The sequence below is a fragment of the Cupressus sempervirens genome, chromosome 11 (assembly GCF_028749045.1).
Source record: "Cupressus sempervirens isolate cs-2001-9-10 chromosome 11, ASM2874904v1, whole genome shotgun sequence".
Taxonomy (NCBI): domain Eukaryota; kingdom Viridiplantae; phylum Streptophyta; class Pinopsida; order Cupressales; family Cupressaceae; genus Cupressus; species Cupressus sempervirens.
Window position 1 is genome coordinate 716,797,672 of NC_143128.1, and position 72,089 is coordinate 716,869,760.

The 72,089-nt window shown below is 31.5% G+C and overlaps 1 protein-coding gene across 1 annotated transcript; it reads left to right on the forward strand.

Moving 5' to 3' along the window:
• The first annotated feature begins 1,191 nt into the window (after nt 1-1,191).
• LOC149531683 (L-type lectin-domain containing receptor kinase VIII.2-like) lies at nt 1,192-57,110 on the forward strand. The gene is made up of 4 exons (XM_089808390.1): nt 1,192-1,320; nt 4,181-4,233; nt 55,992-56,332; nt 56,473-57,110. The coding sequence occupies exons 1-4, from the start codon at nt 1,192-1,194 to the stop codon at nt 57,108-57,110; spliced, it is 1,161 nt and encodes a 386-aa protein (XP_089664516.1).
• Nucleotides 57,111-72,089: the final 14,979 nt, after the last annotated feature.

Below are 72,089 nucleotides of genomic sequence, written 5' to 3' on the forward strand. Positions count from 1 at the left end.
TTTTAAAAGATGAAGAATGTAATATCATGAGAAAACTGACTTGTTATTAGTTCCATGTGCATTCTTAGAATATCTGTTTGATGTGTATGTTAAGGATAGTTGTAGTGAACGTATATCGAGGTGGCTTAATATCAATTTATTCTATTCAATTAATTAAATTCAGTGATAATTTAAGATGAATTGGGAGGGTTAATTATAAATAAAAGATAATTGGTCTTACCTATGACATAAACCAATAAGGTTAAGTACGGAGAACAAGGCAGGTCTCTATGGCGTCATTTCACGAGTATTATAGAAAACCCAATTATGTGTTGTCTAAAGGCTTACCATATACGGATGCAGTATCTTAGCACCATAGTGATGACATCTCATTATATATATGGTTCATTAACTAGTTATTCTTAGTGCAAGTTTAATTTTGCATTGTTTAGAAGGTGTTACTTCTTGCATAGTAATATTAGAATTGCACTATGATATGTGGTTAGATATCTGCTTTAAGGTTATATATATATATGTTAATTCTGACATGTATGCAGGTGGACTACGCTTTTTAACTCTGTGTGTGTTGAGCCCTCGGTGTGTTGTGTTGCATGTTTGTGTTATTTTTAGGTGTTCAAGTTGAATATCTAGTGTGAAGGAAGACTATTGAAGTTACTTCATGAAATTGAATTTGATACTTGCAAATTTCATTTGTGGGACCTAGGCATCTTGAATGATAAACTCATTATGTATAGACATCTTTATGGAAATATATTTTGATGATATATTCTTTTATGTTGAGATTTATATTTTTGAGAATGATTCAATCTTTGTACTTGATCTTTATATTTGATGATTAAATAAAAATTCCAAGGTTCTTTATGTTTGTTCATAGCTTAGTTTTATTTTTGTTTGTGGTGTGATATATTTGGTATTAGAGTGACAGTTAGATTAACCAGGACTCTTGGGCTTTAGGGTTTTTCTCATCTTCGATTTGTTATTAACAGATAATTGTTTTAGGTTGTTATCATGCCTCCCATCGCTAGAGGAACTCGAGGTCATGGTATTCCTGAAGATAACCTTGCTAGCAGAGGTAGAGGTAGAGGCAGGGGCCATGGTAGAGGTCCTAGGAACCAAGGAAATGTTGGGGATGATCAGTTTGATCAGAATGCTGGGGTTGGAAACAATCAAGATAACCAGGTAGATCAAGCTATGTTACTTCAACAGATACTAGAACGTCTCGATAATATTGAGACTAATAACCAGATTCCTGGTGGGGGTGCAAATGTGCAGGTACCTCTTGTGCAGGGTATTAACCTTCCTGTCGAGGAAGATCCAGTGGCAAGAGCTCAGCTCAAGGATCTTTCCAAGATGAAAGGGTCATTATTCTATGGTACAGAATAGGGTACAGTGGCAGAAGCTTGGCTGCTGAACATTAAGTGATGCTTTGTCTTACATCGTTACTTGAGTAACATGAAGTTAAGATGGATAGTTATGCATTTGAGAGGATTTGGTTCCTTGTGGTGGGAGAAGAATTTGGAGAAGCTGGGCATTGATATCTCTCTATTTACTTGGGAGCTCTTTATAGGGTGATTCAAGGAGAGGTTTATGTCTGAATATTGGCGACAGGCCCGTGCAGACGAGTTCTTTCAGATTATGCAGTCTGGCTCTACAGTGGAAGCTTATGAACGTAGGTTCTATGAGCTTAAGAAGTTTTTTGGCTGGGTAGAAAATGATAAAGCCATGATTCAGCATTTCATCAGGGGGCTTATGTCCAAGATCGAGGAGGAAGTGAGAACTTGCAGACCTGTGTCTATGCAAGAAGCTTCGAAATGAGAAAAGCTGATTGAGATGAAGTCTGGATATCATGGGGCTTCATACAAAACTAGCATGAATCAACCTACTCTAGATGTCAGTAGGAATCAAAAGCCTCCACAAGGCAGTTCAAAATCAGGATTTTTAGGTGGAAAATTCAAGAAGAGAAAGTTCGGTAAGAACTCCAAGGGTTCAGAGCAGCCTAAACCATCTCAACCACATTAGAGTGTGCAAAGTAATAACCCATATCCTAACCTTTCTAGTTAGAATATGGGATTTCAAAAATTTATTGAGTGTTATCATTATGATCAGATAGGTCATTACTAGTCTCAGTGCCCTAATTGGGACAAGCTGAAGGTTGGACCTAAGCCAGCTAGGTCTGAAGTGATAGTTGGTGATTCTGCCAGGAACCATCATGTTTTTGCTACCCTAGATCAGAAGCAAGTAGAACATCAGAACATGGGTATTGAAGCTGAGGGTAATACTCAAGGTATGAAAGTATCTATTTTATTTGACTCTGGAGCTACATATTCCTTTATTTCTTCTACTTTAGTTGCATATAGTGGAATTCCTATGGTTAAGGCAAGGAATAGATGGCAAGTGGAGTTAGCGTCAGGTTCTAGGGTGAACACTGATATAGTTGCTCTTGATTGTAAGATTCAAATGAAATCTTTTACTACTTCAGAGAACCTTAGGGTTATACCTTTAGGATCCTATGACATAGTTTTGGGAATGGATTGGTTAGAAATACATCAAGCTGTTTTGGATTGCAAGGATAAGATAATCACTTGTTTGGATGATGTTGGATCAGTTAGAGTTATTGCTAGAATCAAGAGACCCATCTCTTTGCGGACAATTTTTGCCAAGCAACTGGAAAAGTGTGCTCGAAAATGTTGTAGTTTGTTTTCCATAATGGTAAATGACTTAAATGATTCCATGGATAAGGGTTCTTCTCTCAATCATCTAGTCTTGCAAAGTTTTTCGGATGTATTTGTTGAAGAGATTTCGAGAATACCACCGAGAAGAGAAATTAATTTTTGGATTGATTTAGTGCCAAGAACAGCACCAATTTCCAAGACTCCTTACAAGATGATAGCTCAAGAGCTGGTTGAACTTAAAACATCAGTTGGAGGAGCTTTTGGAGAAAGGTTTGATTTGTCCTAGTGTATCACCATGGGGTCCTTCTGTAATTTTTGTCAAGAAGAAAGATGGCTCCTTGAGACTTTGTATAGACTATAGATAGTTAAACAAGGTCACTGTTAAGAAAAGGTATCCTTTCCCTAGAATTGATGACTTTTTTGATCAAGTCAAGGGTTCTCGAGTCTTTTCGAAGATTGATCTGAAATTCGGATATCATCAACTTAGAATCCGGGAAGCTAATATTCATAAGATAGCCTTTTGCACTAGGTATGGGCACTATGAATTCATGGTAGTATCATGTGGGTTAACTAATGCACCTTCTATTTTTATGAGCCTTATGAATAGTGTGCTTAGAAATTTCCTTGATAAGATTGTAGTAGTTTTTCTGGATGATATTTTGGTATATTCTTGCTCTGCGGAGTAGCATGATCATCATTTAGAGCAAGTTTTGGAGTGCCTTCGTAGGAACAAACTGTTTGCCAATCCTTTGAAGTGTGAATTCTTCAAGTCTGAGATTTGTTACTTAGGTCATATCATTTTTTGGGATGGAATTTCTATATATCCATCCAAAATTTGAGCTATTGTAGATTGGCCAGCACCTGCGAATGTGTCTGAGGTCCGAAGTTTCATGGGCTTAGCAAGCTATTACCGCAAATTTGTGTCAAACTTTTCCATAATAGCACATCCTATCACGTCTCTTTAGAGAAAAGGGAAGAAATTTGTTTGGACAAAGGAGTGCGAGGTAGCATTTCAGAAACTTAAGGAATGTTTGACCAGCGCACCCATTCTAGAAGTCCCTGATTTAGCTAAGGAGTTCATGGTTTGCACTGATGCATCTTTAGATGGCATAGGGGTAGTGTTGATGTAGGAAGGACATGTTATAGCTTATGAGTCCAGAAAGCTTAAGAGTCATGAGGTGAATTACCCTACTCATGATCTCGAACTTGTAGTGATCATGCATGCTTTGACCAAGTGGCGGCATTTTCTTTTGGGTCAACGATTTGAGTTACATACTGATCACTGAAGCCTTCAATGTCCTTTCACACAACCAGACCTCAACACTAGGCAGCAAAGATGGATGGAGTTCTTGTGTGAATATGACTTTGGGATAAGTTATGTGCAAGAGAAGGAGAACGTTGTTGCTGATGCACTTAGCAAAAGGTGACATGAATTATCTTCTTTGATCTTAACAGTGGATCTTAGGGATAAGATTCTTCAGAATCTTTTTGCAAATCATTGGTTTCAGGATGTTAAGGTTGTTATTGATAGCAGCAACATCTTAGAAGGGCGTTTTGAGGGGTATTCAGTAAATTTTGAAGGTTTACTACTTTTTAGAGGGAGTGTGTACGTTCCTGTTTCGGGTGATTTGAGAAATCTAGTTATGTTGGAGGCTCACAAAGCACCATATTTAGCTCATCCGAGTGTCAAGAAAATGCTTGTTGACCTTAAGTAGCATTATTATTTGCCTAGAATGAAAAGAGAATAGTAGATTTTGTGGCTCGATGCTTAGAGTGTCAGCGGGTTAAGGCTGAACATCACCACCCTACGGGACTATTGCAACCACATAATGTTCCAAAATGGAAATGGGACACCATTTCTATAGATTTATTACTAGATTTCCCATTACAGCTCGTAGGCATGATGCTATTATGGTGATAGTGGACCGTTTGTCTAAGGTTGCCCACTTTATCCCAGTTAGATCATCCTATAATGCAGCAATGGTTGCCAAAGTATATATGGAACAGATAGTTAAGTTACACAAAATTCCTAAAAAGATTATTTTTGATAGGGATCCAGTGTTTACTTCATCTCTTTGGAGATCCATGCAGTGAGAGTTAGGTACTCAGCTGAATCTTAGTTCAACTTATCACCCAGAGACATATGGACAAACTGAACGTGTCAATCAGATTCTGGAAGACATGCTTAGGATGTACGTAATGGATAGATAGAATAAATGAGAGGAGTATCTACATTTGGTAGAGTTCTCTTATAATAATGGATATCATAGTTCCATAAGTATGGCACCATTTCAAGCATTATATGGTAGACCTTGTAGGATGCCTCTCAATTGGGATAATTTGGAGGATAGAACTCTTTTAGGACCTGATATGTTGCTAGATTTGGAGCAGCAAGTTAAAAGGATTAGAGAGCACCTTATTATGTCTCAAGATAGACAGAAGAAATATGCTGATAAGCATAGAATTGACCGTCAATTCTTGGTGGGTGATAAAGTGTTTCTCCAGGTAAGACCGCATAAAAGTCCAATTTGATATGGAAAGGATTCCAAGTTAGCACCTCGATTTGTGGGTCCGTTTGAAATTTTGGAATGGGTTGGACCAGTTGCCTATAAACTTGCCTTGCCACCGAGTCTTTCACGCATTCATAATGTATTTCATGTTTCAGTTCTGCCTAAGTATATACCTGATATTGCTCATGTTCTTGATTGGAAAAATTTGCAGATTATGGATGGACAAATCATGTTGGAACCAATGCAGATCATTCAAATTAGAACTATGAGTTTAAGAGGGATAGAAATAAGGCAGGTAAAGGTCCTATGGGACCCCGATGATGAAACATTTGCTACCTGGGAGGACACTGAAATGATGAGAGCAACTCATTCATTCTTGTTTACTGACTTCCAAGAGAAAGTCAAAACCTAGAGGGGGAGGGTGTCATGCCTGACCACTACTTCGAGTTTTTCTACAAATTAGGACTTTGTTGTTTTAAGATTTCATTCTGAAGTTATGATTGATTTTCTGTAGAACTTGGTTATAATACTATTGTTGAATCATGAGACTGATGTTGAATGCATTTTCTGTGAAAAAAAACTATGTTTTAGCAATAAATGTGATTTAGGATTTTATGAATTGAATTTGGCATATCTATGATTTCAAGTTGATAGATTATCGATTATGTTATTATGTTTTTGACTCTTTTTCAACTGCATTTTGTTTCATGTTGTATGTAGACTTGATGTTGCAGATATATTTAAATAGTTATATGTTGTATTTATTCAGAATCCTTCTTTGTACTTTAATATAAGTAATTAAACAGGGATTAAATATTTAGATCATGTTAACCCTTAAAATGGTTTCATTTCATGACTCATATTGAATGGTTAATTGATGGTTTTGTTCCATTGTGAAGTCTTCTACGAATTGTGTGAGTTGACATTGTAGAGTTTGTTCCCCGGTGTTGGATTCAGTTTTTGGGATTTTGGCATCAGGTTGGGTTGAGGACCAATCTTCCATCTTTAGTTGTTTAGGTAGGGGGAAATTTCTTACCCTACTCTTTCACTCTATTTTTGAATTCCATGTTACTTTCATTTTGCATAATGTAAAAGTTATCAAATTTGCATATTGTGAAATTTTACATTCAAAGATGAGTATATGCACTGTGTGCGATGCAAAGTTCTTCATGTATTCACCTTTGAATGTGGAAGTTGTGGAGAGATATGACTGGAAGTTTCCTTATTTATGTTTATTTAGCTTTGCTCCAAACATATGTTTCCCACCAAGTTGAGTTTTGTGAGAAACCTATGGTTGCAGCAGTGAGCATGCTAGCTGTTGTGTTAATTTCGAGCAAGTTTTTGTGCTCCCTTTTTTATGAGCTTTGTGAGAACCATACCTCCATCTTACTTGGTAATATATAAAAAATGTCGAGAGGCTCAACCTCAAACTTGAGAATGTTTTTAAAACAACGGGCTCTTGTCTCCTGTCGAAGGCAGAGGCATTTTGTCAAATGGTTTGCGTGAAACAATAACAATGTTAAATTGTCATGTTAATTGCATGGCGTTTTATGGGTAATGAAATGTATGAAATATTTTCATGATACATGGTCGTTATATAGTCTGAACATTGCTAGTTCGAATTTCTTATGACAGTTATCTTGTATTATGATATTGATGAGTAATTCGAGGGTTTTGTCATTATTTTTCTTTAGAAGTGTGTCGAATCCAATAATATGATTAAATTATATATTGAAAATAGTAACTTAGTTAACAATTGATAATGGTTTTGGAAATGACAAATTGTCAAATTTTTTAAAAGGAAACTTGTTCTTAACAGAAACTCTATGATAGTATAAATTTTCTTCATAATTTATGATGGAGATTAGAGTTATGAATAACTATTGTTGTGGAATTGGTTGCAAATAAACAAGACATTATTTTGAGAGCATAGATATAGGAAGATGTTGTTGTATCACCAAGGTCATTATGCGAATAGCTTGTGAGCATCTTACTGTTTTTGGGATTTTGCATCTTATTCATTTTTGGTCATTGATGTAATGAAAGTTATATTACATATTTGTGAGTCATATTTCAAATTTAATTCAGATAGTGTATTTTAAATGCTAATTGTGGTTATAACAGGGTGGTATCTCACCGTTAAATAGTGGTAAAACATTAGTAGACACTTAGATATTCAGTAACCTTGTAGGTTATCTTTTGTTTAGCATTGACTACACTTGGATTTAGTAATACTTGATTTTATTATGAAGTGTTTTAATAAGCATTTACAGATTGTTTTGAAATAAGATGTATTTCTATTCTTTGATAAAATGGAAAGTCGTTTTAAGATATGAGACAGATTATGAAATATGTTGGTGTGATGAAACAAGGGTATCATATGTACATTGTATTAATATCTTGGCCAATTTAGAGGCTAAGCTTAGTTTGTTATAATAGTAGAGATAAGTAGTACAGTACTGTGACTGGTAAATATCATTCAACTGATGTAGCAATTTAGTGATATTTACGAGATTGTAATATTGTAGTATTTACTTCTGTTATTAAAATAACCTAAGTTTACTTTCAAATTGATAGTAGAAGATGAAAGTTTTAAAAGATGAAGAATGTAATATCATGAGAAAACTGACTTGTTATTAGTGACATGTGCATTCTTAGAATATCTATTTGATGTGTATGTTAAGGATAGTTGTAGTGAACGTATATCGAGGTGGCTTAATATCAATTTATTCTATTCAGTTAATTAAATTCAGTGATAATTTAAGATGAATTGGGAGGGTTAATTATAAATAAAAGATAATTGGCCTTACCTATGACTTAAACCAGTAAGGTTAAGTATGGAGAACAAGGCAGGTCTCTATGGTGTCATTTCACGAGTATTATAGAGAACCCCATTATGTGTTGTCTAAGGGCTTACCATATACGGATGTAGTATCTTAGCACCATAGTGATGATACCTTAGTATATATATGGTTCATTAACTAGTTATTCTTAGTGAGAGTTTAATTTTGCATTGTTTAGAAGGTGTTATTTCTTGCATAGTAATATTAGAATTGCACTATGATATGTGGTTAGATATCTGCTTTAAGGTTTTATATATATGTTAATTCTAACATGTATGCAGGTGGACTACACTTTTTAACTCAGTGTGTATTGAGCCCTCTGTGTGTTGTGTTGCATGTTTGTGTTATTTTCAGCTGCTCAAGTTGAATATCTAGTGTGAAGGAAGACTGTTGAAGTTACTTCATGAAACTGAATTTGATACTTGCAAATTTCATTCGTGGGACCTAGGCATCTAGAATGATATTGTTCATTAATATTGTACTGAACTCATTATGTATAGACATCTTTATGGAAATATATTTTGATGATATATTCTTTTATGTTGAGGTTTATATTTCTGAGAATGATTCAATCTTTGTACTTGATCTTTAAATTTGATGATTAAATTAAAATTCCAAGGTTCTTTATGTTTGTTCATAGCTTAGTTTTATTTTTGTTTGTGGTGTGTTACGTATTTGATGAATCATATTTCCTTAACTATTGCCCTTTGGGCAAAAATATGTTTTTAAGATATCTGTTTTTTTTTTTGGATTGGGCCTTGCCCTTTAATGTAAATTACGAAATAGTAAAGCTAGGCTGATTTAATTAGCTATTTTGAATATCTATGCTTTGTACATTCTAAAATATTATAAATGAAAACAATAGTTTTTGACTTCTCAAATCGTTGTTCCAACTTCCTCTTAGTCTACGACTTTGTTTTTGGCATCTCGATTCTCAATGCACTATTCAAATGTTAGTCAATGACTTTGTTTAAAATTATTAACTATTAATAGCTATAAAGTTAGAAGTTAGAAACAAAAGAAAACTGTTTAAACAATCCCTTTATGGTTTCATATAATATATTTGATTAACAATTTATAGTAGAAAAATTATTCAATTGAAAATCATCCAATTAAAAATTTTGTAATTTCTAAAACTATTTTTCTTTAATCTAATTGGTTAAAACAAATGCAACGATAAGAGTAGATTGCAAAGAAAATTAAAGATGATAACCTTAACAAAGTTAAATAAAATTTTGATAATTTATGTGTCAAGTATCTATTTCATACCTATCTTGTCACCTAACTTTTTTTCATTATGAAATATTTTAAATGATGAAGAATAGTTTATAAACAATTATCACAATTTTCAATATATATTAATAATGTATAAATAATTAAATGATATTACATTTTAATTTTGAAACTAAATAATAAATATGAATAAAAATATAGAATTTATAATTATATTTTTTAATTTTAATTATTTTATTTGCATTAAACTATTGTCATTATTATTTCATATCTTGCACCAATTTTATTTTATAAAATTTAATATATCTTCATTGAATTTTTTATATTATCTTTACAATAAAAAGTTTATGATAGAAAACAAAATCATTTCTATAATAGAAAAGAAAATTCTTTATTTATATTATATTATAACTATTATAATAATTATTATAAATTATATTATATATAATATTTTATATAAATAATTAAATTAATATCATGATTTTGACATGGTAAACTTAAAAATATAATAATAATAATTAATAACTATTTCTTTAACAATATTTTTTCAATATTTTTTTTTTATTAATTAATATACTATTTAAATTCTTTTCAATGATCACACCTCTATTTTGGGCCAAATTTTAAATTATTGAAGTTAAATTATATTTCTACCCGAAATCGGACATGTGTACTTGAAGATTCTACCCGAAATTTAGACCATTGACTAAAAGAAAGATTGATGGCCTGAGATGAATTTCAGGCCAATTTAGAGAATATTTTCCATGAGCCTAGATTCATCCAAAATTGTGACACGTATCCAATCATTGCAAAGCTCAATTAAGTGTCAAACCCAGTTAATGTTATTAATAATTATGTTTATAAATAATTATCACAATTATCAATATATGTTAACAACCTATAGATAATTAAACTATATTACATTTTAATTTTGAAACTAAGTAATAAGTATGAATAAAAATATAGCATTTGTAATTATATTTCTAAATTTTAATTATTTTATTTGAATTAAACTCTCTCTTTTTTTATAGGTAAACGATCAAAGCCTAGGTAATTTATTATTATTATTAAGGTTAATTATTATTATGTGTTAATCGTGAGTAGATTCGAACTGAAGACATCCACGATGAGAGGCTTGCAATTTACCAATGTGTTGCAGGCTCTTGCCTAATTTGAATTAAAGTATTGTCATTATAATTTATTATTAGTACTTGCCAGTAGGCTTAGGGCTAAGTACTCTTGTGATACATTTTGGATTTTAGACTTTAACTAGTAATTAAATTTGTTTCATGTTTTTATGAGTAAGAATAAATCATTGTAATTTCTTTTATCAAACTAATATATTACATAGCATAAATGGAAAAATTTAACTTTAAGACTTTTATAAATATTTTTCTAAGTAATGATTGGATTCAAATTCATTTAGCTCTTATATTGGCCAGATTTGATAGATTTCATTTAGCTCTTATATTGGCCAAATATAAGAACTAAATATTTCATTTTCAATGTGATTCATTAAAATTAATATTTTTTTTTTAATGTAAGTCCATTGGTTTATATTTTATATTTTAATAATGTATTTTTTTCATAAATTATAATTTTTTTGTCATTCAATTAAAATAATATTAGTTATATTATATAATCATTTAAAATTTATTATTATTATAAAATTATTATTTTTATATTATAATTATTTATTATATAATAGAACTTATAATATAGTTATTTATAATATAATATAATATAATATAATTATAACCATATGATATATATGTAATAGAAAATATATACCAATCATTATATTTATAAATAAAATTTAAATTCAAATTGACATCATTATAGAAAAATATAGTTATATAACATTTTATTAATTAAAATATTTTATATATTATAATAAATTTATTAAATTTAAATTAGATTTATATAAAAACTAAAGACAAGTACTAAGCCACCATGTGGTACTTGTTTCATATCTTGCACCAACTTTATTTTATAAAATTTAATATATCTTCATTGAATTTTTCATATCATCTAAGTACAATAAAAAGTTTATGATAGAAAAGAAAATCATTTCTATAATAAAAAAAGAAATCTTTTATTTACATTATATTATAACTATTATAATCATTATTATAAATTATACTATATATATAATATTTTATATCAATAATTAAATTAACTCAAAATTGAGACACATGTACTCGAAGATTCCACCCAAAATCCTGACCATTGACTAAAAGAAAGATCGACAATCTGAGATGAATTTCAAAATGATTTGGAGAATATTTTTCCATGTGTTTAGATTCATCCAGAATCATGACATGTGCCTCATCATTGCAAAGCTCAATTAAGTGTTAGGACACGATTAATATTATTAATAATTGTGTTTAGTGTTTTAAAAAAATTATTACTTAATCCTGACTTGGCAATGTCGCGATTATTAAGTAAAAGGCAAATCAATGCCAATGGCAATGACTCGGGATGAATTTTGGGTAAATTTTGGGTCTGCCATTACTATTGTCAAGAAACATCCGAAACACGTGTCCTTGACAAGTGTCACAATTCTAGATGATTCTTGATAATAGCGATAGCATTTCACAAGTTGACCTAAAAATCATATCAATAATTAAGTTTGATTTTTAATTTAAATTGAGCATTGAAAAAAATTAAATTCAAATGTATATTAATGTAAGAAATTTTTACTTTTATTATTATAGTTATGTACAAAACTACATTATTGACTCTTTATGTCATTTACATGTACATTGTACATACTATTAGTAAACTACCTGGGTAAAAGCACAAACCTGTGTCACCTTTTATGAAGAAACGTGATATCAGAATGCGACAGTTCAACATTAATGACAAAAAAAATGATATTTGTGTTTAGAATTTGAAAATGATGTAAACTGATGAAATGTGTAGAATTGGATGAACTTTATGTCTATCATTTTTTTTTAAAAAAATTGAGTAAGAATTTATTCATTTCTTTTATTTTGAAGTCCCTTTTTTAACTATAAAAAATATAGGGTGTAGTTCCCGTCAAAAAATAAAATGCAAATCATCTTTTTTTGTTTTGATTTGAAAATATCTTATAGATGACATGTATATCTAGTGCACAAAAAAAGAAATAATTATTTTTTATCTATATTTTCTTTGTTATAAGTACTCAAGCTCGACCTTCTCAGAAGCCAATAGTTTTTTCCTCCCGTCAAAACTTCCTAATCAAATCTACACCTTCTTGAGAAAAAATTACATATTCATGAAGAGGACTCTCTCCTCTAAAAATAAATTTTTTTTTTTTTTTTTTGTATGATTTACTATTTTTTCCCTTTTTTTAATTGAGCATCTTCTAAAATGTTGAAATATCAACTTATAATATTTTTAAATTCTAACATATTATAACTAATCAAAACACTCAAAAATTTATATAATGATGATATTGAATCTAAGATCTATAAAATGGTATTTTTAGTTTTTGAATAAAATTGAGTTTTGATAGAGAAATGAAATTTGACCAAAACAGGTTTTGATATCACAAACGGTGACACAGATCTGTGCTTTTACCCACCTAAAATTATTAATTACTTAATACTTTCATTTTAACTGTTAACTATTAATCTTCTATGTTGTTAGAGTATAAAGTTGAAAGTTATGCAAGTCCAGAGTCTAATATGATAGGATTTTCAAATTTTAACTTTTCAAAGATTGACAGAATTCTATTTTGTGTTCTAAAGACTGAATTCTAAAAGTGTGAAACTTGAGTATTGGAGGACAACACCAATTATAGAATCTCAATTCTGGGTATTTAATTTTATTTTATTTTAAAATTCATTGCAATTTGTGACAATAGAAATCTTGATTTAAATTGTCTTAGGTTTACACTTTACAATTTTTTAAAATAAGGCTTGAAGAAGAATTTTGTCTTATAACTAGTACCAAGAATGGGAAAAAAAATTCAAAAACCTCCCATATGAGTGCAAGCATAAAGAAAAAGAAAGACATTAAAGAAGTCAGGCAAGTGCTACAAACCCCAAGTTTCACCGATGAATGTCATGATATCTTTAATCTTGTTATCCATGAAGATTTTGGAATCATGGGAATTAAATATTCATTGTTTAATCAGTGGAAAGATCCACAAAAGGGGAGACTTTACTACAAATATAACAATAATATTTGTGCACATAAAAATAAACTATTTGCTTTGGTTACTAGATTAGCAAACTTCACTATGCCCAAAGTATTCCCTTGCCCTAAAATTGTAATGCTATGTGCTCAGAATTATGATGAAATTAGAAAGGTAATTGTAAACCAAAACACTTAAGAGAAAATTTTATCCATAACTAAGAGTGAATCTTTCACTTTGTTAGACCTAGGGCTAGGGTTTAAACTAAAAAGCTTTAACAAGCACATTGACTTGGATAAACTAGCATAGGCTTATGACAAACTGGAAAGAGTTTTTCAAGATTCATATATTAAGGGTTTAGTAAACTCAGAGTCCTCTACTAGTGTTACATTGGACATAGACCATAATCCTCCTTATCAGTATGATATTCTTGTGCCATGGGTTCAAAATACTATTTTTTTGTTATCATTTTATTTGGGATTGGATAATAACAAAGAAGTGGAGGCCAATGTTCTTGAAATGATTCATAATATCCATTGTCGAGATCAGTCAATTGAGAAGGTAGGTGTAAGGTATAATTTTGTTTAGCACATTATTAAATCTATGCAACAATTACTAATGACTAAACAAAGTACAACTACAGGCAAGACAAAGATATTTAGGTTCACAAGTTACTTGTGCTACCTTCTTTTAGTAAAGCATCACCTAATATTTGAGACAGAGAACAAGAAGTTTGATATTGAGGTCTATAAGTTTGATGAGAAAACCTAGAAGAAGTCAAAAACTCCAAGTCTAGTATATGAGTGGACACATAAGATGAGGATAAAAACTACAACCATTTTGTAGACTTCTTTTTGACACCTATTTACCAAAAAATCATAGGCACTATGATGCATAGATTGCCTATGTCTTGTAAATATTGCATTCAAATGGGAAGTCATATTCAATTGGCTAACTAGTTCTTCATGGAAGAGTACACTGTCTTAAGGTTTTACAGTTCAACAGTTGGACCCTACAAACTTCCAATGCATGTTACAGAAAGAGTTTTTGCACTAGAATATGTATGGAAGATGGAGAGCATAGATGAACTTTTCACTGGACAACAAAAGAAAACAATATTTCCTTCCTTGCCTTTCGCAATTAGAGGCCTCACATTTGAGAGAAAGGCTTTCAAAGTGGCAAATGAATTGGTAACTTTTTTTGGCTTTGATTTTGTCAGTCATTGGAATTATGATCCGCTATACATAATAAAAATAAGACTTATTTTCAATGGGACTCTATGAGAAAATATCAACATCCAGAGATGCCATTGATAGAAAATTTATAAAACAAGGATTCATGGGATGAGGTTAAGAAAGAGATGGAGAAACATGAAACAAATAATAATATTTTAATGCAATAATTGTCATCCCAAATTATGACATTGCACATATCAAAGTCACACAAATTAGAGCATCTGACATATTTAGATTTCTACAAGAAAGTATCTCAACCTTCTAAGAGGTCTATGCCAAAAGAAATTAAAGAGGCATGTGCAACTAAATTGTGGTGTCAAACCAAGATGACTGATTTTTGGAAAATGAGGCAAAATTCGGTGAACCAATGATATCAGCAAGTTTTGAGAAAATTGAGGAGGATGAACTTTTCAGCAATTATTGGAATAAAGAGCATCCAACAATACTATATGATTTTGGCAGTTGTAGTGACAGTGATATTCAAAGACATAAGGACCTCAAATCTAATGCCAACATTCAAGGTATTCAAGATTTTGGGTCAACCGGGGGTAAAAATACGTTATACAAGTATAGGGCTCATTGGTGCAAGTGGTGAAGGGATTTGGAATCCAATTCCAGTACTAGACCCACCCAAAAGAGGAAGTAAACCAATCATTGGAATCTCTGATGAGATTGAAGATGATTCATCTAGAAAGGGAAAAAACCATTATACTTCTACTTATGAAGATCATCCCAACACAGTATTTGTTAAATATTCAAATCTAGATATAGTTGATCCCAATGGCACTGGTACTAGCACTAGCATAGATGAAACTTGTGCAAAAAGAAAAAAAATTATAACAATTACACCGCAAGCAATGTCAATGGTTACTTCACCATTGTATGCACTAGTAGCTTCTATACAAAACCCTAAAAATAGTTCTAAAATGCCAAGATTTGGAATGGGCCATCTTTAGTATGTTTGCAATACTCAAAATACAATTGTAGCTGGAGTAAGTTTAACTGGAGTTGGAGGAGCATACAATGATACAACTGATAATTCACTATTCAAACACTCAATTGTATCAACAAACTCAAATTTTAGTTTGAATGAGTTTGCATCAAAGTTTGAATAGACAAGCGAAAGAAATAGGCAAATTATGAAGACTTTGAAAAGTGATGCACTTGCTGAATGTTAGGGATCTACTAATAGAATATTTTCAACATATGATCCAAACAATGAAATGATGAACTTCATGGCTGTTATGCCCCTAGGTAGAGATAATAATCCACTAAAAAATGTAATAAATTGTAATGATGTACAAGTTACCAATCTTCAAATGAATTTGTCAAAAGTGAAAAATATTGACAAAATCAATATATTAAAAGAGAGCAACAAAATGGTCTACTCTACAGTTCTGAAAGCGAAGAGGAAAAGAAAAGGACTTACAAAGAAAATAGAAAAGTTATAGGTAGACCTTGATAATGTGAAGGCCAATGAGAAAGTAGTAGACAATAGGTTCAAAGAATTGCAAAACAAGATAAAGAATTCTTCTCCTACAAAGGCAATTGTCTAGCAAGAAAAAATGAATGAACAAGTGCAAAATTTGACTAAAGAATTGGATGAGTGCCAAAAAAGAATTTAGCATGAAAAAGCCTCTACTGCATAGTTGTTCAAGTCTATAGAGAGTAGTGCACAAGTCAACAATAAATTGAAAACTAACCTAAACTCTACTATCAAGGAAAATAATAATTTGAAGATTGAATTGGAGAATGAAAAGAAAAAAGAGGAGTCTAAGTCAAGGATAATTTATAATTTACAGAAGGAATTGGAGAATGAGAAGAAAAAAGAGTAGTCTAGTGCAAACACAATCCAAAATTTGAAGAAGCAATTGGAGAATATGAAAAAAAAGAAGGAGTCAACTAGAAAAACAATCCTTGAATTGAAAAAGGAATTGGAGAATGTGAAAAAAATGGGGTCTAGTGCTACTACAAGTAGTAATACAATCCACCATATGAGGAGGGAATTAGAGAATGCAAAGAAAAAAGGACTCAACTGCAAAGAAAATCTTAGATTTGAAGAAGGAATTGGAGAATGTGAAGAAATAGGAGTCTACCCAAACACTCCATGATTTGAAGAAGGAATTGGATAATGCAAAGAAAAAGGAGTCCACTACAAAGACAATCCATGATTTGAAAAGGGAACATGAGGATGAGAAGAAAAAAGAGGTAACTACTAGAAATACAATCCAAAATTTGAAGAAGAAATTGGAGGATGAGAGAAAAAGAGCAACTAATTGGAAAGGGCAACTAGAGAAAATACAGAAAAAGAGTGAAAAAAAGATGTCTAAAATGAAGAAAAAGATGTAGAATGTAATTGCACAAAATAGAATGACATCTTCTGAAGATCATCATGTGAAGGATACTATAATAAACACAATTAATCTTATCAAACAAGAAAATTGGGACAAAATACTGAAGAACAATGATAGTTTGTTTGAATGACTTGATTTAAATAGCAATCTCAGACTTCTCTTTGAAAATATAAAAAAAATGTTCAAGCTAAAAAAGGAATCTTCACCAATTCCTTAAAAAAATATGCTAAACAAATTTTGAATAAAGTATAGAGATCCAATGATAGGGATTTGACAAATCATGGAATAAACAACTGCTTGGATGCCTCTATAATGTCCTTTGCTATCTATCACAATTGTAAACAAGTAATGAAAATAGATGAAGCTCTCAAATCTACTTCTATAGACTTGATGAATATGAATCACAATATACTGAACGTGCTAAATTTTGGATTACCAAATCCAACTAACTCAGAGGGAAAATTCATTGGAAAAGAAGATTACATGAAAAAGTTGTAGAACACCATGAATTCTGATTTAGGCAACTTGCTTGAGGAAAGCACTCTAGAAAGAATTGAAAGTTGCATCAAACCACTATCAATAATGAATGCAGTTATAAATAAATTCTTCGATTCATATAAAACTATCTCTATAAAGTATTCATTGTTGACGAGGTTACAACTATTTAGCTACAACCTCAAAGAAATGGAGCTTCCAAATGATATAGAATGGAGCACCCTAAGGAACTTCATTAGAGCTGGGTCATCTTCTCAAACTATTACTATTGTTGTCAGTGGTAGTCATAGCTAATAGCAGTAAGAAGTAACAACTTAGTAAGTTATAGTACTATAATTATTTTGTTACTTGTTGCTCTTTGATTTCAATTGTGTTTAATGTTAATTGTTATAGGAATTAAGTGCCAACAAATCATGATAGTTGGATAGCCAAGCACTGGCATACTATTACTACACAAAGTAGATGCAAAAACATTTCCTACTCCTACTTGAAAAAATTGTACAATTGAAAATGTGGCAAATCAGTAATGTGATCGTACACACATAATGTATTATGTAGTAATAATTTGATTATATATACAATTACAAACTTACCTATAGCTATTGTTACTCTCTTGTATTTGTAAAAGGGAATTTGAGGTCATTTCAATTTGACATTGAGTCATTTGCAATGGGTTGTAATTGTTTGTAATTGTTAAATGTATTATGTTACAGGCTGATTTATAATTATAAATTATAATACAATTTTTTAAAAATAGGGCTTATTTTGTTAAATGCATTATATTATAATTTCTTAAAGAAACTAGAATCAATGAAAATCTAAAAGTAAAAATGTCTAAAAAATAGAATGAATGAGAATCTCAAGTTCAATATGTACTCTTGTATTAAAACTAGAATCAATGAAAATCTCAACATATTTACAAAATATAGTCAATAAAAATTTCAACATTTGTAGACTCTAAAAGTAATAACTAGTTTTAAGGAAAATTTCAACATGTAAGTTTGTAACATCAACATGTTCAAAAAGAAATTTAAGCATCTATAAAAGAGTAGTGAGTGAAGGCTATAAATTAACTTCTACAAACATAATTAATTAGTAGATAGAGTCTTAGATCAAAGCTACTAACCTACTACTTGACTCACATAGAAGTTAGAACTTGAAGTTTAGAAGCTACTATAGTTGCCACTCCACCTGGACTGGCTCAGCATCACTATCATCATAATCCTCCTCATTTATTGCATATAATATTTTATTGTTTATTGTGTTTTCTTCAAATTCACTGTCAGTGTCAGTATGCATGCCAAAGTCAACATCATCTTCATTTCTTCCAATATTAGGACATGAACCACTACCACTACCACTACCACTACCACTTGGGTTTGAAATGTTGGCAATCCCTCTTCTTTGACATTGGTTTCTCCAAATGTTGAGAGCCCTGTCATAAGGAAAACTATCTACCTCATACTAGAATTATAGAACCTCAAACAATTATCCAAATTTTTGTCTAATTTGTTTCTAACCTTTGACTTCAAGAAGCCCAAAGTACTGAAAACTCTCTCAACCTCCACTGAACCCAATAACACTATCAAACATAAATTGGTAAGCTTGAAATATTCTAGTATTTAGTCTCTCAACTGATTGCTCTCACCAAGGTTTTTTCAAAGCTTTATTATTGCTCCCTCTTCATTTGGGTTCTCCTTAAGATTATATTTTTTCCTCATTATGTTTGCAAAAGAATATGATTGATATCTTAGTTGAGATTCATCTAAAATTTTATTTATAGTTACTTCATTGATTACTTTAGGTTTGCAAAAATGCTAAATCAAATTCATCATCCTTCTTCGAAAATCAATCAAACAATTTAGAGACCAATATTGTGGAAAAATAATTGACATTACTTCGAACAGTTCCTCTGGAGGGAATCTGAATCTAATTTTTGACAAAAGATTGTAGCAAACTTGCTTGACAGAGTCAAGCATAGAGTCATTGATCTTCTTGAAGCCTTCACTTGTAACACATGAAAGTACCTTCTCTAGTTTAGATTCAAATTCGCTTCCTCCTTTGTTTGGGTTGGATTCGAGGTTGACAGGAGCATAGTATTGTATTGGTATGTCAACTACATGTACCCTAACATATACCTCATTGTTTGCACCAATATGTAAAAAGTTCCCAAGATTGTTCAAATTTGTGATTTCTATCCACTTTGTAGACATTGATTCATCTAATGGTAGTAATTGATATAGAGTATCCAAGCTGTTACATATCATTTTATGCAGCTTATTATATTCTACAATATACATAGCTCTTTTTTGAACCTTAATTATAATATTTCTCATGTCTTGTAGCATGAGGAGAATAGCTACTAAAGTTAAGAGTATCTTAACATTAGTTAGGCTTGAATATAGCTGAGGGAATCTGTCTTGCACAGAGTGGACTAGTCCAAGCAATGATGGATATTCAGAGATTACTCAATGCACTGGTCCATCCAAAGAGATCCATTTGGTATCATTTTCTTTAAGAAACTTCCTCCCATCAGTAAGTGCTTGAGAAAAGTGTTGAAATTCTCATGCTCATTTTGGACTTCGACAAAAGTATTGGTAAATCTCTTTAATTAGAGATTCCACTTTACTTACACAATCAAAATCATTGACAATTCCAAAAGCTAGATTCATTCGATGGGGCATGAAATGAATGAGAATTGCATAGGGTGCCAAATCATTCTTGATCTTTTTACAAAGTCCACCTTTATGACCTTGCATAACCAAAGCTCCATCTGCTCCAACACACACCAACTTTTTGGCAATCTCCATGTTATCCAAACCTCCACATTCAATTAGAGTAGTCTTTAATAATTCATATAAATTTTTAGCTGTCACAATACAATTCAATTTAGCAATAGACAATAGAAAGGGTTGACGAGAAAGATTGTTTATAGTATAAGCATGCATGCAAACCTAGGAAGTATTATCAATTGTTGTGACTTCATCTAGAGACAATGCAATAAAATTTGAGTATTATTTTTTCCTTCATATCTTCTTTCTCAACCTGTGCAAGACATCTAGCCCATTCCCACCTGTTGTTTACTGACCATCTTTGTGTAAATCTTACATCTGCATTCTATAGGAGGCTCACTATCAATTGGATTGGCCACTGGTTCAATGAATCAGTACTTTTACACCCATTCTAACTAAAAATTTCTTTTGGATAGATTCTAGCAAAAAAAATTCTTTCTTTGATTCCAATTTTATTTTCTCCTTTTGTGCATGAACATGATTTATGGAATCACTTTTGATTTTCTCGCCTGACTGATCTAGGACCGACTCCAACTCTATAATATTAGCTTGTAACTCCCTACTTAGGGAAAGTTCCTCCAAATTGTTTTCAAGTTTGTCCTCAACTAAGATATCACCTTCACCAACTTGAACTTCTTCAATACGGTCTAAGTCTCCAACTTGTGATGAATCTCCTCTTTTAATAAGCACTAGAGATCTAACTTGTGAATCTTGTAGATTGCCATAATTTTCACCATCAAAATATACCACTATGGTTCTACGCTTTGGTAATGGTGGCCTCTCCTAGCTTTCAGGGATCCTACTGGAGCCCCTATTACCCCTCTTGTTTGACATTGCAAATTGATAAAGGTTGCAAAAAATAAATCAACTTAGTTGTTGAACAAAAGACTCAAATAGTGATGACTCAAAGACTATGAACAGTGACAATAGACTACTTAGACTACATATAATAACAATAATATGATTCATTCTCCAAAAAATGGTACTACTACTACAATACTACAGTCTATGGTACTACTCAATATAATTTGCAAACCTATAAGCTATCTTAGCATGTGAGATGTCCAGCCACCAGTGGACACTAGCTAGTAAAACATTAAAAAAAAAATACCACTGTACTAATATGGCAGTACCACTATCGACATTAAATAAAAATAAAAAATCACTTGCCTTTTACAAAAACCAAGGTCCACAAGTAAATGGGCAATGCACTCAGCACTTAAAAACTTCAGCAACAATAAGAAATGCTAGTCTCTAGACTAGAAAAGAGTGAATTGTGTAGAATAATAATATCTTATAGTCTACTCTAGGTTGGTGAATTATGCAAGATTAACAAGAAAAAATGTCAAATGTAGCACGTAACACATCTTCCTATGGAAGCTCACAATAGGAAACAATTAGCTAAATGGGGCTAGTGGTCAACACACATCAAGAAAATAGTAAGTGACACCCAACCCAAGGAAAAATTATTTGGTTGTAGTAATGGCAAAAGAACATGAGCCAATAAGAAACAACATGCAAAGGATGGAAAAATGTTTAAAATAAATGTATCCAAAATTTATATTGCATTGGTGATTGGATCGATATTTTTAACCAATCATGTGATAACTAATGGGCGACTACCACGAGCGTTGGATCCAAATCTGATAAATATCTAGCGATGCGGCTGACCTATGTTGCATGCGCTATTTGCCAAATGATGATCGACCCAAGGGACAAGATCGCCAAATGGTGAAGATTCACTGCTAAAAATAGAAAGCTAAGTATAGTATGGTTACATGCATGTGAAAACAAATATGTTAAAAATATAAAACTAAGTATAGTAAGGTTATATGCATGTGAACACAAATATGTTAAACATAGAAAGCTAAGTATAGTATGCTTGCATGATTTGAGATGTCAAGACACGCGAAAATACTAATTGTATGTTTATTTTTATTTTATAAAAATATAATTTAACTTTTAGATTTATTTATTTAAAAATAATAATAATTTATAAATCTCTAAATGAAATAAATATTATCTATTTAGTTATAAAGTGAATGTTAGTATTCTTGATTATTCATGTCTAATTAAACTCTTAGTTATATATAAATGATTTTATAATTATTAATACAAGAGGTAAGTTAATAAATAAATATTTAGAATTTTGTTATATTTTAAGAGAAGGAATTCACTTTGTAATCATTTAGTTAATAACTATTTGACTTTATGAGAGAAATTATAAATAATTAAATTAAATTAATAATTTTATTTCTAGTTGTATTATGAATTAAAGGTAAAATAAATATTAATATTAGACTTAAATAGAAGTCAAATTTATAATTTAGAAATAAAATTGATATTAATATGTAATCTAATAATATACATTTATGTTATTAATTAAATCATTTATGATTTAACATTATTTAAATTATTAACATTATAATATTACATGATATTTTATATGCAAAAAGGATTAGATATTTAAATACTTATCATTTTAAATAAGTATATTAGCATAACAATTTATATTAACATGTATATTCTTACTTTATTTCTAAACACATCCTTATGACCAAAGCTAAACAAGAGAAAATGGTGGAATTAAATCATGTGGCTGAAAATTATGTGTTTTCAAATATTCTATTTATAGTCTTGTGATATTTATTTTTTTGATAGTTTTTCTTTGTGCGTTGTTTAGTTGGTGAAGTTAGGATGTGAACTAGAGGCATTTTTGAGATTTCTTTTATGATTATTTGACTAGATGTCATGATGAACTTTATGATTTGAATCAAGATTTATATTTTATGAGCTTTATACTATTGAGCATTTATAAGAACTTGGGTTTCGAAAATCAATGTTATTTTTTGAGTTTTCTATTAAGGAACTAAATTCGATCAATATCACTCGTAGGGTATGGAAAACTATTGTGCTATGTGATTCTTGGGAAGGTAGTCTAGGTGCATATCTATGGGAGTGGCTTGCAATGGACAAGGCCCAAAGTGGCTGCTAGGATAACTTATTGTAAGTTGTGTAATAAGTGATAACATAGTAATTAAAATATCTTGCCTAGCCCCTTTCCTTAAGATATATTAAAAAGATAAATTAGAGATTTTTTCTCATCCATGACTTGAGTGCTTGTGAAGACTAAGGATGAGATCAAGATGATACCTTGAGAGGTATGACTAGTTTCCTTATCATCATGATAGGGTATTCTAGTTCCACAAAGAGTCACTAGGGGACCAGGGTCCTAAGAGACTGCTAGGGTAACCTTAGAGTTGGCTCATGTGATGACACTCCATAATATGTAGCCTGAGTCTCCATACTTTTTTTTTATATTTGCCTCTAGTGGTGTACTTGTTGGATATTACTTTTGATTGTGTATTTATTGTGAGTTGTTACTCATTGATTGGATGTCATTTATTGTTGACAGTTGACTTTTATTGATGAATGATCAATTATTCATTGGTAGTTTTTTTATTGTTGAAGTTAGTGATTGGTAGTTTACTTTTGTTGATGACATTTGATACATTTTGGTTAGTGTGCTTGTGATGCTTGACATTGATTTTAAGGTGGTTGCATATTTTTGATCTTGGTATTTGTATGTTGACTTGGTATGAAATGTTAGCATTGGAATGAGTGTCCTTTTGATTTTGATTATCTCTTCTACTTGAGTAGTTTATGTTACCCTTGAGATAATTTTGGCTATCAAGATTCTTTTCCTAGGATTATTTTATGAATTTATTATCTGTGTGTGGATCATACATTATCTCTCTTGCATGGTGGGAGTGGGAGTTTGATTAGGTGACCACACGATCAGGAGGTGGTGTATTCTTACCATTTTGGCCCCCCTTAGATTTACAGATGTTCAATGCTCCTTGATACAGTGGTACCATTATCACTCTTCCTCTTATCTTAAAGACTTCTATTCATTTGATATATCTATGTATCATGTATTTTGAGATCCTATAGGATATTGTATTGTATATTGATGTACTTGTATGTATTTTCACATACCCTGTGACATGTGCAGTGAATATTATTCATTAAATGCACTTTCAGATTATTAGTTGTACTTTTACATTTTCTTATATGATTATGTATGTATTTATTTATTTTATGATTATGGACATTGTAATTTAGACTTAAAATTATTAATAAAACTTTTTTAAATATGAATCAACATAAAGGAACCCTTAAGAAATTAAAACTATATTTGTAATTACTTATGAGTACTTGATGTGTATGTCTATATTGATTCTACATTATTGCTACTTTGATTTTATTTAAACTTTTTTTTAAAAAAAAATAGTTCAATAAACTTTGTAACATATTAGGTTTATTTTATTTTGGGTTCCTGAGTAGGACATTACATCTTGTATCAGAGAAAATAGTTCAATAAACTTTCTAACATATTAGGTTTATTTTCTTTTGGGTTCTCGAGCAGGACATTACATCTTGTATCAAAGCCCGAGTTTCAATATTGGGAACTCTGAGCATATTGTGCATCATCAGTTAGAAAGTAGTTAAACTTGCAACATGATTTAAACAATAAATATTTATCAACATAAAACTTTAACCTAAATAGTTTGAACAAAAAAAATAGGAGTGAAACTTTTGAACATGAAACTTGGAAACTCATAACATTTTTGTTCTTAACTTTTGATTTATGTGTATGCATTATAAATTTTATGTTTTTTAATAGATTGATAGTTGTTGATATTGTTTTAGGAGTATTTTAGGAGGTCTATTTCAGTATTTATTAGAAAGATGAATGTTGGATCAATACAATTTTCGATTTATTATTAAACCAAAATTAGATTGCTCAAAGTGACTGAAAGTGTATACATGGTTAACATATTTGTATTATTTTCTTAAATGATTATTTTATTTGACATTGTAGACAATACTCTTTGACTTTTACCTACTCTAGTCATTGTGGTAGGCTTCCAAAAGTAAGCCTAATTCTAGGGGAAGTGGATGTAATGCCCACTCATAGTTTATTTTTTCATTATATTTACCAAACTCTTTTATGACTATTCCATGGATGTGTCATTTTCAAATATATTATTTCATAACTTAGACTAGAGATATATCAACGATGATTACTTAGTTGACTATATTTTATGTATTATTTAATGATTATAGTTACAAGTGCATTAATGATGCTTTAATGATTCGTAGTCAATAAATGTGATTTCTTTCACAACAATGTTAGATGATACTTTAATGATTATTACTTCATATTCGTAACGATGCAATATTTTATCTAAGTATTTGATGTTTGACTAATAATTATTATGGTACTTACTCCATATTTGCATGTGTATGGTGTGAGTGTTTGTTTTATCTTTATGTTTGTCGTGTTTGATGTGGTTAAGGGAGGGAGTCATAGTCACCTGCTAGTCAGGATCTATATGATGTACCACTCCCTACCGTTGCTTGTTTAGGTTAGATATATTTATATAAAATTACATGCTCGTCTTTTATGTAAAATGTAGGTTGTAATGCCCCACCAAGGGATCCAAAAGAATTAACCTAAAGTTTTATTATGTTTTTCAATCATTTTATTTTTTTAAACATGAAAGATAAACTATTCACATCAAACATAGAGTAGCAGAAGCAATAACATACAATCAACTGTAAGCATACATGACAGGTTACATTCCTTAAGGATTCCAAGACATTGAGTCACATTTGCTCTAATTAATACTAAGTCTAACCACTACCACATCCACATGAAAGAATAAATAGAAAGTCCACTGTCCATATTACACATTCGTTTCGAATGCCTCTTGGCAATTAAATTTGGAATGCACAATCATCCACTGTACATGACACAGGGTACGAAAGCCTTAAAAGAATATACATATGTGAAAATAAAGTACATCATCCTATTCTAATCCATGATGAGAGTGCAATAAAGTAAATGAAACTAATAGCATACATGATACATCCATCCAGCAATAAAGATATAACAACCATCATAAAAAATAGCCATAAATCATAAACACAACACATAATTATCTAAATGCACGGTTCCTACCAACTGTAAATAGCATCATTAGACCATCGTGGGTCGTAGCCATCCCTCTGTGTGTAACATCCCAAATCACCGAAGAGATCATCGGTATTAACATAGTAGGAATGTCACTCCTAAAACATACTACATCCTATGTAGAAAGAATCTAACATGCAAATTAAAAATATAAGATAAGTAAATAACAACATCTATCATATGCTAATCATCAATATAAGGATATGTGTCCACCATCATAATCTATGAACAGAATGAAGATAGATGCCAACAAAGAATGCATCAACCATAGTGTCTCAGATAGATCTCCAATGGTAAGAGTGAAAAAACACTACCACCCGATCACGTGAGACCTAAATGGACCACTCCCACCATGCTGAGGAAATAGTCTCAAGTCCCAAATAGGATATCAAATCACATAACAGAACATAACAAATCACATAACATAAGTACTCTCTAAGTCTAGGAAATCCCAAAAGTATACCAACTCAAAGGTTCCAACATAAAAGGTCGACACCTATACCCAGAGGCACACAAGACACATAGGAAACCTAATATGTAAACAAGAAAGTATCATTGTATGGATCATGCTAGAGTTACCCTAGTAGTCTCTCAATAGGCCCCGGCCCCCTAGTGATCCCTATGCGGCCACTAGTATGCTCTCATACTGACGAGGCATACTATGAAATGCAAGGTCGCAACCAAGCATTCTCTCTACTCCCATCCTATTATGTACTAGCACTCGAGGCATGGGCGAGAACATACAATTATCTTATTAGGTTCATTTTAATACCCATTTAGTGTAAATATTTTCGCTTATTAAATAACTCACAATGAGTTGCCCTGGCAGCCATTTAGGGCCTTGACCCCCATTGTAAGCCATTTCCTGACACTACAAGTAGATAACCTACCCTAGGCTCATGAAATCACAAATCAAATAATCACCTCAGTCCTATACAAGAAATTGGAAAGCATCCTAAAGATAATCAAAATAATCACATCAGTTCTCCACAAGCAACTAAAAAGCATCCAATCATAATCATAATAATCACAATAGTTCTCTATAAGCGACTGAAGGCATCAATGATAAATTACAAATATCCATCGGTTCTCGACGAACAATCGAAAAGTATCTCAAAGTAATACTGATCGAAGACTCCAAAATGGTCGAGTCAAAACATGTCACAACATCAAGAAATAAATCAACACTTCAATCTCATCAAAGAAACTGGATAGTAGTCCAAGGATAACTGATCAATGACTCAAAAATGGTTAAGTCAAGTGTCTCATATACATACACCTCAGCTTCACACAAAAAGACTGGGAAGCAATAACAATCAATAAATAAAAACATCTCATAGAGCATACCATCACATTGCCATGGTTGGGTTTAGAAAGATCAAGATCAAATAACATCAACATGCCATCACATCTCATAAACCCTCGAACCTCTAGTAGACATCCTATGATTGGTCAACAATCTAGTCAACCCCAAAATCTCAAAACACAGATAGCATAGAGATATAAGATACAAACACATGTTTTGGTTTTCTTTTGCAATCATATGGTTAAGCCAAATATGAAGTTTCAGTTTTCATTTCAAGGTTACTTCAAGTGTATAAGATTCTTCGTTTAATCTCCAAGTCAATCCATTTATCTTTTGCATAAAACCTAGAATTATCCTTCCATTATTTAAAAATAATTTTTAAAAATAATCAGAAGATAATTATTTACTTATTTAAATCATTAAACTAGTACCCATTGACTTTTAGATAAAATCATTCACATTATTTCATTAAAAATCAATGTTACTAATAATTTCAAGAAGCGTCTCTCATTATTCAAATTACTAGAATAATACTTATCAACCTTCAAATAATTAGTTTACAATTTCCTTAAAACACTTCAAGAACAATCATTTATTTAAAATAATCTTCATTGATTTTAAGTAAAATCAATCTCATTAATAATTCAATTATTTAATTCCACTAAACACTCATTATTATCTCTTTTCATTTAATTTGCCCTCATTTAAAAATCCATTTACTAAAATTGACTGATAATTAATTAGACTCCTACTATTAACTAATCTTAATTAAATTTAATTTAATTAGATTAGTTAATAAATCATATAAAACTAATGCATAATAATAAGATTCTATTTTAATTCAAAACCAAACCCGAATCAATTTTCAAATTTTGATTCTACTAAAAGAAGATTGCAATAATATTTTTAATTCTCATAATTGGATGAAACAATATGCATGCCCGAATTCCAAATTACAAAATTGAAGATTCATTCATAGAGAATTATTCAAACACACATAACAGACATGATGAAGACAGGAAGAGAAAGAGCGTAATAAAATATGCAAAATAATCATGAATGCCTACCTAGACACTGATGCTAATTTGCTACGCCTCAAAAAATTGTAAAGAAGCTCCTCATATTAGAACCTTCTCCTTTTCAAAAATTCCTTCCTTCTCCAACATTCGCAATTACTCCAACAACCAAAACCCCCCCAAGTAACTAGGAGTGCTTGTAGAAGCATATGAGAATGTCCATACACACTAGGAGAGCCTCTATATAAAGGCCTCTAAGATGCATCTAGAATGTGTCTAGAAAGAATTAGGAGATAAGCATGACAACTATGCACATAACTTCCATGATAAAAAGATAAAGATGATGAGGTGTCTAGAATGTTGTAGACACCACGTGCTCAAATAATGCGCTAACTCCTAAGTGTAGACAACACAGGCATAATTAGAGTACAAACTCCTGTGTTGTCAACATGACAACTCGCAAAAGCTCGCATACTCCTATGTGAATAAATGTTAAAATAATGCACATTAGTTTATTTAATATTCTCTTGACTATTTAAAAATTAATTTGTTATTTCTAAATCTCATTCACTTATCATGTGATCATGAAATTTTTAATAAATTAATTTCTTTTCCACTTTTAAATTTATCTTCGAAACTTAATTGATAAAATACATAATAATATTATTTAGCATTTATTTAAAAATGAACTCTTAATATATATTATTATTAAATTAAACAAATATTATCACATTCTAAATTTAAACTTATAACGTTTATCTTCAAATTTAATTCTTTTTATTAAATTAATTTTTCAATTAATTAAATAAAATAAAATATTAAAATATCATATTAATTTTTCCTTTAATTAAATCATTAATTAAATTTTTTAATTAGACTCAATAAATAGAAAATACACCAAAGACTCATAAAATAAAATATGAAATCCCATCATAACAAAATACATACAAAATCAAATCAAAAGGGTTAATATCACAAATTACGTCATCTGACGCATTTGAAGGGTACTCGACTTAGATACTTGTCCTAATTTTTAATTAGGACAAATGGCTTGAAGGGTTGGGATTTAAACTTGAGAATTTATCTCCCCTCTCTTACCATTGAGATAATGTGATAGGGTATGCTCATCCTGGCAATTCAGAAAAGTCGATACTCGGTACCTGTAACTTGCATAAAATTCATGCATGTACAAGCACAATATATACTAAGATAAACAGGCAATGACAAGAAGTGGTGCATCATGTAGATCCCAACTAGCAGGTGACTATGACTCCTTTCCTTAACCACATTAGAAATGCCATACAGAAAGGAAAAAAACACCCACACCATACACATGCAAGTATGGGGTAAGTATCCATAAGAAAACACATATGATAATAAATCATCTAACTAATCATTGTCAACAACGACAAACACTGCAATAATCATCATGCATACATGAAATATAGAATACCAAACGATCTCATTATATAATAAACTGAATTTAAAACAATATTTGATAATCTCAAAATAATGTTACTAATTATCATCATCATAAAACTAGCCCTAAAAGAGTTTGACAATGATAACAAAAATGCGACCTAGGGGCAGGCACTACATAGGTACCGAGCATTGAATTTTCTAAATTGCTAAGTTGAGCATGCCCTATCACAATAACTTAATGGTAAGAATGAGGAGATAATGTTCAAGTCCAATCTCAACCATAGCCTAAATACTTGTCTTGCAAGGAGGACTCGTAACTGATTTTTCACCTTTTTTAAACCCATGAGTTTATCTTTGTCTGTGTTGTTTGATTTTGAGTTTTGGTCTATTTTGGTAATATTGATTTTATGTAGATTTTGCTATGTGATTTATTTGGTAAATGATTTAATCATAATGTTTGGGTTAATTATATAATTAAATATTGTTTGATTAAAAATAAAATATTAAAGCATGAGAATATTTAATTAATTAAAAAACTAATTAAATATGTACTTTAATTTAGAAGTCTAAATTTAGAAAATTGGTTAAAGAAAAATTATAATATGATGATATTTAATTAATTATTAATTAATTAAATATGTACTTCAATCTAAAAGATTTAATTTAAAAGTCTAATTTAAGAAGTTGGACAAAAAGAGAATTAAAATATTAAAAAATTAATATTTTTTATTCTAATTATTTATTTAATAATAATTACATTAGAGTTACATTTAAACAATGAGCTTTGATTATTATTATTAATTTAAATAATAAACTATGTTTTAATTAGTGCTTGCACTAATTAATAAACTGGAGAAAAATAAAATGTAAAAGAATGAAATTTAAAGATGAAGTTATAGTTATAATTATGGCTTAGTTATATTTATTCAATTTAATGATGAGTATTTAGGAGTTTTATATTAATATTAAACTCTATATAATGTTATTACTTAAATTAATAAATATATTATTAAAAACATTTTGAAAATTAATTAAAGAGAGAAAGCTAATTATTTAAAATAAGATATTTTGTAATTAAATATCTAAAAGAGTTGTGCATGAAAAAGTAAAAGATAATAAAGTAATAAATAGTAATTAATTAGTGAGTTCCCTCTTGTGATTGCACAACTAGAGCCCCAATTTAAGGGATAACTCTTTATCAGAGATATAGAGCTCATTTTGCAATTACACAGATTTTAGGGAGTAAAATTCAGAATTGGACCAAAAGAATTGTTGAAAGTTTCAGAGGGTTTGGATTTGCACGCATTCATAAATTGTCTCAGATTTTAGCTGTGATTGAGGTAGGGTTTGAAAATTCATTGTAGAATTTTATTGAAAGATCTGTCTACTTCATGTCTTCTTGGGTGTTTGCATATTTCTTATTAATTTACTGTAGTGATTGTTGAATAAAGAATTATGTTATAGATTTTGAAAAAGGAAAACTTATTAATCAAGAAAACTTGATTGAGAAAAATTATAGAAAATTATTGTGACTATACATTCTTATAAACCTCTTTTTTAATATAATGAAAATTTGATTATAAAAAATTGGAAGAAAACAATAAATTGAATAGTTAGGGTTTCAACTTTAAATTTCTTACTAGAACTATGTGATTATCATGAATTTTCTAAAAATAGATGAATATTCTTCTTACATCTAAAATACTTTAATTGCAATATTTATTTGGAAAGCAAAAGACTAATGAAGAGAAAAGCACATTGTAATTAAATGTATACATGCATGTGAAAATAAATATACTAAAAATAGAAACTAAGTATAGTATGATTGCATGCATGTGAAAATAAATATGCTAAAAATAAAAAGCTAAGTATAGTAAGGTTACATGCATGTGAAAATAAATATGCTAAAAATAGAAAGCTAAGTATAGTATGGTTACATGCATGTGAAAACAAATATGCTAAAAATAGAAAGCTAAGAATAGTAAGATTACATGCATATGAAAACAAATATGCTAAAAATAGAAAACTTAGTATGCTTGCATGATTTGAGAGATCAAGACATGCGAAAATATTAATTGCATATTTATTTTTATTTTATAAAAATTTAATTTAATTTTTTAGATTTATTTATTTAAAAATAATAATAATAATTTATTAATTTCTAAATGAAATAAATATTATATATTTAGTTATAAAGTGAATGTTAGTATAAGTGATTATTTAAGTCTAATTAAACTCTTAGTTGCATATAAATGATTTTATAATTATTAATGAAAGAGGGAAGTTAATAAATAAATATTTAGAATTTTATTATATTTTAAGAGAAGTTGTAGAATTCACTTTGTAATCATTTAGTTAATAACTATTTGACTTTATGATATAAATTATAAATAATTAAATTAAATTAATAATTTTATTTGTAGTTTCATTATAAATTAAAGGAAAAGTAATCATTAATATTAGACTTAAATAAAAGTCAAATTAATATTTTAGAAATGAAATTGATATTAGTTTGTAATCTAATAATACAAATTTATGTTATTAATTAAATCATTTATGATTTAAGAATATTTAAATTAATAACATTATAATATTGTATGATATTTTATATGCACAAAAAGATTGGATATTTAAATACTTATTGTTTTAAATAAGTATATTAGCATAACAATTTATATTAACATGTATATTATTACTTTATTTCTAAACACATCCTTATGACTCAAATTAAACAAGAGAAATTGGTAGAATTAAATCATGTGGCTAATAACTATATGTTTTTTAATATTTTATTTATAGTCTTGTGATGTTTATTTTCTTAATAGTTTTTCTTTGTGGGTTGTTTAGTTGGTCAAGTTAAGATGTGAACTAGAGGTGTTTTTGAGATTTCTTTTATGATTATTTGACTAGATGGCATGATGAACTTTATGATTTGAATTGAGATTTACGTTTTATGAGCTTTATACTATTGAGCATTTATGAGAACTTGGATTTCGAGAACCAATGTTATTTTTTGGGTTGCCCATTAAAGAACCAAATTCAATCGATATTACTCTTATGGTATAGGACACTATTGTGATTTGTGATTTTTGGGAAAGTAGTCTAAGTGCATGTCTATGAGAGTGGTTTGCAATGGGGGTTGGGGCCCAAAGTGACTACCAGGGTAACTCATTGTAAGTTATGTAATAAGTGATAATATAGTAATTAAAATATCTTGCTTAGCACATTTCCTTAAGATACATTAAAAAGATAAGTTCAAGATTTTTCTTTGTCCATGCTTTGTGTGCTTGTAAAGACTAAGGATGAGATGAAGATGATACCTTGAGAGGTATGACTAGTTTTCTCATCATCATAAGAGGGTATTCTGGTTCTGCATAGAGTCACTAGGGGGCTGACGTACTGAGAGACTACCAAGGTAACGTTAAAGTTGGCTCATGTGATGACACTCCATAGTATGTAGCCTGAGTCTCCTTCCTGATTTTTTTATATTTACCTTTAGTGCTGTACTTGTTGGATATTACTTTTGATGATGTATTTATTGTGAGTTGTTACTCATTGATTGGATGTCATTTATTGTTGACAGTTGACTTCTATTAATGAATGATCAATTATTCATTGGTGGTGTTTTTATTGTTGGAGTTAGTGATAGGTAGTTTACTTTTATCGATGACAGTTGTTATTTTTTTGGTCATTGTGCTTGTGATGTTTGACATTGATTTCGAGGTGGTTGCATATTTTTTGTCATGGTATTTGTATGTTGACTTGGTATGAGATGTTATTATTGGAATGAGTGTCCCTTTGATTTTGATTATCTCTTCTTCTTGAGTAGTTTGTGTCACCTTTGCAGTAGTTTTGGCTATAAAGATTCTTTGTCTAGGATTATTTTATGAATTGATTATCTGTGTGTGGATCATACATTATATTTCTTACACGGTGGGAGTGGGAGCCTAATTAGGTGACCACATGGTTGGGAGATAGTGTATTCTTACCATTTAGGTCCCCCTCAAATTGACAGATGTTAGATGCTCTTTGATACAGTGGTACTATTATCACTTTTCCTCTTATCTTGAAGACTTCTATTTATTTGACATATCTATGTATCATGTGTTTTGAGATCCTATGGGATATTGTATTGTATATTGATGTACTTGTATCTATTTTCACATATCTTATGACATGTGCAGTGGATATTATTCATTAGATGCACTTTCATATTATTAGTTGTACTTTTGCATTTTCTTATATGATTATTTATGTGTTTATTCATTTTATGATTATGGATATTGTAATTTGGACTTAAACTTATTAATAAAACTTTCTTAAATGTGACTCGGATTAAAGGAACCCTTGAGAATTGAAACTATATTTGTAATTGCTTATGAGTATTTGATATGTATACATATATTTCTTCTGCATTATTGTTACTTTGATTTTGTTTAAACTTTAAAATAAAATAGTTTAGTAAACTTTGTAACATATTAGGTTTATTTCTTTTGATTTCCTGAGCATGGCATTACAGGCTCCTTATTAGTGGGTACCTTTAAGAGAGTTCTTTTCAACATAAGACACTCTCCTATATTTGGGTCTTCTATCTTGGCATGAGAACTTGTACTTTGTACATCCTCATCTTGCAATAGATTAATTCTTCTTTCACTGGGGCTTATCACTGATCCTTGCTTCTCTAGACACTTAAAAGATTGGTGACCCACTTGATTACAATCGTAACACCTTCCTGTGAAAGAACTTGTTCCCCTTCTACCAAATCTGCCTCTTTGATTAGGTCTCCTTCCTCTAAAGGAACCTCCGTTGCTTCTATCATTCTCAGCCCCTTGACTATTGCTAGCTTCCCCTTGGTTTATTGGGTAGTTTCCTCTTCCTTGAAATCTACCTCTTCTTCTAAAAGAGTTCCCTCTTCCTCTACTAATTTGTTCACTTTTTCTTTTTTGTTGCTCCTCAATCCTGAGAGCAAGTTGATAACATTTTTGGACTGATTCTACTGTCACCAAGGTTAGTTCATCTTGTATATTATATCTAAGCCTAGTAATATATCGTGCAATCTTTTTCTTTTCATTTACATACAACTTAGCTCTAAGAGTCAAAGTATGAAATTATTGAGTATAAGCACTTACATCCATGTCCTTTTTCTTGAGGTTATGCAACCTTTTGTGGAGCATCGCTTCATAGTCCTTAGGAACAAATTGCTTCAAGATTTTTGTCATCATCCTCTTCCATGTGGAAATGGGTTGCTTCTCATCTTCTACCCTTTCATTTTGGAGAAAATTCAACCAACTTAGGGCTGTTCCCTTCAACTTAAATTTTTCTAATTTCACCCTTTAATTTGCAGGTGTCTCCTCTACTTCAAAATGGTTTTCAAGAGCCTCCAAGCATTCCATGCATGCCTTAGGTTCCAACTTTCCATTAAACATAGGTAAATCTCGTTTGTCTTTTCTTCCTACCCTTTGTAGGGATGCTACCATGATCGTCTAATATTTAGACATATTAGGAAAGTTATCTCCTTATTCTTCTTCTTTAGACTCCTAATGGCCTCCTCTCCATACTTGTCCTTTCAACTTATCAATTTCTCTTCTCATTGCTCTATTTTCCTCTCTGATTGCCTTGCTCTCAGCCATTTTTAATTTCACTATTTTTGCTAACTCAATGTTGGTTATCCTCAAAGGGATATCTTCTCCTTCTACCATTTTTTCTTTCCCAAAAGATATTTAGTGGCTCTAATACCACCTGATGTAGAGAACATAACTAAGAAGCTTCAAATGGGCTTCCCACTCTTGAAATCAACCAACTAGCTATCAAATATTCAACCTTATTACAAAGTTTTAGAACACTCTGATACTCTAATGGATCAAAGAAACACACTCTCCAAATTCACCAAGAATACAAGGAAAAAGAACCAAACTTACCCACTTTATGGGTTTTGCATCAATCTCCCACAACAAGGTGAATACTAGGAAAACACCCTAGAAGTTTGTCCCAAGTGTTCTAAGATGTTAAATGATCTTAGGGAACCTATTTACCATAGACTACACCACTGGTTTGAAACATATGCTTGAACAAATCCTCAAACCCTAAATTGGCCTAGTAGCCCCATGAGCCCCTTTTAGCCTCCTTGAAATGGTTTTTTGGACCTAACTTCGTAAAGTTTCAAACAAGACCCCAAAAAATTAGGTTTTTGAATATCCTTTTCAAATTTACTTCAAACCCCAAAGCACAGAGTTCTAGCCCCACTCCAACATTCCCTTTCCTTCACAAATCAACATAGACCTAAGTGATCAAGTGAGTGTAACACCCCGCCAAGGGATCCAAAAGAATTAACCTAAAATTTTACTAAGTTTTCCAAACAATTTATTTTTTAAACAAGAAAAATAAGCCATTCATATCAACACATAGTAGCAGAAGTAATAACATACATGCAACTAAAAACATTCATAACAAGTTACATTCCTTAAGGATCCCAAGATGTTGAGTCACATTTAATTTAATTAATACTAAGTCTAACCACTACCACATCCACATGAAAGAATAAATAGAAAGTCCAATATCCATATTACACATTTATTTCGAATGCCTCTTGGCAATTAAATTCAGAATGCTCAATCATCCACTATACATGACACAGGGTACAAAAGGCTTAAAAGAATATGCATGTGTGAAAATGAAGTACACCATCCTATTCTAATCCATGATGTAAGTGCAATAAAGTAAATGAAACAAATAACATACATGATACATCCATCCATCAATAAAGATATAACAACCATCGTAAAAGATATCCATCCATCATAAAACACATCTAATCTAAGTGTGTGGTTCCTTCCAAGCATCAATAGCATCATTAGACCATCGTGGGTCCTAGCCATCCCTCCACATGTAACATCCCAAGTCACCAAAGAGATCATCATTATTATCATAGTAGGAATGTCACTCCTAAGACATACTACAACTTATGTAGAAAGAAATCTAAAATATTAAAATAAAGCATAAGATGATCCTACAAATTAGATAACATCATCTATCACATGATATTCATCAATATAAAGAAATGTACCAATAAATAACATCCATCATAAGATCCATGAACAGAATGAAGATAGATGCCAACAAAGATAGAGCTGGAGGAGATAGTGTCAAGTCTCAAACATAATATCAAATCACATAACACAAGATAACAAATCACATAACACAAGTACTCTTTAAGTTTAGGAATCTTAAAAGTATACTAACTCAAAGGTTCCAATATAAAAAAACATCTAATTCTCAGAGGCACAAAAAAGACATGTAGGAAACCTACTATGTAAGTGAAAAAGTGTCATCGCACGAATCATGCTAGAGTTACCTTGGTAGTCTCTCAATAGACCCTTTCTCCCTAGTGATCCCTATGTGGCCACTAATATCCTCTCATACTGACAAGGCATACCATGAAATCCAAGGTTGCAACCAAGCATTCTCTCTACTCCCATCCTAGTCTGTACTAGCACTCGAGGCATGGGCGAGAACATACAATTGTCTTATTAGGTTCATTTTAATCCCCATTTAGTGTAAATGTTTTCACTTATTAAATAACTTACAATGAGTTATCTTGGCAGCCACTTAGGGCCCCAACCCCCATTGCAAGCCACTTCTCAACACTACAAGTAGATAACCTACCCTAGGTTCAATAAAAGCACAAACCCATAATCACATAAAATCACCTCAATCCTGAACAAGCGACTGGAAAGCATCAAAAGATAATCAAAATAATCACATCAGTTATCCATGAGCAACTGAAAAGCATCCAATAATAATCATAATATCCATCAGTTCTCAACGAGCAAACGAAAAGTATCTCAAAGTAATACTGATTGAAGACTCCAAAATGGTCAAGTCAAAACATGTCACAACATGACAACATCAAGAAATAAATCAACACTTCAATCCCATCATGGCGACTGGAAAGTAGTCCAAGGATAACTGATCGAGGACTCAAAAATGGTTAAGTCAAGTATCTCAAATACATACACCTTAGCTTCACACAAGAAGACTGGAAAGCAATAACAATCAGTAAATACAAACATCTCATAGAGCATACCATCACATTACCATGGTTGGGTTTAGAAAGATCGAGATCAAATCAGCATGACATCACAATCACATAACTCCCAAGCCTCTAGCAGACATCCTAATTGGTCAACACTTTAGGACCACCCAATCCCCAAACATGGATAGCATAAAGAACAAGATACAAACACATATTTTAATTTTCTTTCGCAATCACATGGTTAAGCCAAATATGAGGTTTCAGTTTTTGTTCAAGTATACTTCAAGTGTATAAGATTCTTCATTTAATCTCCAAGTCAACTCATATATCTTTTCGAATAAAATATAGAATTATCCCTCCATTATTTTAAAATAATTTTCTAAAACAATCAGAAGATAATTACTTATCTAAATTATTTGCATTCTTTCTCAAAATCAATGTCATCAACAATTCCTAGAGGCTCGTCTCCCAATATTCAAATTATTAGAATAATACTTATCAACCTTCAAATAATTAGTTTACAATTTTCTTAAAACACTTCAAGGACAATCATTTATTTAAAACAATCTTCATTGATTTTAAGTAAAATCAATTTCATTAATAATTCAATTATTTAATTCCACTAAACACTTATTAATATTTCTTTTAATTTTCCCTCATTTAAAAATCCATTTACTTAAATTGACTAATAATTAATTACACTTCTTCTACTATTAACTAATCTTAATTAAATTTAATTTAATTAGACTAGTTAATAAATCATATAAAACTAATGCATAATAATAAGATTCTATTTTAATTCGAACCCAAACCCGAATCAATTTCAAAATCTTAATTCTACTAAGGAAAGATTTCTATAATATTTTTAATTTCCATAACTAGATGAAACAATATGCATGCTCGAATTCTAAATTACAAAATTGAAGATTCATTCATAGAGAATTATTCAAACACGCATAACAAACACGATGAAGACAGGAAGAGAAAGAGCGTAGTAAAATAGGTGAAATAATCATGAGTGCCTACCTAGACACTGATGCTAATTCGCTACGCCTCAAAAAATTGTAGAGAAGCTCCTCCTCTTAGAACCTTCTCCTTTTTGAAAATTCCTTCCTTCTCCAACATTCGTAAGTCCTCCAAGAACTGAACCCCCTGAGTGACTAGAAGTGCTTGTAGAAGCATGTGAGGATGTAGAAGCATACAAGCTTCTTGAATGCATGTAAGCTTCTCAAAGCATATGAGCTTGTTGAAGCGTATGAGCTTGTCAAAGCGTATGAGCTTCCATATACACTAGGAGAGCCTCTATATAAAGGCCTCTAAGATGCATCTAGAATGTGTCTAGAAAGAACTAAGAGATAAGAATGACAACTAAGCACATATCTTTCACAATAAGAAGATAAACATGATGAGGTGTCTAGAATGTTGTAGACACCATGTGCTCAAATAATGCGGTAACTCCTAAGTGTAGACAACACATGCATAATTAGAGTGCAAACTCCTATTTTGTCAACATGACAACTCACAAGAGTTCGCATACTCCTATGCAAATAAATATTAAAATAATGCATATTAATTTATTTAATATTCACTTTACTCTTTTTAAATTATAAATCGCATGCACTCACTTTATTGAATCCACTTGTTTTATCTTAATATATTTTAATCACATGCACACATCATGTGATCTAGAATCTTTTAATAATTTTAATATCTTTTCCACTTTTAAATTTATTTTTGAAACTTAATTGATAAAATATTTATTAACTTAAATAATAATATTATTTAGCATTTATTTAAAAATTAACTCTAAATAAATTAGTATTAAATTAAGTAAATATTATCACATTCCAAATCTAAACTTATAACTTTTATCTTCAAATTAATTCTTTTTATTTAATTAATTTCCCAATTAATAAAATAAAATAAAATATTAAAATATTATTTTAATTTTCATTTAATTAAATCTTTTCATTAGACTCAATTAATAGAAAATTCACCAAGAAAGAGTTCGGCAAAAATGCAACTTAGGGGTAGGCACTACAATAAGGCTTGGTTTACAAAGTAACCAGTAGGCAATGGGGTCATGGAAATGAAATAAATACTCAAGAATGACCAAAAACACTAAAATAATTTATTTACAAATTCTGAGCCCTTCACCAAGTCCCAAACTCCTGCCATTCACAAATCAACACACTACAAGAGGTCAAATCCTTCATGGTACTTGACCGAGGGCTTGATTGGAAAAATCACAAAACACATCCTCTAGCTTTGGAACCATGGAATCTTTTAGAGGAGTCTAATAACTACTATTTACCAAGTGGCCATGGAATTCCAATCAAGGAAATTGCAGTTAGAGGCCCATCTTTGCTGAATATACCAAAATATTGTCCTAAAAACCTAGTTTCACTAAAAATGCAATAACTTGAGCAAGAAAAAGCTTAGAATGATGAGACCAGAAGAAAATGAAATCTGATTAAATTTTATATCTCAAACATCTATCAAAACTTTTTTGATAGTCTGTACAATTCATGCAACATGAAAACAATAGTAAAAATGACTCCAAAATTGAATTTTCTTCTTTGCAACTTCTTCCAATCTGTACATTAATGCCCTCTAGACCTCAAAAATGAGGTAGATATCTCTCCTATGTGTATATAAATGGTTACAAATAATATTTTAATATTTATAACCATTTTTCCACTAAGTTGCAATTTTGAGCAACTTTTACAACTTGCACAAAAAGTACAATTTTTACATTTTCCACTTCATTCCACTTCTAGGACTTGGAAAAGGTTCCAACATACCTAAAATAAAATAAAACCACATAATCCTAGGATTTCTTGATCAAAAACATTAAAAAATCCAAATTTTCCTAATGAGCAACTTTTTCTTATAAATTGCATAAAGTGTTTAAGCATACAAAATGATGTCTTTCTTTGACAACCATGGAATTTTCATCCAAGGTTTGTTTATTCTAGCCTAAGTAGGTGGAAAAAAAAATATGAAAATAAAAATATAAACCAAGTGACTTGGTTCTCTACACCAGGGGCCTTTCCTTTTGAACTCAGATTGGTTCTCAATTGAGTGTATCTAGATTTTACTTCTCCATCAGATCATTAGATGCCAAAGATCCATCCCCCATAGTGTTATTTTGGCTAAGTTTGGTGCCCACCCTTTCAGACTAGCAGCCATTTTTGACCTAATTTGGTTCTTCCACCACTTTTTTAGCTTTGTGGACTCTGCTGAAGGCTGACATAGATATCCTCACTTGGCATATTGCTCTTCAATTGCTATTTCAAACTATGATCCTACATCTAGGGCATGCTATTGGTACACTCAGGCTACTATCCTACTGAGATCAGTCAAGATAGACATCAACTATCTGCCTCCCTACTAGTTCTCACTAGATGCTCTAGCCCATCTCTTCCCCTCTTAGTAGGAGTTGAACAGATATATCAGACTTGACATCTATAGACAATATATTATTCGAACCTGGGTCAATCCTTCGAGGGTTTACATCCTAGGATGGCATTCTATGTCGAACACTTCTTGGATATTTGAGATGGGATTATTTGGCACCCAAACTACTTACATAGAAAGTGGACCCATGCCCTACATATCTCTCTTGGCTCCTTTAGGGTGGGCTCTCACCAACTTCATATTCAGATTGACCACCATATTGATAGAGAGGATCAGGTTTGTAGACTTTGTACCATGGTGGAGGCAGAATCTAAGACCCATTTACTTTTTAGATTCTCCATATACTATGTGATCATATGGAGATTCTTTTGTTTGTTTAGAGAGTGTAGATCCCTCTCAGACTTCTTCAGATACATAGATCAATGTTTCCTTGCACTCTATCTTCATGAAGCCATACAACTTTGTAACCACACTTTGCAGCTATCTTTTTTCACCAATCAAACCCAAGTACAACTTATCACATCCTTCTTCTTGTCCTCATCTCCTACTTGGGGTACAAAGTGAAGGCATAGTTTCTTGAATACCAACCACTCTAGATCAGTGAAACCTCATAGTTCTCCTCTCTACCGGAGACACTTGTCCCATAGCACTCAACAACAGAATAGAGTCCTTGGTCACCCTCATCCTTCTCATTCATTTTTTTCCTTTATCCCTCTAAGGAAAGATCACTAAAACCTATTTTTGTTTAGGGTTACTCTTTCTCTCTTCTTCATCATCCATTTTAGGTTTTGTGCTTGCTCTTTTATCAACACCCTTTGGTGTTCCATTTGGTGCTATCTTCTTTGTTGTAAGCTCCCAGTCCCATAGACTCATGTTGTGGTCTCTTGTTGGACATTAATATTACCTTATCTTATCTCTTATGATTAGAAAAAAGACCTAAGATTGAAGTCCCCATATTATTGAGAAATCTTAATCCAAAGGTGCTAATCAATTATACCAATAATCTAGAAAAATATTTGAGTATGGGGAAATTAAAGATCCTAAGAGGGTCAAAATTGTGAAGGCCAAACTGAAAGGGCATGCAAAAATTTGGTGCTAGTAGGTTCAGTTTGAGAGAAATAGAAGATGAATGGAGGAAATCACAAGATGGGATTTAGTGGTGGAGAAATTGAAGAGACAACTCATTTTTGTTGATTGTGAGATTGATTTGCTAAAGAAAATGCAAGGGTAGAAGAAAGTAGGAAGATATGTCGAGGAATATACATAAGAGTTTTATTGAGACCTTATTAGAACATGCCATGTAAAAAATGACAAAGTGAAAGATGTATGTTACCTTAATGGATGAGGCCAAGTATCACAAAGAGTTGAGTCTAGTTAGAATGACTAGTATTGAAGAGGCATATCAATTTTCCTTAAGGGTGAAAGAAAAGTTAAATAATAAGTTTGAAAGAAATAAGGTAGAAGATTTAACAAATGGTCTTATGGAGGTCAAAATAAAGATCAAAAAAAGAGTAATGGGGCTAGTAGTAGTCAAACCCAAGGGATAAATAATCTCAACCATTGTTGTGATCAAAATAATAGGGATTTCAGAGGAAGAGGAATAGTTCAAGGATTGCAAAGAGGAGGTTTTTGTGTGACATGTTTCCATTGCAAAGAAGCTCATAGAGATTATGAGTTTCCTTAGCATCAAGAGAAAACCAAGGAAAATGCATACATTGCACATGTAGATGAAGATACCAAATTATTGTACTATGAAGGTGTTGAAAGAGGAGAAGTCTTGGTTATCATAAGAGTCTTATTTAGTGATAAGAATGAACCTAAAAAAAGGAATGATTTATTTTGCACCGGGTTTAAGTGTAATGATAAGGTATGAAATGCCATTATTGATGGTAGTAGAAGAGATAATCTTGTTTCTAAGGAAATGGTTAATAATTTGAAGTTAGAAAGAAACAAGTACTTGAGTCTCTATTGGATTCATTGATTACAAAAGGATCATAAGGCTTTGGTTAGTTAACAATGTCTAGTAAAGTTCAAGATTGGGAACTACCATGATGAGGTGTGATATTATGCCAATGGATATTTCTCATTTATTTTTAAGGAGACCCAGATGGTATGATCATTTGATGGGTTTGAAAATACCTAATTTTTTTACAAATGGATTTTGACACAAATTGGATCCATTGAATGAAATTGAGAAGAAAGTATGTAGAAGTCTTATAAAATGTTTATTTGATGGAAGAAAGTTCCTAGAAGGAGTGAGTAATGAACATTTATGTTTTAATTTAATTACAAAAGTTGGTAAAGAGGAAATAGAAGATGTACATTTTAAAAAGTTATAATTTATTGGATAAGTTTCAAGATATTATTTCTGATAATGTGCCTAATGGATTGTTGCTAGTAGCAAGATCAGTTATTAGATGGATTTAATTCTAGGAGTCATTTTTTTCAAATAAGGAACCTCACAAAATAAATCTAGCATAAAATGAAGAGTTGAATAGAAAAGTAAAGGAATTACTGTGGAAGGGGTTGATTCATGAGATTTTGAGTCCATGTTTTATACTAGCAGGATTAGCACCAAAGGAAAATGGAGAATGGAGGACGTGTACAAATTCTCAAGCCATCAACAAGATCATGATCAAGTAAAAATTTCCCTTGCCAAGGATGGATGATATTATGGATTTCTTGAGTAGATCTGTGTATTTCAAAAAGATATATCTGAAGAGAAGATATCACTAAATTTGGATCAAAGAGGAAGACAAATAGAATATAGCCCTCAAGACAAAGAAGGGATTATATGAGTGCTTAGTCATTTCTTTTGGGCTAACCAATGTACCAAGAACATTTATGCAGGTCGTGTATAAGGTATCGAAAGAATTTCTAGGTAAGTTTTTCATTGTTTACCTAGGTGATATTTTGATCTTCAGTTACACATTGCAAGAGCATATAATGCATCTTCAAAGGGTCTTTGAGAGACTAATGGGAGAAAAAAATATTTATTAATCTAAAGAACTACAGTTGTGTAAAAAAGGATTTAATGTATTTTGGATTTGTAGTTTTAGTATAAGGTCTAAAAGTGAACCCAAAGAATGTGAAATCTATCAACGAATGGCCTACTCCAAGGAGCGTTGGCGAGGTAAGATATCTCCATGATTTGGATAGTTTTTATAAAAAAAATTATTAGGATTTTTAGAAGTGTTTATGGACCCTTGACTAAAACAATGAGAGGAATAAGGAGTTTAAGTGGACTATAGGAGTAGACAAGAGTTTTGAACTATTGAAATATAAAATTATAAAATAACCTACTTTAGCACTTTTAGATTTTAATAAGGTGTTTCAAGTAGACTATGATGATAGTGGTCATTTCATTAGAGGTGTTTTGAGCCAATAAGGTAGACATGTTGCTTAATTCAATGAGAAGTTAAACAATGCCATAATAAATTATTATGTTTTTTTATCGTGAGTTTTATTTTAAAGTTTAGGTACTAAATAAGTGAAGACATTATCTTCTTCATAAGGAGTTTATTTTATATATTGATTGTCAAGCTTTGTAATATTTGAATAGTTAGTAATTAGAGCCATTTAATTTAATGGGTTGAGTTTTTATAGAGTTGTACCTTTGTTTTGAAGCATATGGGTGGGAAGTCTAATAGGGTTGCAGATGCTCTTAGCAGGAGACAAGTTTTGCTAACAAAGATACAAATTTAGTTTACTGTGTTCAAGAAGCTTAGGAGTTTTTATCTAGAGGATCCTAATTTTGGTGAAACTCTGAAAGCTTGTACAAAACCTTTTACTCGAAAAAAATAGATGGCTATATTTCATCATCCAAGATTGTATGTTATTCAAGTGAAATTAATTGTACATTCCAAGGACTTCTACGAGGGAGAATCTCATCAAGAAGAAGCATACTATAGGATTGGCTAGATAGTTTGGTCGAGATAAAACCATTTCTCTAGTTAATGAGACTTATTACTTACCATAGTTGCAACAAGATGTCAAGAAGTTTATATAAAATTACAAAATATTTCTAATAGAAAAAGTAGCAAAGAAAAATATAGGATTATGTAAACCACTATTGTTAACCCCAACTAGTAATGTTGTTAATGTACGTATAAGATTCATAGTAGTTTTTGTGTTCTCATTAATTTCATGCCTTAATTGGTTAAACATTATGCTAATTCATTAGAGTGCGATATAATTTTATTAATGATGATGATTTGATTGTTGAAGAGGATTTGAAGAAAGTATGATGAGTTAGAGTGTTGATAAGTGTATGGTATTCAATGGGCACTTGAATGAGTTAGGCTCTACTTGGTACAATGTTAGTTTGATTGCTTGACATGATCTTGAACAAGATGTATATAGAAGACAATTTGGTTAGTGAATAAAGGAATACATTATTGACCGAGCTACTAGGATATAAGCACAAAGTTGGGTTGCAATTCCACAGAAGTCAAATCTGCAGAATTGGATCTCTCAGAAATAGGTTCCAGATTTTCTTAGAATTGGGTACCCGTTTCTAAAATCGCACTTTGGGTACCCGAGTAGTGATTCAAAAATTGGGTACCCAATTCTTGAAAAGTGGATTAGGTGCCCGAATCACTTAAAAATTAGGCACCCAATTTTGAACAAATTGAGTACCCTATTTGTAAAATATCAGGTATGTGATTTTAAAAATCAAGAACACAATTTCAAAAAGTTACAAATACCCCTTTTGGCATTTTGAGTGTCATTTTCAGCATTTAGAAAATGGAAGCCCAATTTTAGAGCAATATGGGAGCTCGTTTTTGACCTCTACCGACTGCCCCCTCTGCTATTTTCTGACATACCAAGTATTTTATTATGTTTTGTACTATCTTAATTATTTTCAGTTTTATGTTTTATATACTATCAATTTATTATTATTTTTCATTTTTAATATACATAAAATTGTAAATTATCATTGTTAATGAGTATTATCTTTAGATTATTGTATTTGTTAATTCAAATAATATTTTCATAGATGTTCATTTAAAAATTATTATTTTAGATGTTTTGAAATGTATTTAATATGTAAATTACAATGTTGAATAATTAGATTATAGATGTAAATTCATTGTTTAAACATGTAATTACAAATAAATATTGATTTCAAATAACTCGTGATTAATTATAGATTATTTTGTAAACCATATAACAAAGAAAGTAAAACTAACTATACTCGTACTTGTCTTTAACCTTGACCTAACCATATAATTGTATAATAAAACCCTAAACATATATAACTAAGTATTTAATCACATAACACCCCGCCAAGGGATCCAAACACAAAACTCAGTATTTAATGATTTTACTTATTATATTGTACTTTGTTTCATGGGTCACAAAAGGATGATGTAAAGTATTTTATTAGGTTCCACACATCTAGCTAGCCAATACTTAGTCTGTTAATCATTATTACTAGGCGCAATAACAACATAAACATATCCTACAAGATAAGATAAAGTACAAAAACACTTTAATCACATGAGTACATATGCAAATTATATAAATTGAAGCATGAAATCACAACAAAATCTAATTAAATTGTGCATACCAAGTTCTATGAGGTCTGAAATGCGATCATAGTCTTCTGAGGCAAAAGTAACATTCTGGCCTTCATTTACTATATCATCTTGAAAATGTGTGTCAATAGGTGCTAATGATTTTTGTTTCCAATCTTCAACCCATTCTGTATTCTCACATTCTTCCCATTCACTTGCAAGACAAAATTGACAAAAATAAGCAAGCTCCCTAGTCCATATAGTCCAAGTGTTAGAGTCTGAACTCCTAAATGAATGCCATTTAGCTGACCCACTAATTGTATCACAGCCATATCTTGAAAGGATATTCTTTTCTTCAACTAGATAGAAGAAATGTTTGATTGTAGAGTTCTCACTTGATCCCATGTATAAATTTTTTTTACACCATTCAACAATCTCATGTGCATTTTTGAATTTAGCTTTTTCCTCAAATTTTAATTGCTCTCTACTAAGGGCTCTCTTCACGTATGCACTAGCACCATCATGTTCTCCTTTACCATGTCCAGCCTCAAGAAAACTCCACACATGTTGGATGTTAGTTTGCCTATGTGTCCTACTTAACCAATAGAATATTCTAGCATTCTCGAATTGTCTTGTACAATTATCCGACCATATCCAATGTTGTGTCATTTGAATTTGTCTCTCTTTTAAATTATCATAAAAGACCTTGAAACAATATTGGACAAACTTAGATGAATGGAGTTTATTATCAGTCATATAAAAATGGTACTCTCTCAATATTTTTTGATCCTCCTCTGTACTATCAGGTGCATGCCTAGAAACTATATGAACATAAATTGTTACTTGCACTAAATTGTAATATTGTGGTTGTACCTCTTCTTGTGGTGCAAGTGTGTAGTTCTCTCCAAAGTCAACAACCAAAAGTATAGTACCAATTGGAAATGTATTCTTACATATGCGAAATTGTCCATCAAGCCATCTAGCATATTGAGAGTGTTTAACATATTTTGGTATGATCACACTCTTAAACTAATCCATACATGATTGACAACTAACTTTATCTATAACTAGATCCCACCTTCTTCCAATCTTCCCATCCTTCAATGGATATTCAATAGTTTTGAATCTTTTTACCTCAACTAATTGTTGTCCAAAAGTAGTCAAAGCATTTTCATGCAAACATTCATCTAACAAAGAAAGATTGCCCCACATATCACATGTACCAAAAAGACATGCATTGAAAATAAAGTATTGATCATTAGGTGGTATTGATCATTATAGTTCAAGGTGGTATTTTTATACCACATTCTTGCAATATTTCTTTATTATGCATGGTACCACATATAGATTGAAATACAACATAATGGTAATGAAATTGAATATAAGTTTTACAACATGTGATTCTTTCCTTGTTAATCCTTACATACCATGGTTTACACTTTTCAAAATATCTTTGACTAATGGTAATATTTAATACCTTACCATCTACAAATTTTTTAAACAATTCAGTTTGAGTCATGTCCAAAAGGTGTTTAGGATGTGGATCACATATTTTTGATGCAATTCTCAATTTAAGAACATCTTTTGAATTAGGTGATACGCTTGTATTATCATGCCAAAAATTTTCAATCAAACTTTTGACTTCACTAGTAAGTTTCATATCACATCTCAGGAGTCTACCAGTAGAAGTCCATAAAACATTTGTTGGATCATATTCAAAGTTAACCCTTCTCTTTATAGCTCTTTCTAAAGTCTTATGATTCACATTAAGATATCCACTTATGTTGATAATCAATCTTTTGTCAATTGTTGATTTGTTAACTAAAGCTATTGGTATTACTTGTCGTGATGCATTATTATCTTTAGACTGAATTCTCTTTCCGATAACATCAAAGGCACTAGCAACAGTGGATACAACTTGTTTTAAAGACTCATTTTTATTCTTGGATTTTGCATACATTCCTAACCTTCTCATTACTTTTCACATTTTAGACATTTTAATTAGTTGCAACATCAACGAACATTGAAACCCAAATTTCTTATTATAAAAAAAATGTTTATACAATCTATTAGCATGTGTCCTAATTTGTCTCCATGAAACCAATCCCTCAAGATTATCTAGCACATCATTAGGAATATGAAAATTATGTTCATACAATTTACTATCATTCTAACATGTTTGTTCAGTAGTTGGTGTTTCTATGTCTACATTCATGTAATTAGAGTTTTTTGTGCATGATCATTTGATAATTGATTCTCATGAAGAAAATCTAAATCATTTAAATCGTAACCTGCTTCTAAAAAATCACCAATTTCATCACGAGAGAAAATTTGAGGGTTTGGAGACACATCTGTATTGAATGCATAATTAGAATGTGCACCTAAATTTTCTTGTATTGGGTTCTCTTCTTTGACCTCTTTATCCATTGTGGTATCCTAAATGTCTTTCTCCTTTGAAACATTGTTCAAGTCTCTAATTCTTTGTCTTCTCTCTTGTTGATGCCGTACTTCATTCTCTTTATTTTTTGTAATCTCCTCATCTATCAGAACCTTTTCTTTCTTCTTTCTTCATTTTTTTTATCCCATGTTTGCACCAATTTTGAATTTGAATGAATAGCTTGCAAATTGTAGAAGAAGACAAGAAAATAGAATAACTATGAGAGAATTCGCTGTTGCAGATCGAAACTATTATTCAACCATTTCAATCATTAAAAGTCGGTCTATGGGGCAACTTTTGGGGCCCAACGGGTACATAAGAATTGGGTACCCGATTGTTTAAAAATTGGGTACCTGCTTACAAATCAGGTAACCGATTTTAAAAGAATCGGGTACTCAATTTTTAAATAATCAGGTACTTGATTCTTACAATAGTTAAAACACAATTGGGCATCCGATTTTTGAATTACAAGTTGGATGCCCGATTCTTGAGACATGAGCAGGAATTTGGTATGGCACACAACTTTTGCATGGGGTTTTGTCTTGGGGAAAGGCATGGCATAGGCTTGGTTCCACCAAGCCATGCCTTTATGATCCATTTTTTTCTAAGGCATTTAATCAAACAATTTCAGGGATTGTTGTAATTTTTTTATAGTTGTCCCCATCAAATTTTTTGATGAAACAAAAACACATTATAGGTCTTACTATTTTGATTCCAAAAATGTAAATTTTATAGTGTTATTAGTTTATTTTCTATTTTTCCATTATTTATTAATCAAAACTATCTCTTAAATGTTTAAAAGTGACATTCACTAAAACTTTAATAACTTTTTTATTTTATAATTTTTCTTAAATTAATTTATATGTCATCAATCTACATACAATTCTTTTGAGGTTTTTTTTTTTTTTTTTTTTGAAAAAAGTGAGATTTTGATCAAATTATGGTGTCCATACACGAGAGGTTTTAAAATTTACCTTTATAGCCAATTAATAATTAATAATAATAAAAATATTCAATAAAAAATTAGGGAGAAATATTGTCATCAATCTCAGGTGTACTAGGTAACTACCTTTAACAGGATTTGTGAAAATTCATTTATTTGTGTCAAATTATGGTGTTTGTACACGAGCGTGGTATGGTCTTGAAACAAACATTTTGAAAAAATGGTTTTTAAAGATCCATACCAAAAATATAATCTATCATATGGGTACAAAAATAAATTACATATTCAAAAACTAGATTTCGAACATTAAAATTTTTATTTTTGAATTTTTTTTATATTCAATCTCTAAATGCCTCAAACTTTGACATCAATTGACAAAAACTTTCAAAAATAGGAAAAACACTTCCACTTTTTGGCCAAAAGTGAGACCCAACTTCTTGCACTGACCCACTATAGTTGTCATCGATCATCTGGAAAAGAAATATTGAAGTTTAAGTAATTTTAGTTGTAACAGAGTCAAGTATTAACTGAGAAAGTTTAAGTGTTCACCAAGCATGAACAAGGAAAACAAGTTAAGATTAGATTTAATTTAATTTGAGGCCAACAATTGATGAAAATTAAGAATGTTTCAAGGATAAGGATGAAGGTAGTTATTAGATCAATGGCTGCAATAATTCAAAGAAGATCTAATGAAGTCAAATTAACAATTTGAAATGGAGCACAAATTTCAATGCAAAGTTATATTTTTTGAGCATCTAGATTCAATAAATTCGGATCCAATAGAGATTTACAATATGATTAAGTGAATATTTTTGGAAGATTGTAGAATGAAAAAATATTTATATTTAAAAGGATGAACAAGATGTTTCTTGTTGTTGATGTTGAATGTGTTGATCAAGTTGTCGAAGAAGAAAGAAGACAAAAGATGAACCAAGAAGAACAATGTTGTGAAGATCAAGAAAATAAAGTTCTAAGTTGAAGTGTGAGTGTGTAAAATAGCTAGAAAGGGATAAGAAGGAAGAGATAGAAAAAAGAAGAGATTTGAACAAGCAAGGTCATGCTAAAACCTAACATATCATTTCATTGTTACTTTTTTACCATTGTAGTAGAAAAATCTCTTAACTAAGTGGAATCCTAACAAGTCTTTGAAATCCTATATGGTAGCATTCTTTTGAATGTTTTGTAAGTCCTTTAGAGAAGGCCACTCTTTAGAAATGTCAAGGAGTGATAAGGTCTACATGATCTTTGACTGAAAACCCTCTAACAAGATCACACTAAAAATGTGCATGCAACCTTTAACAAGGTTGGCTCCTAGTAGAGCTTACTTTAGAAGAGTGAGAATATTTGGGTTGTTGGTTCCCAAGTGGTTTTTCCCTTTATAGGGTTTTCACATTAAATACTTGTGTCAAATGTGTGAATCCTTATTGTGTTGCAAGTGTTTTTTCATGTTAACTATTTACTCTTGCAACTTTGTATAAGCTAGATGATTACTTTGATACTTGGTACATTAAGGAATGGTAAGGTAAGAAGTTTGATGCAAATATGGAATCAAATTGAATAATGATATTTGATGTGGTTACTAAGTTATTGATTTGAAAATTCAATAAAAATGAATTGGCACTAAAGTATTTTTAAGGCCTTCGCTCTCACTTATCCAACAATTACTTGTACCAAAGAAGCCATGGGAGGATATCAATAGACATTTATTTTGGTTTACCAAGGATGCATGATTCAATTTTTGTCATGGTGGTTGACAAGTTTTCAAAGATGACACATTCTATACCCTACAAGAATACTAATGGTGTTGTTCATGTGGTTGAATTGTTTTTGATAAAAGTGGTAAAACTTGATAGTCTACCAAAATTGCATAGTTTCAGATTGAGACACCAAGGTTATTGGGTACTTTTGGTGAACATTATGGAAAAAGTTAAAAGCATATTTGTAGTTCATCAACTTCACCCATAGATTGATGGACAAACTAAAGAGGTGAATAAGAGTTTAGGAAATTTGTGATGTTTGGTTGGAGATAAATCAAAGGGATGAGATTTGATTTTATTGCTGGCCAAATTTGCATACAATAATTATGGACCAATAGGAGTAGTGATAAATTTTCATTCTAGATAGTATACGGAAGTAGTCCTAGAAATGCTTTTGATTCAAGGAAGTTGGACAAAGGAGAGACAAGTAGTGCTGAAGCTAAAGATTTTGCAAAACATTTAAAGAAAAATTCATGAGTAGATGACGAAGCATAAATTACTAAAATGAATACATTGTACAAGGCTAAGACAGATGAAGAAAAGAGACATAAGGAATTTTAGATTGGAGATGAAGTCATAGTTCATTTGAGAAAGAAGAGATTTCCAATGAGAAATATAATAAGTTGAAGATGAAGAAGTTTGAACCATGCAAAAATACTCAAGAAACATGATTTCGGGAATGTCTATGAAGTAGAATTGCCTAGTGAGCTAAATATTTCACCAATGTTCAACATTTAAAATCTGGAAAAGGATCATGAAGGTGTTGAAGATGATGTCATTGAAGCACAATGGAATATTCTAGAAACTACATAGTCTACTAAAAGAGCATAGTCTACCAAAAGAGCATAGTTTCATAATGAGACACCAAGTTTGTTGGGTACTTTTGGTGAACATTATGGAAAAAGTTAAAGATAGATTTGAAGTTCATCACATCATATCATCCACAGATTGATGGACAAACTAAAGTGGCTAATGATAGTTTGGGAAATTTGTGATGCTTGGTTAGAGATAAATCAAAGGGATGAGATTTGATTTTATTGCAAGCCAAATTATTTGCATATAATAATTATGAACCACTAGGAGTAGTTGTAAATCAACATTCCATATAGTATATGGAAGTAGTCCTAGAAATGCTTTTGAATTAAGGAAGTTGGATAAATGAGAGACAAGTAGTGTTGAAGCTAAAGATTTTGTAAAACACTTAAAGAAAAATTCACGAGGAGGTGAGGAAGCATAAATTACTAAAATGAATACATAGTACAAGGCTAAGGTAGATGAGAAAAAGAGGCATAAGGAATTTCAGATTGGGGATGAAGTCGTAGTTCATTTGAGAATGAAGATATTTCCAATGAGAATATATAATAAGTTGAAGATGAAAAAGTGTGTACCATGCAAAATACTCAAGAAACATGATTCAAGAAATGTCTACGAAGTAGAATTACCTAGTGATCTGAATATTTCACCAATGTTTAACATTTTAGATTTGACAGAGGATCATGAAGGAGGTGTTGAAGATGATGTCAAATGAGCACAATGGAATATTCTAGAAATTACTTCAACTACAAAGGTGATTGAAGGAATTTTAAATAGTCGTGTTGGTTGAAACACAAGAAGGAAGACATGTGAAAACTATATGGTCAAGTGAAAGAATGACGTATTGAAGATTCATAGTGGAGGCTAATTATCTTGGTTTCCCTCTAAACATCTGAGATGTGACAGAGTCACTTCTCAAATTACCTTGGATGTCTAGTGCAGGAGCATCTTGAGTGTAAGGACAAATCTTGCATCACCTTAAAAAAATATTTCTATCAACATGCTATTATTTCTTCCTTAAGGTTCATTTTAGATGTATTAGTATGTCAATAAAATTTCATTGCAATATCAAGTTTATTATGTGTTTTTTATTCATTATTATTATTATTTATTTAACTTGAGTAGATTCGAAGCCAAGACCTCTAATTTACTATTGTGTTGTAGAATCTTGCCTAAGGTATACATAAATAAATGTTCATCATTCACTTTTACAATTAATATTAAACCCAAAAAAAATCTAATCTCCCTCATCATAGTACATATGAATTATATGACTATTATTTTATTAAAAATAGATCATAAATAAATATCTATGTAAAATAACTATTTATTTTTTATTAAATATAATTAAAGCTTTTATAAATTTGATATTTTTTATTAAATATAATTAAAGCTTTTATAAATTTGAAAGATCAGTTATATATTAGGGAAGCACACATTTAAAAAAACACTGTATAGATCAACAACACTAAAATTAAAATCAATATAACCCATCACAACACATTTGATTGATTTAATTAATTGATTATCAATATAATTTATCAAATTTCATCCTCTCGCAACTTTAAGAGTTAATGTTAATATAAAATGCTCTAAAATATGACAGTTTCAACCTTTTTCACAATTTTTTCCCCTCTCATCCATTTTAATCTATGAAAGGAGATGAAACTACAAATAGAGAAAATTTTAAGGTGGTATAAACAAAACCAGGTAGCCATATTGTATCACATTAGGTAGTTTTATCGGGTAGAAAAAAACTAGGTGGTTTTACATATAACATTCTTTAACAGCGTCTGAATCCCAATCTGAATGTAAGGTAGTACACAAGATTTGAGAGGTCGAATGATTAAAGATATTGAATATTAAAAGAGAGTTGTTCTTTTTAAATGTTTTTCTTAAAACTATAGGGGAAGAGATAGTTTGATCATAGATACTTCTTAATTACGGTTTTTAAAATAGTTCACAAAATAGCTGACTTGCTTTGAAGTTTTGAACATTAACTACCAGTAGATGAGACTTTTTGATATTTTTGTCAAAAATTGAAATCTTTACATTTTTTTAGGGGCCCAAGTTATCCGTAGTGGCTGCTAGGTGTTTTCTCCTAGTGTTGATTTCATATTAATCTTTCATTACAATGATAGACAGAGAGTCCCTTCATTTTGATTGTAGAAGTTTAAGTTTTCTTAGTATTTTTTTGATTAAGATGAGTTAAGCTATTATGAAATATTATTAGAATTTCATTTTATAGTTTTTGAGTAAAACTCATTGATCTATGTTTAAGGAGTAGTTTATAACGACTCATTTCATTCTTCACAATCACATGTTATAATTTATAAAACAATAAATATATACACTTGCAAAAATAGATCACATGTTTCAACCATGATCACCATCATATCTCTAGTAATTGTAAAAAATAGTTTAACAAAAATTAGAAAATGGAAACAAAAATTGTAACAAGTATCAATTTTTTAAGATTGAAATAATTATTAAAAATAAAATAATCTAAATATTGTTAGACAAATCTATGAATATAATATGGGAGATTATATTCTACATAGAACAATCAATCTACAATAACAACTTTATAGAGTTTTGAGAATCTTGATGAAAAGGATCACATCATTACAGTTGAACTATACTATATCATTTTTGCCATTTATCACAAATAATATGATGACCAATTTTAGCATTCTTATTACAAAAATATATAATGATATTGTTGTTATAAAAAATATATTGTAATCTTTAATTTTGTAGATTATCAATTCTAAAGATTATTAAAAATAATAACTTAATATAAAAATGTAATATTTGAAATAATAACTTAATATAAAAATGTAGTATTTGTTCTCTAAAAGTAAATTCATTTCTAGTTATTATACAAATAATAAATTCTTAAATATTTTAAGTATTTGTCATGTTTTTACAATCTAAGACAGCATTTGTTTCTTTCCTTACTATTAAAATCTGTACTGTTTTAAATTGGTTGTTATCTAAATCATATTTAATTTTTATACTTGTAGGTATATAGTTGGCGAAGAGGTATTTGTGGGATTTTCTGCTAGCACAGGTGACGATAGTGAGTTCCATACAATTCACTCATGGACATTGAAGACGTGCTCTGGCAAATCCCAAAATAGAATAAATAAGGTGTTGTTAGCAACATTAACTGTTTCTTCATTTTCACTGGCACTCCTCCTGGCAATACTGTTGTACATAGTAAGGAAAAAGAGGACAAAAATCCCATTAACACCAACCAGTGAGGCCAGGAGATCAAACCCAGCATCCGACCTGAGCAAGGAAATAACAAAGGCCTGCGATTGGGACGTGTTTCCAAAAAAATTCTCATACGAGGACCTCAATCGTGCCACTAACAACTTCGATCCCAAATAACTCCTCGGTGAAGGTGGATTTGGAGATGTCTACAAAGGTACAATTTTTATTATTATCAGTCCACTTTAAAAAGTGCATTAATTCCACGTGGACTGACTCATTTCCCCGTAGGGAGCATACGGTGCAGTGATTCAGAGCGGGCGGTGGCGGTGAAGCGATTCTCGCAGAGCTCGATCCAGAGCGAGAGAGAGTACCTTTCGGAGGTTATAATAATTGGGCACCTACGACACCGAAACCTGGTGCAGCTACAAGGGTGGTGCCACGAAGGCGGAGAGCTACTCCTCGTCTACGACTACATGCCCAACGGCAGCATGGACCAGCTCCTCTATGACTCCTCCATCCCACTGCAGTGGCCTCATTGCCTCAACATCTGCCGAGGCCTGGCGGCGACGCTCCTCTACCTCCACGAGGAGTGCGAGTACACAGTGGTCCACCGTGACATCAAGACCAGCAACGTCATGGTCGACTCCCACTACGACGCTCGCCTCGGCGACTTCAACCTTGCCCGCTTCCTCCACCTCTCCACCACCACCTCCGCCTCTCTCGCCACCAACATCAACGACGGCATTGTTGGCTACGTTGGGCCAGAAAGATCCCTCACCAGAAAAGCCACCCTGGAGTCCGACGTCTTCAGCTACGGTGTTGTGCTCTTGGAGATCGCCTGTGGGCGCCGCCCGTTAGACGTCGCTGCCACCGACCCTGGTCGTCTGGAGGTTGGTGAAAGAGGAGAGGCTACTAGAGGCGGCTGATCCGAAGCTGGACGGGCGATTTGACCCGGACCAGATGGAGCGCGTTCTAACCATTGGATTGCTAAGATGAACAACAAAATCACTCGGTTGATGCAGGTTGTAAATGTTCTTCCATGTGGTAGTAGCAGATTTTACGACAGATTCTATGGCTTTCATCAACACAAGACATGTGTTGAACTTAAGAGTGAGCTTTTCTTTATCTTGTTAGAAACAATAGTCCACCAAGATAATTGAGAGGCGAGGGACGAGGGGGTGGGGATGGGGTTCAATCAGTTATCCAACAATTAAAACATTTATCAACTTTAAACAATCTTATCCATTCAACTAAAGTAGATGGCAACCATAACAAGATGCACATAGACAATTACACCAAATATGTTAACTAGGGAAACCCATGATCAGAAGGAAAACCCTGGTGGGAATGATGGACCCTATTAGGAGTCTATTACAAAATTTAGTACATATGAGTCTCTGTTAGGAGACTTTGAATCCTTGTTAGAAGATTTCAAGCCTTTTAGGAATTGTACCAACCCTATTAGAAGTTGTAGAAGATAGAAGGACCCACTGTCCAAACAACTTCTGGGTCAAGATCATTGAACTCACTGTCCAACTGATCTCCCAACTATTCCTTGTAGAATAATTGTATGTATTGTACTTTAACTTCTTTCTATTAGAAATAATAGTCCACCAAGATAACTCAGACGGGAGGGTGGGGTGGGGTGAATCATTTATCCAATAATTAAAGCATTTATCTTCCTTATAACAAGACACACATAGACAATTACACTAGATATGTTAACTAGGGAAACCTTTGGTCAAAGGGAAAACCTTGGTGGGAATGATGTCCACAAGATGATGTACTAATATAAATATTCCTTGTTAGAGGATGGACCCTGTTAGGAGTCTATTACAATATTTAGTACATATGAGCCTCTATTATGAGACTTTGAATCTTTTTTAGGAGATTCCAACCTTATTAGGGGTTATAGAAGACAGATGAATCCACTATCCAAACAACTTCTGAGGCAAGACAACTGAACTAACTGTCCAACTAATCTCTCAACTATCTTGCATAATAATTGTGTGTATTGTACTGTAAACTTCTTTCCTCTGTCTTGTCAACCAGACCAATCACTGTTAGACCTTGTAGACTGGGTCACGAACCTTGGATCCAAGTATCAAACTTCTGATCACATAATAAGTGGTACCTAAGTGGTCCACTCCCACCGTGCTGAGGAGATAATCTCAAGTCCCAAACAGGCTATCCATAACACATAGCACAAATATCTATAGTCCAAAAATTCTAAAAGTATACTAACTCAAAGGTTCCAATCACAAAACTAACATCTAATCCCAGAGGCACACAATGGCATGTAGGAACCTACTATGCAAGCAAAAAAGTGTCATCGCAATTATCACGTACAAGTTACCCTGGCAGTTAGCTAAATTCCACGGGTCCATACTGATTTCATGCAGCCACTAGTACCCTCTCATACTGATGAGGCATACTATGGAATGCAAGGTCGCAACCATGCGTCTCACTACTCCCATTCTAGCCTGTACAAGCACTCAAGGTATGGGCGAGAACAAAACACTTATCTTTTTAGGTTCATTTTGTTAGTATTAGGTGTGAATGTTATCACTTATTAATCCAACTTACAATGAGTTACCCTAGCAGCCTCTTAGGGCCCCGGCCCCCATTGCAAGCCACTTCCCGTCACTACATGCAGATATCCTACCCTAATGCTCATGGACTCATAAATCTCAAAATCACAAAAGATAATCCATAAAATCATCAAATATGCATAAAAGCATCAAATCTCCATGAGCAAACATCCATAGAAAATCATGAACACAACAGCTCTCTATTGGCAACTGAAGTATCACTGATAATCAAAGTATCCAATGGTTCTCAATAACCAAAATATATATCTCAATCATACTGATCGAAGACTCCAAAAATGGTTGAGTCAAACATGTCACAACATGACATCATCAAGAATAAATCCACATCTCAGTCCCATCATGGCGACTAGAAAATAATCAAGGATATCTGATCGATAACTCAAAAATGATTAGCTCAAGTGTCTCATACACATAAATTTCAGCTTCACACATGAAGACTGATGAACAAATACAAACATTTCATAGAGCATACAATCACATTACCATGGTTGGGCTTATAAAGATTGAGACCAAATAAGATCAACATGCCAACACATCTCATAACCCCCGAGCCTCTGGTAACAACCTAGGACTGGTCAACACTAGTTAACCCAAAACCCAAAACAAGAAGCATATAGAATACACGATGTAAACACATGTTTTGGTTTTGCTAAGTTTTCAAATTTGAATTTAAAAGTCTCAGTTTATGTATTCCCAAATTATATTAAGTGGATAAAGTTCATGTTTTTCCTAACCCATGTATTTGTTTGATAGATAAAAGTTTCTCCTCAAAACTATTAGACTCCATTTGCTAATTGTACTAATAATATTTTGTCTATATAAACGTTGTTTGAAAAATATCCCTATCACAAACCAATAAGACTCATTGTAGATTTTAACATGAATAATCTCCAAATTCTTAACATTATCATCTTCATTAAACAACTCTAAAACTGTTTAATATATATTAAATAGTATTCAATATACATTATAAAAATTTCACTATATAAACTATATTAAAATCTCTTTTCTTTTAATTTTCTCTCATTTAAAAATCCATTTACTTAGATTGACTAATAATTAATTACACTTCTTCTACTATTAACTAATCTTAATTAAATTTGATTTAATTAGATTAGATAATAAATCATATAAAACTAATGCATATTAATAAGATTCTAATAAGGGAAGATTGCAATAATATCTTTAATCCATTCCATGCTTGGGTATATTATTTTTTTGTGAAGTTTTAGCATAAAGAACTCTTGGTTATGGGAAATGGAGAAATATCTGTCCTTGAATAAAATAGTCTCAATACGACGGCCATATCTCCCTAATGAACCGTTGGATCGGGCTGAAATTGAAATATGTTGGAGAGGTCCAAGTTGCGCCAATTCTGACTGGAGCGATCGAATAAATTTGATCACAATAAAAAGTTATGAATGACTGAGTTTGGGTCTATCCAAAGGGCAGCGACAGGGCAGTTGTGATGAATTAAAAATTTCCTCTTAAAATAATTGTTCTCTAAATTTAACCATAAAAGGGTTTATTCATACGCATCCAAAAATATAATTGATAGAAAGATTACATCTAATCATTCGAATTTTCACCATAAAATTTCTATTTTAATTCCAAATCTTGTCTTTCTAATTTAATATAAATTCGAACCCAAATCCGATTCATATCTAATTATTTCTCCCTAATTGGATCTAGGGTTTTTCTATTGTTTTCTTCTCAACCAAATAGCATATCTAGATTCCAATTTCAAATTACAGATTCAATCATAGAGAAGTTTCAGACACAAACACAATGAAGACAGGAATGCATCATGCGAAAATAACATAAGTAAAATCACAAGAATCTACTCGAATTTTGATGCTAATTCGCTCTTCCTCAGAAAACCTGCAGAGCAAGCTCCCTTCTTCAGAGTTCTTGAGTCCTCTAATGCTCCAATTGCTCTCCATGCTATCTCTAAGCTTCTATGAATGCCTAAATACAAAGAGCTCTCAAGAAACTTTTGGAATGCTTCTTGAAACAGTTGGAAGGTGTCACCAACTAAGCATGGGTCTTTTCCAACATTTTTGATGAGTCATAGAGTTGTAGACGCTTTGTGCTTAATTGATGCACTAACCTCCGTGTTGTTGACACATGTTAATTCCCATGCAAGCTTATAACTCCAATAATTTCTATTTAAATTTTATAACTTTTATTTTAATTTTTTATAACTTTTATTATTATTATTTTATTTATTACTTTATTATTATTTTATAATTATTATTAATTTTAATTTCTAGTTTTCTTTTATTTAATTCCTTTCCTCAATAATTCACATTTAATTAATTACAATCAAAATATCAAAGATCATGATATTTTATTAATTTTCTCAAATAAATAATTTATTAATTAAATCTATTTATTAAGACTTAATTAATGGAAAATTCACCATAGACCTCCAAGATAAAATATGAAAACCCATCATAGAACAAATCATACAAAATAAATCTAAAGGGTTAAAAATCATGAAATATGTCATCTGACACATTCGATGGGTATTCAACTTTGATATTTGTCCTAACTCACTAGGAAAATTGGTTTTTAGGTTTGGGATTTGGACTTGAGAATTTATCTCCCTTCTCTTATCATTGAGATAGTATAATAGGGTACGCTCATCCTGGCAATTCAGGGAAGTCGATACCTGGTACCTACAACTTGCAAAAAAACCATGCATGTACATACAATATATAATGCTAAGCTAAACAGACAATAGCAAGAAGTGGTGCATCATGTAGATCCCAACTAAGCAGGTGACTACAACTCCCTTCCTTAACCACATCAGAAACACCATACAATAAGAAAACACGCACACCATACACATGCAAGTATGGGGTAAGTAACCATAATAAAACACATGAGATAATAAACCATCTAACTAATCATCATTAATAACTGAAAACAATGTAATGATCATCATACATACATGAAATGTAAAATCTAAATGATCTCATCATATATCAACTGAATCCCTATCATAATATCTGATAGTGTTAAAACAACACCACTAAACCATCAACATAAAACTAGTCTACATAGTCTGATAATAATAGCAACAATAAGTCTAGAAAAGATGTGAACGAGGGTAGGCACTACACTCTTTGCATGAGAAAGTACATTGAGCCACACAAGGAAATACCATCTTGCATGAGGACATTCTTGATCTAGCAGCCAAAACACCCAAACTAGTGTGGGGTTTCATGTGAGGATTCACCACAAGCTGCATGATGAAACCCAACACACCACAAGACCATTTGTATTCACACACAAGAAAGTACAATTCTGCTCGAGGATACAAATTAGTAAGCTAGAAACATAAAGGTAAAAAGATAGGAAATAAATTTTCTCCACACCGGGGAGTACCAAATGCACATAGATCAAGGAAACAACAAGATAACATGAAACAAGAAAGAGGAACATCTATCCATCTAAACCATAGTAGTAAAAGAATGTACTGAAAGAAACATCACAATGTAGAAAAATAACATCACAATAACTAAACAACCAAACTAAGTACACGGTTCCTCCCAACCATTAATAGTGTCATAAGACCATCATGGATCCTAGCCATCCCCCATGTGTAACATCCCAAACCACTAACCAAATTGTTAGAGCTATCTTATGAGGACGTCACTACTAAAATGTGCACTAGTAAATTTAGCCCTAAATTTTGATGAGAAAAGGTCAAAATTCTGACCAAAATTGGTCAAATAGACGACTAAACCTGTCATCGATCTTTTTTAGTCATTTTTTCATCACAATAACTATGCGTCAAAATTTTGACTCAAAAAAGGTCGACTTACTGATATGATTAAAGAGAACAAATTTTCACAATCCATTCTATTATACTGATATGTTTCTGGATTCGATTGTGTTAAGATTTTTACCGATCTGAGTTTCGTCAATTTCCTTAGTCCAGTCTAAACTCTTATTTCCTCATTTGCATCCATTGCTGGTCAAAATTTTGACGTACACCCCTTGACTTTTTTGACTATAAAGCCAAACATTTAACGGCAAAAAAGACCAATTGTTGTCAAAATTGTGACCAAGATCCCTTTCAACTTGCGTCAAAATTGCAACCAAGACCCCTTAATTTTCTATGGTGCTACGATATATGCAACAGCAAAGCGAAGACATGTTGGTCAAAATTGAGATCAATGCTTGCTAGAAATTTAAATGAGCTGTGACAATTATTTGAAAAGCTTTGCTCTCATAAGAGCCTTCTAAACTATATAAAATTGGATTCTAAAGCATAATTGCTCGATGTGAGACTTAGGGTATCATGCACATTTCTACCTCCACACCATTGTTTCGTTCATATCACATGATTTATTTCATACAAAATAATGGGAAGGAGGAAGAAATGTGCACGATATCCTGAGTCTCCACTGAGCAATTATGCTTTAGAATCAAATTTTGTGCAGTTTAAAAGGCTCCTGTGAGAGCAAAGCCTTTGCAGTAATTGGCATAGCCCATCTAAATTTTGGTTCTTGAGACACTATTGCTTGTGAAGACTACAAGGAAAAATAAAATTAGGAAAGAATTATTTATCAGGAATGAAAGCCAATAACACTAACTAATCTCTATTTTTCAAATAGATAAATGTGAGAAAAAAACTTACAGTCCCAATCGCATCATTATAAGAGAGAATATATAACTATAACCCCTTATTTGGCTGCTTATTTATCAATTCCTTGGCAAGAGCATCCAGGACATAATATTAAAATGCAATCAATCACTGAGCCTATTTCTAGCAATTGAATTGTACTATAGAAACAAAAATTGCCTTAAAATTGACACCTCACCAGTTGTAGTTCATTTGCATCCATAATGGCTTCACAAAAGTTGAAATCTTACCATTTTTCAACTCGTAGTTCAGCTACATCAATAAAAGTAAAGTTATTTGAATGTTGAAAAAATGTGAAACTTCCACTTAATAGCTAGAAAAGCCACAATTCCTCAGTATACATCATCTTTGATGGAATGTTCATAAGTGAATGATTTTCTCTAAAAGCTCAAACTTATGCACAAAGAAGCACCATGCTCTTGAAGATATATATAGGTTACAATTAGACTGATATATCAAAAGGAGAACGGTGAGGGCAAGAGACTATCATCAATATTGATTATGGAGTTGCAGATAGGTAAGTGATAAACATAAAAAAGGTAGTACAAGGCACCATTTTCCATGTTATAATATGATGAACTACCTTGGAGCTGGTTCTAAACCTTGATTGCTTAATGTTGGATTTGATCCAACGGTACCATTATCTAGAGGAGGTCTCACACCCCACTTTCCTACTAATTTTGAAGGCTCAATGACATAAACTCCTCCATCAATCATTCCAAGAGCAAACTAATTTGAGTCAGATGGACGTGATGCAATTACTAGAGGATAGACACTACATGAATAATCAAAGGATACATTTTGAGTTAAATCATAAAATACAAGAAGGTTGTTGCATGAATATACCGCACTTGAAATGGGAGCAGATAGAGAATCATGAGGTGTCCATTACAATACAAACAAATGTGATATCAGTTTACACTCATATAGAGAAGGTATCTTATATTATTATCACTTACTAAATTTGAATTCTAAATTGCTGACAAAGACTTACATAATGCAAATGGTCAAACTTAGAAGCATCATAAATAGCAAGATGGCTCTCGTGAACAACCAACAAGTGAACTTGATCATTATGGAACTGTACTCTTATATCCCCAACTGGTGGTGATGATATTCCTGTCTGCACTTGTAAAAATTTTGATTTTTGCTTCTCCCATCTATCAATGCTTCAGAAATAGAGCTGCCAAAACATTGGCCAAACATTTAGTAATTTGAATCTATAAACATGTGAATGTACAAAATGAGATGGTAATGGATATACAAAATGAAGACAAACCTGGGCATTGGCCCCAAAAGATACCAATACATTCAAAGTGTGTAAAATGCCAAGCCTGTAATTTTCTTTTGGTGGTTTAAGCTTCATTTTTACCTGGTTAGTTTAAACAAGTTTTGAAAAGACACAATTTAGAATGTCATCATATTGAATGACTCCAAATACTCTTCCTATAAAATAAACACCAAAACAAAATGAATAGAATGATGGCAGTTCACTTTGACCATGTATAACATTTTTGCATTGACTTTGCAATTCATATTTTAGAATACATAATCTAGACAGTGAATTAGTGAAAAAGAGAACTGCCATGATGTATCATTTAGTATAGTGATCTTGAAAAGAAACAAAAATTCATGCTAGATCATAAATATAATTTTGGAGATACCTGCAATCAAGTCTAGAAGCTTTCCAATTTAAGATACAAATTAAGACTTTCATATGAGTGTGGTCAAGTTTATAATAGATAGGACAAGATAATGAGCTAGAAAAGAGAAAAGTTATGATGATAGATAAAGCTATGATTTCTAATTCTGAGTTTACAAAAATACACAATCAACTCAAAAAATTAAAATTTAGAGTGAATAAAGATTATGTTTATAAGTAATTTACTTAGTGTACACTATTTTTCTCAAAATTTAATGAATTTCAAATATTTTGATATGACTTCATAAATCTCTTTTGCATCAATATTTATGACTTATTAACAAGACATTATGGAAATGGCGCATATCCATTACCTATCATGATCAAGATAGGAAGTTAGAGAACACGAAAGTTGTGATGGTAGATCATAGAACATGATCTAAAATATTGATAGGAAAAAATGATAAAAATAACTGAATCTGAAAACAAATTAGGCAGTCTTAATTTCTTGGTCTATAACAAAGATTTTCAAAGTGTTCAAACACCCATCAATATAATGAATTAAAATAATAATAATAATAATAATCCTAACGATGGATTGTAAGAACATGGATCATACTCTATAACGCATTATTGAAACAATGATCTAGAAAAGACAAGGTGATAATGGATCATAGAAAATGTTGACATGCAAGGAAGGAGGAGTGTGATATCATGTATATCTCTTGAAGAAGTGACTACGACTGTCTTGCCTCATCCAAAAGTCACACCAAATAAAATAAGCATACATATATGTACATAAGCATAATCTTTTAGTTGGGTTGGCTTTACACCATATCATACTTATTCATAAGCAATGTGTTCAAGTGTGATATTGAATTAGAACTCTAACCAACATATAAAGCATGATCCAAGGTATTGAAGTCATGATATTGAATAAATATGAATCAAACTACACTTTTAACGATGCATTTAAACAACATACTACGATCAATGTACGATGCAAAATAAGTTCTAAGCATCATAAGAAATCCCAACTAGTACATTAAGGATAGAGATACTTCTCACTATTAATAATTCAGTTGATGCATTAATTAAATCAAGACCCTATAGAACCTTTTAGGAACTTATCAAGTAGATAGATGTCTTATAGATTGAAATTCTTAAAGCTAAACATATAATTAAATACACCCTCACAATTCCTTCATTGATTCAGTCTCATGTGTTATTTGTTAAGATAAATCTTATATTCTAAAATGTCCCAAATTACTTATACTAATACAGGGGTATTATAGGTCATTATACATTTCCTCACATTCTAGTTGACATTGGCATCTCCAATGCTCTCCTTTGGGAGCAAGTTCTCATGGTATGGGATAGGTCATGGGCTCAACTACTAGATTATGAGGACCTCCCCTTTTGGAGTCATCAATGCTTTTCCATAAGATATTTGGTTATAGATTATCTTTCTACATGTCAAAGAGGCGTTGTTACTTTTTGGAGGGACACAAATGATAATTATTTGACTATTTGTGCATCTAACTCTTCCTCTAATGACTCTCCATAGGGTAATGATGACTCCTCCCAATGTTATGGTTCTGTTGAACTAGCCTTTTGTGGCCTAATGGATCTGACCCCACCTCTTGTTGTCGATGTGGTCCAATCTAGCCACATGCAACCTTCTCTAAATGTTGTTGCTCCTAATTCACAACAAGGCTTGACTATTGAGATAAAACATTGTCAATATCTAGAAATGATTTTTGTTGATCCTCTCTCGAAATGGGTTCTTCCACATTCCTCTTGTAGTTGGGACCCTACTGAACTTAAGGCTTGAAATTATCCAAAGGTGGAAAAAAATCAATATGTAGACTCTCACTCACCTCCCAAATGGTGGGTGAGTTTTCTACCTATTATTGATGTGGACTAGAAATTGTGTACTAGTTTGTTTCTAACGATCTTTCTCAACTTTTTTGTACATGTTGGAATATTTAGGAAATGAAAGATGTTGAGGCAGGGGGTAAATTTGTATCCAATCAAAATGTGGGGAGCCAATCATATAGGTGGGGTTGTTAATGCATTCCCCAGCAACAACCCACTTAGCACAGTCATCATTTTCATCAATGCATTCATCAGAAGTGCCCATTTTAATGAAGTTATATGCCTTCACATGTATCCATTTTGTAGCAGATCACTTCTCTCCTTCTATAATAGGACAACTTCCATGTAGACTGTTTTCATCAACTATCCCATTTGGCAGAAGACTGAAGAACAGAATAGCATCACCTTTTCTTGGCTTCACTATATTAAAAAACCAACATGAATTTCATTTTTCATTTGTACTAAAATCATCTCACAGATCATTTTAGTTGCCTCATCCTAACCCTTATAAGGTTTCATGGCTAAATAAGGAGCAGCAGATCATAGTAAATGAACAAATTCATGTTCAATTTCAAATAGGGGAGTACAAAGACAAGTTTGTCTATGATGTTGCAAAAATGGATGCTTGTCACTTATTGTTAAGTAGGCCCTAGAAATTTGATGTCAATTCTAAGCATGATGGAAGGAGCAATGTTTACATCATCTCCAAAAATGGGAAGGAATACACCATGAGACGACTGCTAGAAGATAGGAAGGAGATCCAACATGCATCTAGTGTGATGATGGTTGGAGAGAAGGAATTTTTTGAAGACCCTCAAGGTGAATAACACCTGTTGCTTTGCCATAGTAGTAAAGCCAAAACTTGGAGAAAAAGGAAAGGAGTTAGGTTTGTGAACCAAGTAGGAGTTAGTACATATTTCATTGTCTTGCCAAACTAATAAACCTCCAGGGTGAACCGAAAGGGAGTTTAAGCCCTACAATTCTATGCCCTCGGCAATCTAGATAGTTTAGCTCAAGGGTGCCCATTTCCTTATAGGTAGATGCAAAGGATGGTCTTGGAACAAAGGATGGTCTGGCCGAGAAATGTGCCTACATGCTAGAGTGGGGTTAGCCCAAGATATTTTGGAATCTTCAAGAACCTAGTAGAGGGTATCTGGAAAGGTAAAAATAAACAAGTATTTTTACAGCTACAAAGGAGGAATCGAGAGCATTATAAATAATGAAGAAGAAACTTAAATCCATACGGCTTCATCTCTATTTACAATTTGACCTTTATGCATGTGAAATATGACAATATACAAAATTTCCAGTCACATTTTCACTTAAAAAAGAACACCAAATATACCTTTGGTACAATATCTTCTTCAAATTCTTCACTATCAGATTATTTAGAACTGCAAGCTCCTATGCAAAAAAAAGATGAGATGTACTAAGTAATTTTTGATGGCCAATATTTAAACAAATCAACTATCAAAAAAAAAAATTATGAAATTCAGTTTCTTTATTATGTACTGAAGACTTGGCTTAACCATGGAGTATCTCATCAGAAGACTCGTCCTCACTTGATTCTTCTTTACCATTTTTTAAAGCTATAGCTGACCCATTCTTCACTACAACTGAGTTATTCTTTCCCAAAGTACTTGGTTTTTTATGTGTTTCATGTAATGCACTTTGAATAATATTAAACACAAATTTCTTATCTCTCTTTCAAAAAGTACAAAAAAAAATTATAAAATGAAAAATTTCATGATAGTATAGCAATATTTAAAGATAAAAAACAAATATCTATTAATGTTATGCTACAAAAGTACAATGAATGTCTTCATCATTTAGAGAGCACCAATTTTTTTGTTTGATTTTCAATTTGAAATAAGGCATTTCAATTAACCATTTGTTCACTATTGAAAATCAAAATTCCATAAGCTTGTGATTCCACTAAAATATGATTTTGTTCTACAGATAATTATCCACAACAAAATGACTAACCTCCTTAGAAGAAGAATCCTCATGCTAGAATCTTTTGTTGGTAGCTTCTTTAAGACGGCAAGATTTTTTCTTATAGGATGCTTCACCTTTATCAATAGAGCATTAACACAAAAATGAGTACCATAAAGTCAAAACATATGTTATATTATCAATATGATACCAAAAAGCAACAAAATAACTGGCATTTTTCAGATCTGGTAGTTTTTTCAACATAAATAGTTAGATATGTTATTGAATCCAAACTCAACCCTTTAGGAGTGATCATGACTTTCCAAGTCATCAAAGGTTAATTAGTATCTGCTTACCATTACAACAAGTTGACAACTATAAACTTTCGACAACATTCCATACATTTTTTTGGCCCTCATTCATAGTTGTCAAATTATTTTTGTAAAAAGAGAAGCAGTCAGTCTGTTCAGCAAGAGAAGAGAGTTAACTGATTTACTTCATTTCTTTACATTATTTATAAAGATTGTAACTTCTAGACATATATGAGATTTTTAATTTATTAAGCTTTAATTTTGTTGCTTTATGTGAACTCTACTTTGCAGATTTTAAAATATGATAATAAAAGCATTAGAATTTGATATGTGCTTCAATTTTTTAGTGAAGGTTTCAATACTTACCTCATAGCTGTTGGAGGCTTTGGAGGTCTTTGAGCTCCCATTTCTATCTTTTTCTATTTTAAACCTTACGAAGATAGTGCAAATGTATACACTTCAGAGAAGTTGATGGAGGTCATCTGAATTATCAAATTCCTATTAAAATGGAGTTCAATTTATTACGATATAGAGTAGTTGACTTCATGTGAAAAATGCATCTATGATGACAATAAAATACTTAAGAAGAATTCATTACAGGCACTAATATAAGAAAGACAATAAAATTATAAAGTATAAATCTCATATCTTCTACAAATTATACTTACTAAATAATTCAGAGACAATTCTTCTATAAATTGGGCTTTACATAGAGCAAGCTTTTGAATAAAAGAAATCGCTACATGTCAGGCTTAAGGATTGAGTTTTGTGTCAATTATTGGTGCAGGGGCACCAAGGTCATTCTATGAAGACACACAAACACACCATGAAGATCAGGGGAGTGAGTAGGACAAGGAGATATCCAAGCAATTCAAATGGACAGGAATTAAAAGTTATAATGGTTTTCATGACCAAACAATGTAATCAAATGTGTTTATTTTGTAATGTCCTCAAAGGACTAAAAGTCATTTGTAATGTCCTTAAAGGACCAAGAGTTTTTTTGTATTGGACTAATGTTGTCCAAACCTAAGTCATGTTTACAAGAAGTTTAGATTGAGCATGGGATAGGTCTAGGACCTTAAGCAACATTTAGATAAGGGTTGATTATTCAAATAAAACTATTTTTGACATTTGAAATTCAAATATTTAAAACAAACAATAGCTATTTAGAAATTTGGAGGGAAAGGGTAGTTTATTGGTTTTTAGCCTTAACCAATCAACTCAACATAAAAATTTGGTTGATATAGTTATAGGTAGTTCTATTTTAGCAAGGGAAATATATTGTGCAGGCAGAGAAGCCTGGGAAATGCACATACTGATAAAAGACAATAACATAGCATATTTTTTTCTGCAAAACTAGCACTGGATCTCTACAAATTAATGTGATTGTCCATTTTGGGAAAGAGGAAGATGTATTAGAAGTTTATTTTCATTCTTTTCTTACCCTGAATGTATTTGATATACTCTGTGCTAAGAGTTTAGATGTTTTGTATAACTCATACTCTTCATTTTTGGTGTATCTCTGCAACAATCCTAGTTTCCTTTAATATGTGACCATCCCATGAAATCTAAAGGGACCTAACTTCATGGGATGTGCCAATCTAACATGTATAATAGTCTTCTAACTTTTATATGCAGAGAGGAGTTTAGATGTTGATTGTACTTCACGAAACAGTGATGAGAAACCAATGAATTGATAGGTACAATATAAAAATGAGCATTTGGCTAGAATGAGAGGGGTTTCTAAGTGTTTGGATCATCTTATGTTACTCCATTTATGGTGAATCAACAATCTTTTAGGCCAGGAAGTGTGTAGAAATAAGACATTGAAGAAACCCCAAGGAACAAGGGTTTGAAGCCTCAAATTGGAGGTTTTGGGGTTACAGAGTCTTTGAGGCTAATTTCTCATAGAGTTATTCATTTTTTGTCATTTCATGGCTGTGTTGATGATTTGGAGTGATAAGGATACAAATAGAGTGTAGTTGCTTTGTAAGCTCATGGTTTTTAAGTCATTTTGAAGGCCACTATGTTGGAACAGTCAGACCTGAACCAGAGGAGTGTATGGTAAGGTTGGAATATGTTTTAGTACTTCAAAAAGGGTGTCCATAAATGCTATTACCTTGTCAATTGATGTGGGAAAATGTCAAGTTATTTAGGCTTTTATGCTGCTGTAGGGCTGCTAGTTTTGCACCATCGATTATGTACAAATAAATATAAGCCTGAGATTTAATATAGAATATATACAAAAGCCAATATAACTCCTATTAATGTAATAAATATACCTACCCATTAGTGATATATTCCATACTCTAGAGCATTCCATGGAAATCATACTTCATAGACAATATTAATATGGACTTCCATTTAAGTTATGTTAAATATTTGATAAATGACTTGGCATCAGTAATGCCTACCCAAAAATGGAAAAATTCTAAAATTCAGTCATAGGCCTACCCCTGCTAGCCATATGGAGGGGAAAATGGAGGAAAGCATTAAATCACTTTAAAAGAAAGAGGAAGTGGAAATTTTTTGAATTGTTTTGATGAAATTCATATATGTATTTCTTTACTTCCCTCTTCTAGTTCCCAAGGACTAAAGCCAAAATGTGTGTAGGGTCATAAATGTAATCTGTTAGTAGAGACCAAAATTTAGATCTATAATATGTATCCCTTATGTGCAAAGTGGTTGAAAAAATTCTTAGGCTAAGGAATTGGAAAATTTAATTTAGAATTGAAAGGAACATTACAACAATCCATATGAATTATGGTATGGACATACTCCTAGTGTTAAGCATTCCAATTTTTTTGCTAGAAGATGTTATATCAAGGGAGTTGAATTCACATGGAAATTTGATCCTAAGAGTGATGAAG

Bases quoted from the DNA above. Each gene is read 5' to 3' on its own strand.
- LOC149531683 (XM_089808390.1), top strand. From the start codon at position 1,192: ATGTTACTTCAACAGATACTAGAACGTCTCGATAATATTGAGACTAAT. The intron at 4,234-55,991 runs GTATTCAGTAAA...TTATACTTGTAG, and splicing joins TTAGAAGGGCGTTTTGAGGG to GTATATAGTTGGCGAAGAGG. The intron at 56,333-56,472 runs GTGCCACTAACA...ATTTCCCCGTAG, and splicing joins CTCATACGAGGACCTCAATC to GGAGCATACGGTGCAGTGAT.